This window comes from Quercus lobata, chromosome 12, assembly GCF_001633185.2.
Source record: "Quercus lobata isolate SW786 chromosome 12, ValleyOak3.0 Primary Assembly, whole genome shotgun sequence".
In the NCBI taxonomy this organism is placed as follows: Eukaryota; Viridiplantae; Streptophyta; class Magnoliopsida; order Fagales; family Fagaceae; genus Quercus; species Quercus lobata.
Window position 1 is genome coordinate 4,620,804 of NC_044915.1, and position 68,202 is coordinate 4,689,005.

General features: G+C 35.4%; 3 protein-coding genes across 7 annotated transcripts; all 3 read right to left on the reverse strand.

The window, feature by feature from the left end:
• Positions 1–16,061: 16,061 nt before the first annotated feature.
• LOC115972530 lies at positions 16,062–37,832 on the reverse strand. Of its 5 annotated transcripts, none has more exons than XM_031092853.1 (9): positions 37,646–37,832; positions 34,214–34,268; positions 26,644–26,807; positions 21,784–22,050; positions 20,232–20,453; positions 20,026–20,118; positions 19,777–19,878; positions 17,463–17,816; positions 16,062–16,427 (listed from the first exon to the last, which is right to left on the reverse strand). In XM_031092853.1, the coding sequence occupies exons 4-9, from the start codon at positions 21,907–21,909 to the stop codon at positions 16,353–16,355; spliced, it is 972 nt and encodes a 323-aa protein (XP_030948713.1). In that variant the 5' UTR covers positions 21,910–22,050; positions 26,644–26,807; positions 34,214–34,268; positions 37,646–37,832; the 3' UTR covers positions 16,062–16,352. The 5 variants fall into 5 exon arrangements, with proteins under 5 accessions (XP_030948713.1, XP_030948712.1, XP_030948711.1 ...); XM_031092852.1 differs by having other exon boundaries at positions 34,214–34,276; XM_031092851.1 differs by having other exon boundaries at positions 34,214–34,304.
• Positions 29,611–33,528, reverse strand: LOC115970114. Its single transcript, XM_031089786.1, has 2 exons — positions 33,178–33,528; positions 29,611–30,132 (listed from the first exon to the last, which is right to left on the reverse strand). The coding sequence occupies exons 1-2, from the start codon at positions 33,526–33,528 to the stop codon at positions 29,611–29,613; spliced, it is 873 nt and encodes a 290-aa protein (XP_030945646.1).
• An 8,314-nt stretch (positions 37,833–46,146) lies between the features above and the next one.
• Positions 46,147–49,124, reverse strand: LOC115972448 (cytochrome P450 86B1-like). The gene is made up of 2 exons (XM_031092738.1): positions 47,853–49,124; positions 46,147–46,625 (listed from the first exon to the last, which is right to left on the reverse strand). Exons 1-2 carry the CDS (start codon positions 49,092–49,094, stop codon positions 46,224–46,226), a joined length of 1,644 nt encoding a protein of 547 aa, XP_030948598.1. The 5' UTR covers positions 49,095–49,124; the 3' UTR covers positions 46,147–46,223.
• Positions 49,125–68,202: the final 19,078 nt, after the last annotated feature.

Sequence of the window (68,202 nt, forward strand, 5' to 3'; positions counted from 1 at the left end):
GATTTAACTTGATTCCTTGAAGCTTTGAGATGCAAAAAATAAAGAAAAAAAATATGCAAAGAAGCAATCCCACAACACAAAGATTTACATAGTTTGACAATATATCTACGTCATAAAGTCGTAACAAATTTCACTATGTTAGTGAGAAACGTGCAGAAGCGGCTATAGTACAATGATATAACAAAGAATAATTTTGAAGCAACAAATAAATAGCCCAAACACATACCCGCGAAAAGATGGTTTGGCATTTCCACGAGGAACACATGCTTTTTTAGTACAAGAGTACTATCACAAAATCCAATCATGTATAATATATTAAAGTGGAATCTTAATTGAAAATCTAAAATAAATTCTAATTACATCTGAGTTCTGTATTATGTGTCTTTCTAATTACAATGATATAACAAACAATAATTCTGAAGCAACAAATAAATAGCCCAAACACATAGGCAAAAAACAAGTCAAGTCATATCACAAACTGGATCGTCACTCGTCCATTCTATGGACTAAGTCTCACAAAATATCCCATTTAAAATTCGCATGCTTCCAAATCGAGTTGGGTGACAAACTAGATCGAACACAAAACTAGGCTCTATATAACCCAACACAAATGTCATACAGTTATAATTTTGTGCCAATTATATTTAATGATGCTAGGAAAATTAGTGGGCCACTCATTCAAAGTGTAGACACACATTTTGTACTCCTTATAACTTAAGCACCCGTTCCTCGATGACAAGACTCTAGGGGATTCAATCCTAAGAGTTTATTGCCAAGCAAGAAGAGTTTAACATGAAGGCCATAAACACAAAGCCTGTGACCTTTTACAATTTGTAGTTTAGCATTGCATCTTACACACTAGCTAGTTAGTTGTGCCAGAATGTGAGTGATTGAAGGAAATTGGGCATATGACCTACGTGTCCATATCAAAAATCTTGATTATACATTGCATGAAAGAGAAATGCATAAATGACTACCTACTACTATGTGTTCATAATTAAAAATATTCTCATGTTTATAGAAAAAGTCGATGCTCCTAAACTAGGTAAAAGGTGTGGATTGGATGACAAAAGGGTAAAATGCATAAATCGTGCAAAAACTTGTTTAGAGGTTGGCAAATTCCATGACTTGTAATCTTGTTTGAGTTGTAATATCATCCATAAGGTCAAGATCAAGATCAAGTGTCAAGAACCAACTCAAGAGAAGACATATTTTGGAATCTTGAATGTCCTTCGATCATGTCTTGATCGATCAAAGCAGACCACTTGACTCACTCTCAACTAAGTCTCGCTCCATTGAGACAAGAGAATCTTGATTCTAAGAAGTTTTAATTAAGTCGGTTGTAGACTTGCAACTCATGCCCTACACGCATAACTAATGACACATTTTAGTTGACCAAATAAGACCTTTTCAAGAGGTTAAAGACCTTGTGTCATTTGCTACAAAAGAGAAAACCCTAAACCTTGGATGACCACCTATGATCAAGGCTAAACCCATAAAGCCATCCCAATATGTTTGCTGGTGGAGATCAAAACCTTCATGGTGGTCCTTGAGTCACGGACATAGTTCATGGAAGGAATTCAAGATAGAAGAGTCCAAGTGGCTTGGAACTAATCGTAGGGCTCACGTTAATAAGTTTTTTAGGTTGTAAAGTATAGGATCATAGGTATGATTCAAATGTAAACTTTGGTTATTTATTAGTGATCGAGTTTCTTCTTGGGGTTTGAGAACCCTCATTATAATTTTTCTTTTGGATGTATCCATAGGTTTTCATTTTTTTCACTAATATCTTGTGTTTTCTTCTTTTATATATAAATATATATATATATATATTTGTTTCCTTTTGAAGTGTTATTTACTGTAGTATTTTTTGCTTTATAGTTGGTGATTTACATAATTTGTTGTAATTAATTGGTAACAACTTGAATTGTATAATTGGTTAATTTCCCTTAAAATCAATAAAAGGGTTCTAAATTTCTGTTCAGACCTCATAATTGGTCTTTGAAGTCTTCTTTTAAAGTCTAATTAACAATACAAAGATATTTTACGGATAAATTAAACAATTAGATTAGGTTGTTGGTCTCCTTCCATGCATTTAAAATAAAGAGATGTAAAGATAGCATCCTTACATACAAATATATTTTACAGTTAAAAAAACAATTAGACATTATGCTTTCCCCTTAGGCCCCTCCACTCTGGGTGTGAAATGGATAAGCAAAGAAATTGCTTTATGTTTAGTGCAAAATTGCGTCCCCGAACAAAAACATCGATGTCATCATTTCTCGTTTTTATTAGTATATTTCATCATTATCATTTCTAATTCTTTAATATAATATAATAACATCAATGTCATTATTCGTTTATTTAAAATTTATTTAGTATATTTTAATACTTTCCTAGACATTTCTATGTGCCAGGATACTGGATTTCGGATAAGATTTTATATGTATTTTAAATCAAGTGTTTTTTCCTTAGAAAGTCATCAAAGCCGCAATGCTTTACAAAGAAGAAAAGATGGGATACATGCACCAATCAGTAGGGAGCTATTTTGTTTATTAATTATCTTAGTATAAAAATAATGACTCTATTAATTTAAGAATGGGTGGTTGATCATCACAAAGAGAACATATAATTGGATATAATCCTCCAAATGTGGAGCATAAGGACTAAATCACTAAATTGCCAATTGCCATAACCATTAATATTATATGCTAGATATGTAGGCCCTACGAGATATAATGAAGTGGGTGCCATGCTGGCATGAGGAAAATTTCAAATTACTATAGCCCTTTGGTGGGGCCTCCCATTTCATTTTATTTTACTTTAAAAAAAATTAGTAATTTAAATAATTAATAATACGTGAATTCTAATTAGTTTAACTTAAAAAAAATTTGTAATCAAATAAGAGATTTCAAGTTCGAATCCTACCATTGCACATCTTTAGTGTGATGGTTACTCCACAAATATAGGTGTTTGTGGGATGTGGGAGACAAAAGCCAGGGTTCAAGTCTCTAGGAGCGGGCTTCACACACATATATACTTAAATTGGTTTATAGTAGAATTTCTATTTTGTATCAATTTTTTTTTAAAAAAAATTCAAACCCTACCTATCTATACTATATAATTAATTGGTGTTTTGTCATGATAATAAAGAGCAATTATAATTAAAACATATACTATAAAAAAAATATCATATTTATAAAAACAAAAAAAGTAATGAGGGACCTTTGCGTGTTTGAATCACAAGATATCAACTAGCTATGGGGAAGATAAGAATAACAAATATATATATATATATATATGTGTGTGTGTGTGTGTGTGTGTGTGTGTGTGTGTGTATGTGTGTGCGCGCGCACGCTTATGCATGCGCTAGAATTAGCTATCATTAATGCAAATAGATAAAAATTATGGAACTTGGAAGGTTCTTTGCTTGATTAGGGAGATTACTTGCAACTCTAGTGATATAATGTAGGAATTAGGGGTGAGTAGAAAGTCACCTTCACCAATCCAATCGACCGGTGCCGATCATCCCACATCGCCACTGCAACTGACGGATGAAGCCTATACTGGCGATCAGAGCACGAAGGGAGTTCCGATGCCGGTGCAGTGCAGTCACCGGAGCTGGAAACCCGAAACCGAGACATGCTGAACCAAACTAATACCTGTATATCGTTCTCCCAAGTTTGGATACAGCGTCATTTTACAAGTTCTCATTTTAATTTTTTTTTATAATAAAACGTTGTCGTATGGGTGTTATTAAAAAAAAAAAAAAAAAAAAAAAAAAAAAAAAACCGTGTCGTTTTATGTTAGGTTTTAAGTTCTACCAAAATCTCTCTCTCTCTCTCTCTCTCTCTCTCTCTCTCTCTCTCTCTCTCTCTCTCTCTCTCTCCTGACATAGTGACGCCTTACCTCTAAGCTCTTGTTGTCGCCGTTCGGCTCGGTTGGCCTCTGCAACAACCAGTAGCAAGCACTCGCTCACCAATCACGGAAAACCAACAGTAAGCCACCAGCAACTAATTTTGGGCCCAATCTAATTCAGTCATGATTCACCATTTTCTTTTCTTTCTACTTTATTTTCTCTTTATTTGATTAATGAAGTAAACTTGTTTCAGTACTAAGATACATGCTAAGCCCACAATTGATTTGGACCTTATCAGATATCTCTCATCTAGCCCATTAAAATATACATTTCTCCCCTTTCTCTAATTAAAGCATTTATAAAAGGTTACATAAGAAAAAAAAAACACCGATCTTATATAGGATCTATTTGGGTACAGCTTATTTTGTTGAAAATTGAGAATTCTGTAGCAAAATAATTTTTAAATGTATAAATAGTACTGTGAGACCCATTTTTAATGAAAAAATTGCTGAAAAATAAGATTTGTGGGTCCTGTGAATAGTGCACGGGACCCACTGATAGTGCCATTTCAGGCCAATGTGTGGACGTTCAAAGTGCTAGCGGGTCCAGTGCATAGTGCACGAGACCCATTGGCAGGTCTGTGTCCCACGTGAAATCAACTTCTGGTAAAAAAAAAAGGAAGGAAACATGAAAACTCAAAACACAAACGTGAAAACCTTAAATCCAAACACATTCATAATATAAAATAAAAAAAAAAGTTATCTTATAGTTCAATATTTAAAAATTTTCAAATAACCTTTTAATAAAATGAACTACGTATTTCTTTGTCTATCAACATCTTCATCCGGGTTATCATTCTATCTTTAAACACGGACCATCAAAAAGACTTGTCCTACTTTCTTCCATAATCAGAGTTGTGTTAACTTGCATCTCATTTTCCATCATGGTTCAATATTACACCTATTATGATAGGCTACATCAAGTAGGCTTGATTCCCTATCAAAAAAAAAAAAGTAGGCTTGATTCAATATGCCAATATTTTATACAACAAAAATATTTGTTGTCCTTCTTGTTTTAGTTTCTTTGACTTGAGTTATTTAAGAAGAGGACTGAAACGGCTATACTGTACACCCTCCCAAAAAAATATCATATCATATGAAAGTGAGATATATATATATATATATATATATATATATATTATAGTCTAATACTTAGCCCCCCAAAAAAAAATAATAAAATAAAAAATTAATACTCTAATATGTCTTACTGTCTTAGGGTCAAACGATTAAATCGACTACTTTAATAAATTAATATGTCTTAGGGTTATAAGTAACTTACTTTAATATGTCTTAAGTAACTCACTTGTTTTTCGGCACTTGTTTGGAGTCTTTGGACTTTGGAGTGTTACATTGTTACTTTAGTCCCACTTAATTCTTTATAAGTAACTTACTTGCATAGTTGCATTGCATGAGCTAGCTAATTAGTGACTCGGTGTTTTACAGTTTACTAATTACTACTAACCTTTTTTTTCTTCTTTAGCACTTTAATTTTTGAGGGAGACAAAGAATGAGAGAGTTCTCGCTTTCAATCTTTCACCGAGAGGTAATCACTAATCACTCACTATATTCAACATTTTGATTTTAAATTTCTAGTACTTAGTAACAACTGCTTTAAGTTTATATATATAATTAGATTTTATTTTATATTTATTCAATATAAATATAAAATAAAAGCTAATTCTCTAGTTCTGAATTGTTGTTAATATTAGTGACATGAATTGTTGAGTAATAACTAATAATTGTTAGTCTATTATTGTTGCCTTGTTGTAACTAAACCGATTAGTTATTGCTATTATTGGATATGGTTGTGACATTCATTGATTGAGAGTGAGCTATTTGATATTGTATTTGCTAGAAAAATTATAATTTGACATTGTTGTGGAAACTTTGTTTTTTTGTTGGTTGGAAATTTTTTTATTAGATGGATGTCAATACTCCATCTGGATTTGGTGCCCCTGGGGACCCTAACCCACCTCCTCCTAGTAGTGCTAACCCTAACCCACCTAAACCTGCAGCACCAATTGGACTTGGTGTATCACTTCCCCCACTATCACCTAAACAAGGTGGTAAGGACTCGTCTATAGTATGACCACACTTCATTAAGTTGGTTGGTCCTGATCCCAAGAATCCTAGGTTTGAATGCAAGTATTGTAAAAATCAATATAAATGTCATGGTAAGAAAAATGGTACTTCAAGTATGTTGCAACACATGAAAGTGTGTAAGAAGTGGCATTTTCCCTGTGATGATAAGCAAAAAACTTTGTCTTTCCAAGCCAAGAGAGAAGGGGAAAGTGGTTCAAATGTGTTAGTGGTTGCAAACTATAGTGAAGAGAGAATAAGGTTGGTATTGGCATGGATGATCATTATTGATGAATTGCCTTATAAATTTGTGGAGCGTCAAGGCTTTCAAGAATTTATGAAAATAGTTGAGCCTATGTTTCCTATTCCCCATCAGGCTATCACACTACCATTGCAAGGGCTTGTATGAAGATTTATTCTAGTGAGGTGGATATTTTGAGAAAGGCTTTTGTTGGGCAACGGGTTTGTGTGGCAACGGGTTTGGACTACATGGTAGTCACCGCACACTTCATTGAAGGGGATTGGACTTATCAAAAGAAAATCTTGAACTTTTGCCCTATAACTAATCACAAAGGGGACACCATATGTAGAGAGGTTGAGTCATATTTGTTGAGGTGGGGTATAGATTAGTTCTTTACAATTACTACAAACAATACTAGTTCTAATGATGTGGCAATTGATTATGTGAAGAAGAAAACAAAAGAAAGAGGTAGTAGCATATTGGGGGGGTGAGTTCATGCATATGCGTTGTTGTGCACATATCTTGAATTTGATAGTGCAAAGTGGGTTGAAGTCCATTCATGAATCAATTGCCAAAGTTCGGAATGCGGTGTGATATGTGAGAGCCTCTTTTGCAAGGTTTAAGAAGTTTCAAGAATGTGTTGAAAATGAGAAAATTAAAGCCATATGTTTGTTGTCCCTTGATGTGCCAACGAGGTGGAATTCGACTTATCTCATGTTAGATTGTGCTTTGAAATTTGTGAGGGCATTTGATAGGTTGGAAGAGGAGGATGGGCATTACAAACTTTATTTTTGTGAAGTGGATGGAAATGGGAAAAAGCCCATTGGTCCTCCTAACTATCTTGATTGGGAAAATGTCAAGACCTTTGTGAAATTTCTTGGCATATTTTATGAGGCAACACTTAGATTTTTTGGGTCTTTGTTTGTCACTTCTAATACATACTTTCATGAGCTAATTAACATTGAAAATCAATTGCAACAGTTGTGTAGTGTTGATGGAGATCCACTTTTGAGGAGTATGGCAGTAGAAATGAAAAAAAAAATATGATAAGTATTGGGGAAGTATAGATAAAATCAATTTATTGCTGTTGTTCTTGACCCAAGGTATAGATTGAAGTATGTCAAGTTTTGGTTTAGGGAGTGGTATGTAAAGGAAAAAGGGGATGAGATGAGCTCTAAGGTTCAGGATGCAGTGAAAGGTTGTATATGAAGAGAGTGAGTCAAAATGGAGTTTCGAGTTCTAGTGGTAGTGGTAGTGGTAGTAGTGCTTCATTGGATAGGTATTTGTTGGAATCTTCTGATCACCCTAATGTGGAAGATTTTGACATTTTGATGTGGTGGAAAATGAATTCTTCTAGATATCTTTCGAACCGAGGGCATGTTTTGGATTCGTTTCGTAATTCACTATCTCCTAATCTAGTTGAAGCCCTTATTTGTATTCAGAATTAGTTGAAGGATGCCAAGAAAAAAAGACTAGTAAAGCTTCGGGAGTGCATGGATAATGTGGAGGATATAGATGGTTTTGAGATTAACAATGGTAAAAATATATATATATATATATATGTTCATTTTGTTTGTAGTTTGTATCAATTATTCAATTGTTTATTTATTTGCTCAATGCTTAAGAATCATTTTGTTTTGAATGGGATTGTAGAAATTGCATCAGTTTGCCTAATGCCTATGGAGGAAGATCTAAGCACCATTGTGTTGGATGAAGATGAGTGATGTGCTACTCTTTGCTTGGAGTTAGTTAGTAGTTAGTATTATGTAAATATACTTGGTAGTATCGTTCGTTTGTATTAATTATAAATATTTTATTGTTCATAAACGTTTCATTGTTATTAACACGTGTTTATTTTTTATTTTTTAGTATTTTGTAGGAGTTCTAGAATGATGCATAGTGCATAGACTTATTGGATAAAAGACTTACAAGAATTAGCATTCTTTTGCCTATATGCTAATTATATTTGTACATGTTATTGGTAGTGGACTTTTCACTAATAGTAGTTATTTAGGTAGTCATGGGTGGGATTATCATTGGGGACACAAGCAATTAGCATTCATTTGCCTAAATGCTAATTTAATTTGTATATCTTTCTTTTGGCATTTGTGGACAATGACAAATGGTTCTGTAATACGTTATTAAGTGGATACATTAACGCTTATTGTTATTGACACTGACACACATAGTGACACTAATGATATTATATGCTACATGATAGTGTTTTGGAAGTTGAACTCTTATTGAGGTAATTTCAAAATATTTTTGCATGGTAAATGAAATGAAAAAATTTAGCCAATTTGTCATGTGTGAAATTGTGAAATTTGGACAATTTGCTGTGGAAAAAATTTGCACAAATTGTTTGTGTGAATGAAATGATGAAATTTGGATCATTATTGTTCATGTGTGAACAGATTTAAACATATTGAACAAATTTTTGAATAGATTGAACATGTTTTTAAACATATTTTGTGTGAACAGGTTGAACAAATTTTTTTATGAAGTTTCTGTGAAATTTGAACAAATTTTTTTATTTTTTTTATGAAGTTTCTATGGATTTTGAACAGATTTTGCTGTTGTTTTTTGAACAGATTGAACAGATTTTTTTATGAAGTTTCTGTGAAATTTGAACAGATTTTGTTGCTACTTTTTGATGAGGTTGAACAGATTTTGTGTGAATACTAAATAGGTTGAACATATTTTTTTTATTAAAAAAAATAGAACTTTTAATGTTTTAAACCGATTAAATCGAGCCAACCAAACTGCACCGCTAGAGGTCGAAAAACCGACCCTAATCAGTATGCATCAATTTTAATTATGAGAAAACCGATTCCTATCAGTTCAGTAACAAATTTGAGAAATAATCGAGCCGACCGAACCGCGCACACCCCTAGTAGGAATGATACTTTGTTGCTTTCTCTTATGAGCACCCATTCTTTTATGTAATGGAGATATTTAAACTTACGTTAACCCACTTTTTATTTTATTCTCAGAATATTGTACCGATCGAAAGAGAATTAATGAAGCCAAAAAAAATATATATATATATATATATATATGCTTTCTTGATAAATAAGAATATATCCATAAAATTAACATTCTAGTTGGTTGTTACGTACGTGACATTATAATTCTTGTGGCGGCCCAGCTGGTGTAGACGTGTAGTTTGTAGGGAGAGTCTTTCATTATCCTAAAATGATGTCTGTAAATGAGTGAATCAGTTTCTTTATCAATACAAGAAGAAGAAAAAAAAAAAAAAATCACTAGGTAATATCATATTTGCATAAATAACAGCATTTTATTGATTAAGAAGACCATCTAAACAGTCCTAGTCTCCAATGGACCTAATAATTTCTCTTTAATTAGGAGTTTTTGGCAAGTTTAGTGGGATTTTAATTTGATGCATGTGATGTTTCCAGGTCTGGTTTTTAACCAAAAAAAAAAAAAATTAATTAAACCTCTATCTTCCACACAAGCTTTTTTACCACTTATTGTAGCAAAAGTTCTAATGTATGTATCACTAACATAAACTTATCAATACTCTTTCACTGTTTTGTAGCATAAGAAGATCACTGGTGTTGGACGTGAAGTCTCCGAATATCTAGTCTTTTTATATATAATTGTATTCCATCAAATTCGCCGCCTTGCCCAACTTGCAATCTGACACCAAAACAATGACAATTTCCAGCCATCCCCTGAGAAACGCTTATACATATATACATAGGCTTACTTTTTACGCCGACATAATTTTATTGGGCACTTCATATTCATACCATAAAGATTAAATTCAACGAACAAAGGAATTAAAGAACACAATAGAACAAACTTTAGTTGAAAAAGTTTATGAAGACAATTTAGAAAATTAGTTTCTGCTCTAGAAAACTATTTAGAGAGAGGTTCTGAATCTGTAAAAAAAAGTGCTTAGGGATGTGTGGGCATTTAGAAAAGATGAAATTGGATTTTAGAAAACATTGAGGCAAAAAATAAGCCCTCTCTAGCTAGAATTTGGAATGGAAGCATAAGGTTGGTATTTAAATGAGTAAATTAGGGTTTTAGGGTCTTTTAGAGACTTTTGGACGTTCCCAAAAGTCTAGAGTCCTAGCCCCATCAAAGAATGAAACTTTAGGCCCTTTAAAATTTAATTTATGAGGTTCTAGAATGCAGCATGCGCACGCATGGACAAGTATGTGTGCGCACGCTTCCAAACATGAGCGCAGAACCCTAAATTTGACTACACACCCAACTTCAAATGGCCATAATGCACACATTTTAAATCCAAATTTCACACAATTTATGTTCAAATTAAATCCCAGGATGTCTACTTTTCAATTAAACAAACCTTACTAAAAAATTCTTTGTGAATCAAAGTTATGATCAAAACAATGAGCAAATGTTATTTTTCAGCATCGTTTTCAAAGCGATTTGAGTACTTTTGAGTTGTGATTACTTCCGAGTTATTGTGAACACTTGATTACGAACCCTTAGTTGACGTATGTTAAGCTCATCATCGAAGCTAGGCACCAAAGGTTATTAACGAGTACAAAATGAGGTGTTTATATAAATGTAACTAAATGCTTCCAGATGCAATAGAGATGAAGAGGTTTCAAGCATTTTAAGTGCCTGTGTGAGTTCTGATCTTTTTGTTCCAGAGTTGATGGTAATTTGTCTCCTACGTTTTTGGCCTCTCTCTCCTATTGTATAATGGTGTTTGGTTTAATTTAGAACATGTTGAATGAAGGGGGAAGCTATAGCTGCCATTCATTGGACACTACCTTGGCTCTTATATATTGAGCTGTGTTCTTCCTCAAACACGGGTTGTGTTGCTGTTTGTTTTGGAGACAGCGGCTTGGCTGCTTAATTTCCTTTTAAAAAATGGCTTCCTTGAAAGGAAAACCATCATTCAAATATGCTGAAATTAAGGGCTATAACAGCCTCATACTTGGTGTTGATTTGTGATGACTTCATGGAGAGGCAAAAGCAAATTAAGGTACTTGTTATTTTGTTACACAGCAAGTATATCCTTGTTCCATGTGAGTTCTTTCTTTTACACATGACATGAATAAGGATTCATTGGTCTCACAAGTGTTCCAAACCCTCTTGCCAGGCCTTTAATGGATCCAAATTGATGTGGATCATTCCCTTTTGGTTCGCACAATAGAGGGGAAATCTGGTTTTAAACTTGATGCTCATTGCAATCACAAGCCTTGGTTAATCCCCAATTGTTTTGCTTTGATTTTAGCAATAAGTTAATGGCAGCAAAAAGCCTGGGCTGCTTTGAAGTTGAATTTCGTGGGATATATGTCCCTGTTACGCACTTACTAGTAGCTTCGGCTTCTCTTCCTCTCTTTTGGACCATCTGCATAACATAGGCCCATGGGAATTCATAGAATCATTTATGGGACTAGCTTTTCTTTAACATTGATCCAAACTAACCACGAGGCCCATGCATTTGGCTTGAATTAATTCATGGGCTATATGCACGGGTTGTGGTCATTGGGTGGCTGTGGGCCTTGAGTCAGTTGTCCAAAAAGAGCCTCTAAACACTGTCAAATTTGGTTTATGTCGATTAGCCTCTTCACACGTGTTATGAGTCTGTTAAGAGGATCCTTGTTTTTTTGTTTTTTTATTAATATATATATATATATATATAATTTTATAGTAAATTATAGGCCAAAGTACCATTTTGGCCCCTATATTTTGAGGTCACAGTCAATTTGATCCTTATATTTTAGTAACAATTAATTTAGTCCTCATTATTTTCAACTTATAATTAATTTGGTTTTTACTAAGTTACCATCAATCCATCAATGAAAAATGCATATATGGTAGCAGATTACATAACTGCACACTTGAAGCTTATGTGACTTATAACAAATAATTAAAAAATATAAATATTTATTTCAAAGTACCACGTCATCAATTAAATGATAAAAAAAATTATCAAAATTTAAAATTTTAAAAAATTAAAAAAAAAAAAAAACTTATTCTGCAATTTTTTTCTTTCATTTTCTTGGCAACAAAACACAATACACCCAAAACAAATCAAACAATCAATCACTAATTTCATCAAATCCTCAACCACACCCTATACAATACATTGACATAAAATACTCACTTATTTCAACATTTACACAAACCAAAACCCCCCAAATTATTTTTCAGAATGTCCATTATCAATATCTATTAATATTTTATATTATTTTGTTATAAGCCACGTATGCTTTAAGTTGCCAACTGTGCAATCCATTAGCCACATATAAATTTTTGTTAGTGAGTTGACGGTAGGGACTAAATTGACTGCAAATTAAAAATAATATAAACTAAATTGGCTGCTTCCAAAATGTAATAACCAAATTGATTATAATCCTAAAATGTAGAGACAAAAATTGTATTTTCACCTAAATTATAATTGCAAATAGTTATTGTTGGACTATTTTTATAAAAATATTATATACTAGCCTTTATGCACGCGCGTTGCTTGTGCTCAAAGGCTCTTCTATTTTCTTTTATAGGACAAAACTTTTCACCAAAATTCTAAGGGAGTGATTAATATTTAAATAGTGAAAAAAAAAAAAACATTTCTTAAAGAGTAGATGGTGTATAGTGAGATAAAATGAGAGGAAATCGATGGAGTTGTGGAAATAACCTAGAAAAGAGAGATAAGAGTAATGAGAAATAAATAAATAATAGGAGATTAAATCAAACATATTAGATTAGTTCAAAGAAAAGGAAAATACAATGAAAAAAACAAAGTAATAATTAAAACAATATCAAAGGAAATGTACATTTCTCAATGAAGAGATTGTGATGAATTGAAAAAGGTAATTGAGGAAATCAAAGTCTTTGTGCAAAAAAAGTAAAAATTGAAACGTGAAATATATACAAATAGAGCAAGGATTTTAAAGCTCGTAGTAGTTGATAGCTTCTTTTTTTTTTTTTTTAATTCATATTTTTTGTTTAGATGAGGGATTAAAAATTTGAATTCAATTAAAAGGAAATCAACATGTGTGTGTTGGATTGTAGGAATCTATTTCCAGTTGAGATAAGGATAAGGATAAGAACTTTTTTTTTTTTTTTAAAGAAGCAGTAGCCTAGTATTTGAACTTAAATAGAACACAAACATTGAATTGGAATGGATTGTGAGTTAAACAAAAAAATTTTAACCTTTTTTAATTTGAACATGTATTTGAAAATTTAAAGTGGTGCAGTGGGTTTTATTTTACATAATTGTCCCTAAGTTCTATTTTTACTTAAACTTAAGGTGTATGGGTATTTTTGAATCACATAAAAGTCCAGTCCAAAGAAGGGAATCATGCTATAAATAGTATAGATTCTAATTATTAATTAAATTTTTATTTCAATAGAATTTTTATTTATAAGAAAAATTCTTCGGTATTCCCGGAGCATAGAGAAATAGTGTTCCCTCATTTCTATACACTATTTCTCCATACTTCGGGAGTGCCTAAGAATTACTCTATTTATAAATATCTTAAATGCATAAATATCTCAAAGATGCATTAGATACATCTCATGAGTTGGAAAAATTAATGCTAATTGATTAGAAATTTTTTTCCATATGTTGGTGCCTTTAAGACTATCAATTGATTAACATGTAAGTATTTGTGGGGTATGGGGAGGCAAGGGCCAGGATTCAAATCTCCAGGATTAAGCTTCACACACATATACACTTAGATTAGGTATATACACTTAAGATTAGGTTATAATAGAATTCAATTCAAGAGGGGAAAAAAACCTTTCAATTGATTACTTTCCGTATAAAACATTTTCCTTTACAAACTTTTTAAGTCTTAATGTTAATGGTATAATCCCAATCTATCCCACAAGTAGGTAATAATTAAAAAGGTGGGATAGGTATCTTAAAACACTTCAAACTGCATTTGCTCCACCACGATCAGCCAGGCCATTTGCAACAAAATTAACTTATCTATATATAAGACGTCTCCTTTACTAAAGGAAAGAGGTAGGAAATTTTCATTAAAAAAAGAGGTAGGGAAATTTCTTTTTCTTCTTAAGTGAAAGTTGAGAGGGCATACTAACACCCCCATAAAGTTGTGGTATGCCATAGGTCAAATGAACATAAGCACCTAATAGGAATGGCAATGAGACTAGACAAAGTTGGATCATAAGTGTCCCGTACCCACTCCATCCCCTCTTTGGGACCAAAAAAAACCCGGGTGAGGCAATAGAGGGGTAAGTCGGGTTAGATTGGGCAGGCATGATAAGATGGGGAGGGGCAAGCAAAACCCATCATTATCGCATCATCTCTTTGTGGTAGGAAAAATCAGCGTGAGGCAAAGCAAACCAAATGAGGCTAGACATTTTTGCCATCCCAAGCACCTCATCTCAAAGTTTTTTTAAAATTACATATTAAAACACATAATTTATAGGTTGTAACGAATTAAACCCTGTAGTTTCAAAAATACAAAATTAACCATAAATTTTCAAAAAGTAATAATTTAAGCCTTATAGTTGTGAAAGTAATAGATTAAACTCTAAAGTTTCAAAACGTTATAATTAAATCTCAATTTATATTAAACCCCAAATGTAATGTTGTTCTATCTATAGGGACTAGGGTTTAATTTGTTACTTTTTGAAACATCAATGCTTTATTTGTTGCTTTGTTATTTAATTTTTATGATAATTTTTTAATTAGATGTCATATTGATTCTAAATATTGACAATTTTAGTTAAGTTCTTCAGTATTACATTACTATTTTAAGTTATCACTTACAAAAAGACTATTTATTATAATTTTAAAAAGTATTGCGATTGATTAAATTTTTATTTTTGAATTATTTAAGTATCAGTTTCTCATGAGAAAATTAGTTTTGGAACAAATACCACACTACTTGCTCAAGAAAACTCATGGTCAAGAAAATCTATTCAAAGAAAAATTATGTTAAAATTGCATACAGGTATACTTATCTTCTAATGTATAATCCGGAAAGAAAATATAGCTATAGTTTGCATCTAGTGAGAGAATAATATATGATAGGCCACTAAATACAAGAAATATACAATTTATAGCTTTGCTATGGATACAAATTGTTCAATAATTTTTGCCACAGTTTTTTTAAATGCTAAGTTGTGAGTAGAGGATGGCCATGACTCATCAGCCACTACAAAAAAATGGAGCTATCCCAACGTTTGCAAAATTGCTGGGATAGCCCCAAAAAGCACTGGAATAGACCCAAAATGCCTATCCTAGTGCTTTTTTCTAGGTGCTTCAAACTGTTGCGTAGTGACGGTCGGTATAGGGTCGTTGGACCTGTACTAGCGCTTTTCAAAAGCACCAGGATAGGACACAACGTTTTTCAGACCTTGTTCCAGTGTTTTTACTTGTGTTGGAACAGTCCTTACCAACAACTTTGAAGACCTGTAATGGCAGATTTCAGAGCTTATACCAGCGATTTTATAACCTCCCCTATAGAGTATTTACGGAAATATGAATACAACTTATACTAGTGCTTTTAAAAACACTAGCATAGGCAATATCTATTCTAGCATTTTCGAAAGCACTGGTATAAGTCTTTAATGGATATAATAACAAGGCCTATATCAGTGCTTTTAAACCGCCACAATAGGTTCTGCTTATGCCAACGCTTTGAGAACCGCCCGGTATAAGGCATAACAGCCTTGTCTATGCCCATACCCTATTCCAATGGTTTTTAAAGCGCTGCAATAGGGCCTTTTTATAAATAAAAAAAAATTTATAGCACCTATAATGTACCTATAGTACATATTTTATAACACTTGTAATGAATCACAATTCATATTTTTCAATAGCAAATACAATACCACATTAAACTAACAAACTAAATATATTTAATTACACCATATCAATAATTACATCCCAAATGTCTAGAATGTTATACACAAAATAATTCATCCCAAGTGTCTAGAATGTTATGAACAAAATAATACATTCTATACAACCATGTAGGATGTCTTGCATAAAAGAATACATTCCAATTGTCTAGAATGTTATGCAAAAGTTTCCAACTATGATATGTATATATATCAAAGTTTGAAACTTTATTATAAATATCAAAATGTCATAGTAACTACTCCAAACTAGGGTCCAAAGTATTGTCTAATGCGTATCATCAGATGATAAGCGCTGAGCACCAGGAGACTGGAAATCCACTACAGAATCACTGTCACCATCCTACGAATTAAGAAACACACTATAGATTAGTGTACTAAACAACAGAGTTAGTAACTGAATGACACAATATCACTAGTATTACTACCAAGTGCCACATTAGCAATTAAAACACACTCAAGTACACTTTACACTATGCATTTCTCCTATAGGTAAACTAGGTCATGCTCCACGATATTGCTGTTGCATAATTTTTTGTCATTTTTTAACATAATCAGCTATGGCCAATCATGCATCAACACTAACATTCACATAGGGTAGTGTACAAAATCTTGACCACATCCAATATCTCCTCTCCAAAAGAAAAATATGACAATCGCATATGACAAAATCTCGTCATGTCTTTAGTATCAGTTACACATGTAAGGGTTTATTTTGGTATTGGATATGACAATCGCATATGCTCCTATTCTAATATATGTACACCTTTTGTCATTTGTTAAGCTTATGAATAGGAGCACTCATCTTTAGTTTATTTCAATGCACTAGATATCAAGCCTTGTTTTGTTTTAGTCTAGTACCAGAATAATTTCATATTTTAGTGTAAGTCAGAGACTAGTCTCTTCAAGTAAATTCAAAATTTAGCAATAATGTGATGTGTATGGCTGAAATAGTGAGAGTAGAAAAGCTATGGCCGTTATTATGGAATTATGAACCATGAGTTGGAAAGTTTTTACATTTAGGTAGATGTAAGTGGTAATAGTTATGAAATTTCTGTTATAAACCAGGTAGTCTAAAAAGTGAATTAAAAACTAGATATAGTATAGTGATTTCAAAAAAATGTCATTCTACTTATAAAAGCATGCATGCTGAGTGGCAGCTCCAAGAGATGCATGCTGAGTGATAGTTCAAACTTCAAATTAGTTTATATATATATATATATATATCACTCCTTATAGTCATTTAAGAGGCTTGTTTGTCCATAAAAGAAAATTCAAAATCTATTGCTTCCCAATAAATGGCTTTAATGCTAAACATGCACATGCATATATCTAATAAATATGACACACAACATACTTTGTAATTCAAACTTCTTACCATAGAGATAGTGGGAAACGATGGGTACAGTTGGGTCAACATCCTCCTCATTAACCTCACTTTAGCTTCAATGGCATCATAACGAGTGAATTTCTCCCTCAATGCTTCTACTTGAGCAGACAACTCCTTAACCCTTTGGTCAATTGCAGTAGATGTTGGAGGTGGCGTACTGTCATCCATTGAACTTGCACGATTGCCATAGGGGGTTGGACTAAAGCCTACCCCTCTTACACGGCCACCTCTCTCTGGACCGATGACCTGTCCAAATGCATCGTTGGGCTGCCAAAGTATGCTAGCCTCAATGTCGTCTCCCTGCAACTGTGACCCCGTTGCCATAAACTCTTTCATCTTCGCCTATTACTCATAAATAAACAAGACAACATATTAGCAAACAGGAAAATAATACACATGCCAACATGAATAATATGCTTTTATATATATAAAAGTTGGGTTAGAGTTATTATAAAAGAAAGAAAAAAAGTTGGGTTAGAGTTATACCATGTGTACTTAGAACCCAAACCATATATATTATGAAAAAGAGAATGACTAAATTTTGACAATGATTATGTCACATGGTGGGGTATCTGTGCTCTAATAGATCAAAATGTCATGCTGAGGCAGCTAAAACAAGTAGGGTCCTATATGCAATGCCAATGACACAACTCAATTCAATAGCCTCTTACAATTATTGTATAGTTTCCCTAGTAACACTAGGGACAGATTTTATTACATTTTTATTATCAGTATTGACATAATATGGTATAACTTGACTAATTTTTTTTTCCTTGGTATAAATAATTTTGGAAAAAATTGTGTCCTTAAGAGTTATTATATTGTTGATTTTTCTGTTTCAAGTTTTATACCTGATATCTAAGGTAAATTAATGTATAGGCATGAAAATCTCAAAAGCATAGTATCTCCATAAGATTGATTGGTGAAAAAAGTAACAAATATTAGACTTGAAAAGAATTTTTTTTTTTGGGTCAAATGTGCTCACATAGTCACATTCAATGAAAATTAGTCAATTATCCTGTTCAATTTGAAAATCTAGTGAGTGTACTGGCAATTAAATAGAAGGGTTAGTACATTAAATACATTGAGTCAACAAAGCAATTGGCTGCTCTACAACAGAAGGCCAAAGCAAATAATATAATACACACGCTTATTATGATGTGGGTTTGAGGAAGAACTAAGGAGGAAGTTCCTAATATATTTTTATAAGTAATAAACTTGATTAAATTAAGAAGAAACTAGAGTGCTGAATGAGCACTTAGGAGAATTGGCTACAGAAACTAAGGTAGATGAAATGTAAACCAAGAAGAGGCTTTAGTGCAAACGGGTAGATCCTGACCCAAAGAAATCATGATAATTTTTGGTTCCGCCTAGTGCAAAAGGTGGACAAAATTCGAAGAGGCCAATGGCAAAAGCATCAATAACAGCAACGCAACAAGTGAAGAAGAAAGTATAAAAATTAGATTGATGGAAAGCCCGACTATTCATGGTTTTTGTGCAGGTACACTCATGTAGACATGATTGAAGCCTCTGTTTCAGTCGCAGTACATAAAATAATAGATTTTCCATCAAATATCTAAGCATATCAGAATAGCAGAACCAACATCTGAAGAACTACAATGTTTTGAACCTAGAAGTTTCCTAGTTCATATACAAACACATTTAAGAAACAATTGTATAAACACAGCCCAAAAATGGGTCCTTTAGACAATTAAATTTCCTTTTTTTTTTTATGGATAAGTTTTAGCCCCAAGATAAGGGGAAGGGGAAATTCAAACAAGTGACCTTTGCTTTAAGAGGTGTGGCCTCAGCCAATTGCACTACTGCTTGGGATTGACTACTATATACATGAATTCATAAATTAACAATTTATGAATTGTAAATGGATCACTACGAACGTTTTCACCCAAGAATCTAGAAGTTCCCGAATAAACAAAGGGCTTGCAAGTATTTAATAAATACAACTAGTAATAAGACAGAAGCTCCCAAAAAAATTTAACTTTGAGACCTTAACTTATCATCTACACCAATACATGCATCTTACTATATTAAACCTCTATGGAGCACATAGCATACTCTAGTTCCTGCATATGTACCTTATATACAATTCATAAGCCATGCAAAACCAGGAAAATGGTCATGACAAGTAATGAAGATGCACATGGTCATATGTTATGGCACCTGTAATGAACCATATGAACCGGTAGCTTCAATCTCAAATAGTTCTCCACCATCAAAGAACTTCTTTCCAACTCAAAATATAATACATTCAAATTACTAATATAATTTGTTACAAACTTACAATGTTTGCTTCCGCAATTTCATTGACAGCAGTACCATCACGGTGAGAATACGCCACTTCATACATCTCACCTCTCTCTATTTGCCTGCCTTTTTTGTTTGCCTACAACATGGTCAGTACATTTGGCATATTAAAGCGAGGGTGTCAATTTAATTGTGTCGAATCACATTTATTACTACTTTAAAACACAAAATAATAAAAGCTTAGTTAATCTTTGCATGTTATTAATATATATAATGATGTTCTTACAATGCTATCCGCCATTTGGGCATAGCTTTTGGATCCCAGCGTATGCAGCTTCGTCTGCTTCCCACGCCGCTCTTTGTTATCTTTCGACAGGTCCTACGAACATTTCAAGAAAGTCACTACCAATTACAATAACAAGCTAATATATAATACTCTTGAGCATGGAACCTATAAAAGCAAAACATCTATACTACTGTAACTATTACTACCATGCCTTTCTGAGAAAACCAGTACTCCACCAAGACATGAAATTGATTGTCATCAACCTCAGGCAGTGATAGCTCAAGTAAAGCTTCCTTAGGAATGCCCGGCTTGCAATACTTCTCCTTCAACTCTGCTTTGTGGCCCCTCCACAACTTCCCAATCCGTGACAATGCCCATTTCTTCTGCTTGGCAGGTTGGATGCGGTTTGCAAGAATTATCCATCGTGCCTACCATGTGTAAAGTTGAATTAACAAATGTCACATTTTCAACATAATAACAAACTTGCATAAAGCTCTAAACAAGTAATAAAGAGTGAAGAATTTTAAAGAGAGAGAATTTGATACCAAAATGGTGTGTTGCTTCATAATTTATAAGAATTTGAAAGTGTCAGGGAAGATACTTTCAAACTCTTTTGTGGTGTTTTTTCTTTCCACGTGATAGGACAGATGGTCAATGGCCAAGTTCAGTTTCCACTTTCCAAGAAGAAATAAAAAAAAGGATTCAAAGCGCATTTGGTAGCGCTATTTGTTTTTTTGACTACTTTGGCGGCTGATGTATTTGTTTTTAAGCAAGTTAAAAATTTATAACATTTTATCCATAAAAAAATAAAATTCTTTCATTTTACTTCATCTTTTCTAATGATTTTCTGCAATTTCTTATTTGATACCAAACTTTGGGCAGCTCTGTGAGGGCCCTCCAGACCTTGGATTTGTGCAAATAAGGTATTGTTGGAAAGCTTATAAGATTATCTTTACAATGGAATCAAAATTATAGATGATGTAGAAAGAACTATGTATATATTATGATTAAATGTGCTAGTCTTTAATGGGAAATACTAGTAAAAAGGTTTAGTTTGTTGCAAAACTAAAGTGCAGGTGTTAAATTGTTCAAATAAAAAATAGAAGGAAAAAATTGACACTCACTTTAAAATCAAGGTTGACATTTGTATAAACCTCCTTATTTTAATGGGGCTAAACCTCACAAATTGGCTACAGAAATGCTAAAGAGGCTATAGCTTGTGTTCTAGAGATGGTCTATTGGTCTCTAATATCTAATTCCAAATTAACAGTGGGCCATTCAATGCTAAAAATATGTTCCCCTCCCTGACCAGAAGAATTGAGCATATGACATATACCTTCTTATTGCTGCATAATTATAAACAACTTTTTTCTTTTTTTTTTAGAAAAGGCATCAAACCAAGATAACAATTTCATTAAGGTCTAACAAATGTAAACAATTTCGTTAGTGTCCTAGAGCAATCTGGTATTTAATTTCCTTCATGACTAATATCCTGAGCCCTAGAATGAAAGCTTTACTAGTGTGATGAATAACCATGATCATCCTACAAAAACTAACAAGCAAACGGCAAAGAATTGGCTTGACTAATAACCTGATATGCAAATTTGAATAGCAACAATAAACAGATTTATTTATATAAAAAATACACGTGTAAAGTTGAATTAACAAATATCGCATTTTCAACATAATAACAAAATTGCATAAAGCTTTAAGCAAGTAATAAAGAAACCCATTTTACCATTGCTTTTTGCCTAATACCTGAATGGCCTCCCAACACCGATTTTTGTATTGTTGTGGCACTGAAGGCCAACGAACATAATTGATTGGGCACATGTCATGCCTTCTTGCTACTGTTCCCAGCCACCTTGCCCCAAGACCCAGCATTTTTTCCTACTGGCTGACCCGCTTTATTTAATTGCAAGAACAGTTTTTTCCCCGGTGGCATATTCCAAATGTCGTCAAACCGGTTCGGCCCACGTTTATTGGGTACATTGTCCGCTCCTACTGCGGGTACGTCCTGAGGATCTATTAAACCACCAAGTCGCATCAAATTACAATGAAACACAAAAGAATGAAATGTCAACAAACTAGCCATTTGGATACTTGGATATTCCAAAAAACATATAAGTAAATTTATATTGTAACCTTATTAGTATAAGGATATTTAATGAAAATATTAAAACATAATAAGTCGTAATCCTCAAAATGTATGACAAGTGATGATATATATAAAGAAGGTAAAAAAAAAAAAAATCATAAATTATATAATAGGTAAAACTATCTTCATCCTTTTTCTTTTTTTTAAAGATTGTTGTAATTATAATATTATAAGAAATACTTTTCTGCACAATGAATAAGAACCTGCATAAATATATTTTGTCAAGAGAATCAAACAAACTATGTTAGAATATTTATTACATGATTAAATAAATATACTTTATTATCAATCTAACTTTTTAATAGATTCTAAAAAATAATAATATTAGTAGTTATCTAGTAAATTTTAAATTTCCAATGTCTAAGTCATGACTAAATCTAGTATTTATCTTGCATGTGAGTAAATAGATTTTGGAGACCCTTGACCTTAGGGACTGGGATTTACATTTTGTCTGGTTTTCTATTTGAGTTTTGAATATTATTTTTAGGCCAAACTCATTTTGACAAAATAGAAGTGTTAAGGACTAGGACTTCTAGAGTTTTTAAGTTGACTTGATCATTGAGTTCTTAAAATCTCTTACTAATATACATATGATTTTGTCATGCCATCAATATTTTCTACAAAATGTGAGGAATTCAATAAAACAAAAACCAATAAAATTCCAAAACCAGTCTTAAGTTGCCTGATACTGTCATGAAATCAGCTTTCTCTCAAGCAAAAAGTGGTAAAAGTTACCTATGACACTATGATTCTTAGCTGACCAAATGGAGCATTTTATAATATGGTTTTCTGGGTTCATGGAGGACCCATTAAACTTATAAAATTACATAAGGAGTGAATGATTTTCTTTTTCTGTTTCTTTACCTCTACTCTCTTAGAATAGATAAAAAGTCAATCTATTAATTACACAAGGAGCTGGCCTATATAGTAGACAGAATGACATCACCAGTTGATGATCACCTACACCATTAAGGAAAACCTTAACTTCGCCAACTAGCATAACTTAATTACTTTATTGCCAGATTGATAAAGAGGTCTTTCTAGACAGATCACTGCTTTTTTAACTAGATGATTCCTGGTTGTTGAAGGACCACTTGTACAGCATATAATGTGTATAGATTTGAAAGAATTGGCCTTCTTTAATCATTACTCTTGTACGAATGTTTACAAAATTAATATAATAATTAACAGTTTACAATCTTGCATAGGATCTAGATCATAATGTATTGCCAACAAAAGACAAACTAAATTGATGGATAGGAATTAGGAAAGAGGTAAGAAACAGAGTTGAATGGCCACTTGATGACAAAAGCTTTCACACGATTTAGGTGGCACCTTCATTATCTCTAATATTTGTTTAGGAAGCAAGTAATGCTTATTATCATCAAAGGGGTGTAAAGGCACTGGTATGAAAGAGGCAATCACAGCAGACTGATCTGAACTAGAACCTTAATGCAAGTAGTGAGACACTTCCCCATCCTTGCTATAGCTGGTCCAGCTATAACATTGTTTTCTTTCTTTAGGCAAAAAACAAATTTCCATGCTTGGATATCTTCACAGACCTCTCAAAAGAAGGCTTATTCAAGATTAAATGGAAAACCACACAAAAAGCCAAGTATCATGTAAAGCAGATATTAAGATCCACCAGGTGCATGTGTTACTAATCAAAATATAAGTTAGGAATTAGGAAAGAGGAAAGAAACAGAGTTAATTTCCTTTAAAGCAAAATGCATGAGTTGACTTTAGAGTATTCCGAGAGCTCAAATCTTTATTAGATTTGTAAAGTGTGAACTGCCTTCAGAAAAAAATATATATAATACTAGAAAGAAAAATTAAAATAGAAGTAGAAAGGAGTAGTAATAAAGGGAAGGTTGGTATTGTTGCATGTCTCTTTGGGTCAAGGGGGTTGATTCTTTGCTTTTTTAAAAATAATGCAAACCAAACTTTTGCAGTTTTGCCTAACAAGCAAAAGAGAGTTTCTAGTTCTCCAACGCAATGATCGTGTTTTTATTATTCTTCTTGTTGGAGCATCTTCCTTGGACTTTTAGCATGTTGAAGAGATGGTATGCCGTGCCCTTTTTTTAAGGCATAATATTCTTTTGTTGTAGGTGACCAATACCTTTTACTAAACCCTTCTCTATTTGAATTTAATGCTTAAATTTTCGGCAATCACAACCACAATTTCATTATTTACAGCTACAGAATATATATTACTTAACAAGTTCTGTGTCGGTAGGACATGTGATCTTTTTATTTATAAAAAAAAAAAGGACGTGTTCTTTTTACACAGCCATCAGCTCAATATGAACATGTATTTTCTTTGTTTGCAAAACCTTCCAATTTCATACAATATATATACAGCTGAAAGGGAAAATAATTAGGGACATAAATCCACTTCTTAAGGGTCGTGTTTCACTACATATAAGCATGAATAATTAGGGACATACCTCCTATATCTAATGACAACCTAGTTCAGGCGGATGTCTATACTTCTAGATTTGACTATGAACATGAAGAATTTTACAGGACATGGGTGTTCAATATTTTTGCTGCACTGAATAACGTCAAATTCCTCTCATTTTCTCCAAGTGGCAGAGAGGTTAGATCCCCTTCATAAGTGCTTTATTTATTTTTCAATAAACCTATGATCTGTAGTTCAATTTCTTAGGACAATACAAGGTTATAGTCTCGCTTTTATGTTCTATCAAATTGATGTTGATGTGATTTTAATCTCGAATGCAGTGGCACAACTTTGGAAATATTTATCCCTCCTCATTCCAGAATTTGGTCGAACTAAAATTTGAAGTGAATGGTTGTCACTGGACTGTGCTACGAGACTTGCTCCAAAAAGCTCCTAATCTAGAAACTCTTGTTATTACTAAGGTTAGTTGATTTAATAGAAGTATTTCTGTTGATCATTCATCTTCCCTGAACTTACACTTATGATCTGCTGTGTTTGTTGTCATCAGGGTTATGATTTAACAGTAGTTGCATATACTTGTAGTTTCAAAAACCAGTAGCTACATTTAACAAAGTCAGCAACTCAATTTCATTAGCAATCTATTACTTCAATGCCAACAATCATCTTAATCTTCTTGTAACTAATTAGTTACTTAGATTATGCTTTAGCACTAGCCAATGGGATTTAGACACTTGTCAATCATTTAGAAGGCTACCAATACCAAATATACCAAATTGTAGTTACTTTGCACTCAGATTTGATATATGATTGAAAATAAGTCTTGTGAGCTTTTCTTTAAGAACTTTGTGTTTTCTTTTTAGCAGAGGTGTCTAATCATTTATCAATTTGTTTTAAGCAACTCATATTCCATTTAGTTCTAAATCATATCACGGCCCTTCATATTTATCTACATAACTTTGTTCCACTTCTTAAGGGCCGTGTTTCACTATGTATAAGCATGAATAATTAGGGACATAGCTCCTATATCTAATGACAAATGTCACTAGATTCTAAGGGTCATGTTTCACATGGCATATTGATCATTCTATCAAGGTATAGGTTGTTGTACTAATGGCTTTCCTTGTGCACATATATTTTGCCTTCATAACCCCTCCAAATTGCTATCCTCATGTCATTCCCATAGCATGCCACACCTAACCATAAGAAGTTGGTGCCCTGATCGGTTGATCCTGGTCTAAGGTCAAGGTAACATGCATGTCTCTGCTAGGATCCTAATTCACACCTAGATGGCCCAAGCCTACTAATCTACTGGTCTCATGCTTTCAAGTGTGTAGGAAAAGGGATTCCATGATCATTTTTAAGGTCTCAAGTTAAAGGAACAAGGTAAACTTAATGGTGACGAATAATTTTATTTGTCATAATACTACATTAGAGGGTTATTTATTGGCAGACATTTTTAATATATACAGAAGGAGTCCACCAAATGGCATCAAGTTCACTTGTTTTGGATGCACCCTTAAGATTATATCCATGGTTTGGAAACCCAAACCAAACTATCTAATCTCATCAGGTTAGCTATGAACTGATTGCCAAGCCAATTTTTTACATTTGAAAGTCATGATTTTCAAAGAAACCAAGTGAATCCCATGAATCGTAACCATTTTCAGTTCAACCAAGTCCAAGGGCTTTTTGTGAAAATGTTTTACAAATGATTAAATTTCACATACATCAGCCCCCAAAGGCTATTATCCAGCATGATAACCAATAGATCATAGTTTTTGTTGTGATTTGTATTCAATAATTACTAAATTCATTCGTTTTTTAAATGATTCATAGTTTTTCATTTTATTATATGAAGATGGTGTGTGTGATGGTTAGGTTCCAGATGAATGTGTCCTTTATCTAATGGTGAATGCCACATTAAAATTATCTTCTATCTTCTGCAAAGGAAGTATAAAACAAAAAAGAAAAAGAAGGAAAATGAGGGTCAAGTGGGTCTAAATCTCAACTCTCAAGCCTCATACAGAAATACACCAACCTGGTGACTGTGTCTCGTCATCACTCCCTTGGGAATGTCGTCTATCATCAGCAGTTGGAGGAGCTTGTTGGCTTGATTGTACTTCATTCGACCCCACACTTGAGGAGCTCTCACCAAGTTCAACGAACTCAAGTCGCCGCTTCCTCCCCATTCCTGTGCAGTACCTAAACAATGCAAGCTTGTTAGTTATAAAAAACATAATGTTACGCATACATATCTCTAACAAACGCTTTACACATGCAGCACTTCACAAGCACATTACCAGGCCACACATATGGAAGCAATTCAATTTCCATTTACTTAAGTCAAAACACAGTATAGGTGACAATGAAAATGCATATTCTAATCTAAAGTGTTATAATAGGAACATAGTAGTTCAAAAGATGATCTTACTACATTACACTACTAATCGTCATTGTACTCATTGTCGCTATAGTCCTCATCACTGACTTCGTCATCAATAAAGTCATTATCATCTATGAAGTCCCCTTCTTGCTTTTCGTTCTCAGCAATGAGTATTGCATCAATTGTGGTTCCTTGGACACCAGCTCGAGCCAAACTAATGTTGTCAGAAACCACATTGTCAGCAGTGATATTGTAGGGAACATTCTCACAATAAGTATCACCATCATCATCGTCACACATAGGACCACTGCCAGCGTCAAACACATCCCTTACTTTAGTTTTAACAACTACAAACCAATCCTTGTCCCTCTAAAACACTTGTGAAGCTTCAGATGCTAATACTTATGGCTCATCCATTAGTTCATCCCCCACATGTATCAAGTGGGTAAAATTCACAAGTGGAAACCCTAATTCATCAATCTTGTACCCCTGCCTACTATGAACGTCGACCCATTTACATTTGAATAGCACGTCTTATTTTATCCAAATAATTCAACTCAATAATATCCGTTAGAATACCATAGTAAGCAACGCCACCGTCAGTCACGACACTTACTCCACTATTTTGAGATTTCTTATTCTTCTCAAAATCTTTAGTTCGAAATTTTAAACCATTGGTGACATAGTGCTTCATCCACTTGGCTCTAGTATATGGACATGCACCAATTGTACTAAGAGTAACGCTATGTTTCTACCTGTCATCATCATTCATGGACATAACCTAACACGTTTATACGCACATATTATAAGTAAGTTATTTTACTTCACATATACAACCATGAATAATTAACCTAGCATTCATACTTACAAGATCTCTAAACTAGCCACAAAATTTCTCCATGTGGTGCTTATGAATGACAAGATTGGTTATACGACGGCGGGCCTTTCTTAGTTCATCCTCAATCACATGTTTGTGCATACTATGCATGCAATTGTGTTAGTCATAATAAAACATTATTTCCAATAATGGACTACGAACATAAACTAATTGAATCAACTATAACTTACTTGAAAATGTCCAACGTCGGCACAGTTGAAAACCTAGTGTGAAGTAAGACACCACACCGGTAGAATTTTCCACTGTTCTGATAGGTCGTGTGACAATTGTTTCAATGCCATGCATGTACCTTGAACAGAATGTTAAGCACTCTTCAACTATGTACCCCTCAGCTATAGATCCTTCTGGAGTGGCTTTATTTCGCATGTAAGACTTAAGTCGTGATAGGTATCTAGGTACAATACTGAACTCAACAATTGAACAACATACCATGCATTAAAATACCAAATCAATCATAGGCCAAATATTAAGATTACCTCTCAATAGGATACATCCAACGATAATGAACTAGTCCACCAAGCTTTGCTTCCCTTGCCAAATGCATGACTAAATGTACCATAACCGTGAAAAATGATGGAGGAAATATCTTCTCCAATTTGCACAACGTGACTGCGATGTCTTTCTCGAGGTTTTCAAGATCTGGCACAGTCAGTTTTTTGGAAAAGATTTCACGGAAATAACATGATGACTTGATCAAAGGCCTTGTTACTTGTAAAGGCAATGATCCACACAAAGCTATTGGAAGGAGTTGTTGCACCAATATGTGGTCATCATGGCTCTTTAAACCAAAAATCTTGCGTTCTTTAAGATGGACACGACGTGAGATATTCAAAGCATACCCATTGGGCACTCTTAAATCCTTCAAAACTTGTAAGAAATCGTCTTTCTCACTTGTAGTCATATTATAACAAGCGGCTGGCATCTCAACCGTATCAACACCTTTGTGGACTAGATGAAGTTCACTCCGTATACCCATGGCCTTTAAGTCAAGGCGCGCCTGGTAGGTGTCCTTTGTCTTGCCATCCAAGTCTAGCAACGTGGCCATTATATTATCAATTACATTCTTCTCCGTATGCATCACATCAATATTGTGACACAACTTCTGATCAACCCAATAGGGAAAGGTGAACAAAATGCCTCTCTTCTTCCAGACACACATCTTCCTCCCCCCTCTTTCTTTTCTTATAAAGAGCTTGATGCTTCTTCCCAAGACAAAATCCAACTAACTTCTTTGTTTGCTGCATGATGCCTAAGCCCGATGGTGTCACTGGAACCAATCTAAACTCCTTAGTCCCATCAAAATTTATATCATCTTCACGAAACTCATGATCGTTATCCAACCATCACCTATGTCCCATGTAACAAACTTTCCGGCCATGTTTAAGGTAACGAGACTCGGTATCATACATGCAACATGGACATGCATGCATACCCTTCATACTCCAACCGAAATGTCAACGTATGCTGGAAAATCATTTATGGTCCACATCAATGCTACACGCAATTGGAATCTAGTATTAGAAGATGCATCAAATGATTATACTCCAACATCCCACAGCTCTCTTAATTCTTCTACCAAGGGCTGTAGGTACACATTTATAGCAATCCCAGGTAAGGTTGGACCAGGAATTACAAGTGACAAGATCAAGGAAGACCTTTTCATGCACATCCAAGGGGGGAGGTTGTATGGAACCAAAACAACGGCCATGTACTATGCGTGGTACTCATGTTTCCATATGAGTTGCTAATCCAAGTCTAACATTGCAGGGGTTAGATGCGAACTCTACATACTTATCATCAAATACTTTCCAAGCTTCAGAATCAGTGGGATGCCTCATTACCCAGTCATTTGTTCGACCAGTAGCATGCCACTTCATATTAGTGGCTAGTTCGAATGATAGAAAGAGTCGTTGCAATCTTGGTTTTAAAGGGAACCAACATAGGACCTTTGCAGCTTTCTTCTTGCTCTTGCTTGATGAAGCTTGTGTCTTATCCGCTACAGGCGACTCGGGTGGTTTCCATCTTGATACCTCACAATGTGGGCAAGCATCAAGGTTACTATTTTCCTTCCAATAAAGCATGCAATCATTGGGACAAGCATGAATCTTCTGATAACCCAAACCCAAATCTGTAATTATCTTCTTAGTCTCGTAACAATCTTTTGGCAACTTAGCATCCAAAGGAAGTAAATCTTGCAAGACTTGGAGCAACAAAGTGAACGATTTGTTAGTCCAACCACAAAGAGTCTTTAAGTGGTACAAAACCACAATGGTTGAGAATATGCTAAATTTTGTACACCTTTTGAATGTGTTTGGATATCATTTATTTTGCTGAAAACTGAAAACATTGTAGCAAAGGGGCTATTTGGATTTTCAATTTTCATCACCCATAACTCTGTTTCCATCACCCATAACTCAAAATATGTAGGTCCCATAGCTGAGAAGTGTGTTCAGCATTGTTTCCAATTTTTGTTTCTATCACTCAATTTTCTGATTTTTTTAATGATGAGTTATGGAAACTGAAAACACATTTTAGGTGTTTTCAAGTTATGAAAACAAAGTTATGATGGCATTTTTGTAAATATATTCACATGGTGGCCCCCGTTTTCTGTGTCCTGTCTTTTCCTTGCCAGCTCATTGACTACCAACGGCTCTCTCATCCTTCAGACCATCTATTTTTTTTCTTTTTTTCTTTTTTCTTTTCCTTTTCTCTTCCCAAGCCACTGTAACGACCTAAGGAAAAGCGCTAGCCACATCTGCGCTATACCTCAAAAGGACTAGCCACAATTGAGGCTCCTTGTAATTGTTAATAAAACCCAATTCAACCCAGTAAATACCCGATGCAGGACTCATCACACACCCACACACCACACAATCAATCAAATTAGTGTATCACAATCTCCCCTACTTAAATCCCTAACGTGTCTTGCATTCCATGGAATCCCACATCGCCTAGGGAAGCACATGGGAATGTGTTTATAAAGAATGACCTCCCTTCAATGTGTAGAGGTCTTTTCCCCCACTGCTGTGTGCTTTGAGGGAGAACAAAACCGTGAGGGGCATGAGCCCTAAAGCGGACAATATTTACACAGTTGGAGTGGAGTTGTTACAGATGGTATCAGAACCGGTCCGGTAATCCCGTGTGGGCTCAGAGACACTACCCCACAAAGTGGGCCCTAACGAGGACGTTAAGGATTTAAGTGGGGGAGATTGTAATGTCCCAATTTGATTAATTGTGTGATGTGTGTGGGTATGTGATGAGTCTCACATCGGGTATTTACTAGGTTGAACCGGGCTTTATTAACAACTGCAAGGAGCATCAATTGTGACTAGTCATTTTGAGGTATAACGCAAATGTGACTAGCGCCTTTCCTTAGGTCGTTACAGATGGTATCAGGGTCATGCCCTAACCGGAAGTATGGGTTCCACACGCGAGGACGCGTGTGCCCGTAAGGGGGGTGGATTGTAGTGACCCAAAAAGGGAGGTCTTGCATTCTATGGAATCCCACATCGCCTAAGGAAGCACATGGGAATGTCTTTATAAGGAATGACCTCCCTTCAATGTGTAGCCCCACTGCTGTGTGCTTTGAGGGAGAACAAAACCGTGAGGGGCATGAGCCCTAAAGCGAACAATATTTACACAGTTGGGGTGGGATTGTTACAGCCACTCTCTTCTCTCCATACCCATTTGCCATTAACACAACCTATCCTTTAGACCATCTCTTTTCCTCTTTCTTTCTGAGACCATCACAACAACAAAAAAAAATTCTATGTTGTAAGCTTTTTTTTTTGGTCTTTGTGGAGTAAAGAGTGCTCTGCAATTTTTATGTGGGTACTAGGTATTGTGCTCAGTTTCGTTCTGATATGATTTGTGTATTGTAATATGATATGTGTGTCCACTTACTTGCTTTCCATGGCTTTATATAGCTACCTGACAATCTCAGCTGGGCAATTAATTCCAAGCAAAAATATGCTATTCTTTCTATTCTTTCATGATCTCAGCTCTGCAGTTCTTTCTTTCTTCTTTTTTTTTTGGTTCTTCATCACAGAATATTTTTGGTTTTCGCTGCACTCCATGACCGGGTAAGGATGGGTTTGGATTTGGATTTGGGGTTTCAAAATACAAACATGATTCACATGAATGGGTTTCAAAATACTCATTCCTTGAACAAACATGAATGGGTCACGAATGAAGGAATGGAGGAAATGGGTCACGTTTCTTCAAAGGTCGTCGGCGTCGCTGGGTCACGACGAAGGAGAGATGGGTTTTGTTCACAGGTGACGGTCCTAACGAGGCCAGAGAGCTTCTGAAATTTTTATGGGTTTGGGTTTGTGTTTTGGGAGAGATGGGTGTTGTTGCTGCTGTTGCTGTTTCTGTTTTTGTTATTGTGGTTGAAGCTGAATCTTCAAACTTCAAAGGCTTGGAAAAGGAAAAGGAATTCTGGGTCTTTTTAATTTTGGGGAATCAGGGTTTTAATGGGTTTGTTGCCCTTACTAGGTATTGTAGGTTTTTGTTATTTGGGTTTGAGGAAGATGAGGTGGGATCGGGGTTTGGTTGAGGAAGATGACGTGGGATTGGGGTTTGGGTGTTTAAGGAGGCCTAGGAAAGGTTTGATTAGGTGGGTTCAGGTTTGTGTCTTAGGAGAGTGATAGGGGTGAAGGGGAAATGAGAAAAGAGAAAATGGTGGGGAATGGATTCTGCGGGTAGGCTTAACAGAAGGGTCTGACCAATTTACAGGTATAGGTCCCACAAAAAAGTAGAAAAATTGAGTGATGAGAAGCTGAGTGAAGTGTGCCATACGGATGGGTATAGGAAATTCGGGTATTTTAAGTGATGAGTGACGAAAATTGAGCGAGGAGTGATAAAAAAAAAAAAACCAAACAGCCCCAAAATAATTTTTAAATATGTGAATAATGTCGTGAGACCCATTTTTAATTAAATTTTTTGTGAAAAAAGAGGTTTGTGGGTCCCGTGAACAGTGCATGGGACCCACTGGAAAAGACAGAAACGTGCTTCTAAAAAAAAACAGGCCAAAACGCCATACACAATGCTCTTCAGCACTATCTAAATGGTCACTTGGGTGTGTTTGGATACTGCTTATTTTACTGAAAATACTATAGCAAAATAATTTTTAAATGTGTGAATAGTGTTGTGAGACCCATTTTTAATGAAAGTTTTGGTGAAAAAAGAGGTTGTGAGACTCGTGAACAATGCACGGGACCCTGTGCACATTCTAAAAAAAAAAAAAAGGAAAACGCTGAAACGCAGACGTGGGTCTATTTCAACTGTACCCAAACGGGTACTTTGTATAAAGGTTTCTCCACATCTTCTATTCGATCGTAAAACTTTTTTGCATCATCATTGGGACCTTCAACTAGTTGTTGCACAGAGGGACCATCTGGACCTTGTTGCACACTAGGACCTTCGTCCATTGAAGCCGGTGCCATATCATGCATCGGGTGTAAGTCATGCAACATCCCATGGAAATCACCATATTGATCCAAACTCTCATGCACACGACTACTTCCACCTTTAGTAGTGGTCGGTGTAGACTCAAATTCCCCATTAAACATCCAAGTTCTATAATTCTTCACCATCCCAAATGAGTACAGGCGATGACGCACAACATCTACATCAAGCATATGTCTATGCCTACAATTTCTACAAGGACATGAGATCTTCCCTTGGCATGCCGTGCGAGTAGCAAACTCCACAAATGAGTCAAGCCCGTGGAAGTATTCTTTGGAACCCCTTTAAGTGTCCATCCAACTCTTATCCATTGATATGAGCCGAATTATGAGGCGCACCTACACTACGATTTCACCATTGCACATCGAGTTTCAAAAATGTAACAGTCACAAAACAAACAACACTCCTAATAGAAAATACTCCACCTTTTCTCTCCATGCAAGCCACTCGCTTGCTCCAAATCAACAACCCACCACAGCATACTACATGAATTTACTTAGACAAAATATGAGAAATTGACAACAAATTGAACAACAATATGTCAACATTTGCAAAACAAACAACACTCCCAATATAAAATACACCACCTTTTCTCTCCATGCAAGCCACCCACTTGCTCCCAAACAACAACCCACCACAGCATACTATATGTATTTTCTTAGACAAAATATGAGAAATTGACAACAAATTGAACAATAAGAAAATATTCACAAAACAAACAACACTCTCAATATAAAAAACACCACCTTTTCTCTCCATGCAAGCCACCCGCTTGGTCCAAAACAACAACTCACCACAGCAGTAATTTAGACACATAATTTTACAATTTAAGGGAATTAAGAAGCAGATTTTACTCACCCTTTAGCAATCCCAATATTTGCCCACGGAAAGAAGAAGGTAAACTTCAAACAAGCTGCCACTCTTGCAAAAGTGATGTGACCATTACTCACTACCATTGGAAGCTAAAATTAGGATATAACAAACATGCTCAATGGTCAACTGAGCATAACTTTGTAGAGCATAGAGGGTTCTCACCTCCCTACTATTTTAAGAGCTCAGTTGGTCATGTTGGAAGACATAGCATGCAAGCTTAATGTCACTAGGTGACATAAATGCAATAGGAATTTCCAATCAATGAAATAGGAAAATGTGAGTGAGTATTAATCAAAATTAGCAATTAAAATAGTTTAAAAAAAATTGGTAATTGAGTTTTAATTGAAGTATTGTTTTAAAATTCCTAAAATTTTGTATAGACACCCTATTTTGCAACCATTAAAAATATAATTTTGAGCAATCTAATTAATATCCAATGTTAAATGATCATTTTACATAAAGATAAAAATTCTGCAATTTACTAAAGGTTAAAAGTCAATTTCATAATAGGTCATCATGGAATTTAATGGCATAGTCCTTCATGAACGGACTTGATTAGACAATTTTCATTAATTTAGTAGGCAAACTTTTAGGTATTTCTTAGTGAAAGCTGGTATGTATCATAAATTTGCTTTTTAACCAAAAAAAAATTAATAAAAAATAAAAAATTCAAGCAGTAAGATAAATCTCTTATTTTCACAATCCGGGACTGATAATGCTTTAAATCTTACAAATTTTTTAAAGGAATGAAAAATATCACTAGAATGATTTTATAAGTGTGTGAAATGCACTAGCGTGATTTTTTGTTTTTTAAGTTCTCCGGGCAATGCCACTGAACTACCACAAAGTTCTTAGCACACTAGCATGATGTTGAATAGTTGAGAACTTATGACTTCAAATGCACGTGAATATTAGACCATTCTTTTCATGAAAAAAATAAAAATGTAAGTGAAGCATGGTAAGTAAAGTAGGCCAATCAAAAAATAAAGAGAGATCTTGAAATACCAATCCTACTTTGTGGATCACACTACAGTAATGTTCTTCACTACTTGTACAAACAAGAAGAAGTAGGAACTAACAAAGTAGGAACTAAAAAATATATGGCTGTAAACACATCTAAGAATAATTTGGCAAAATAACAGAACATCCTTATATTAAAATAAATTTAAAAAAAAAAAAATTATGTTCAAATGCTACCATTTGAAACGAAGAACTTGAAAAAATATGTGACTGACCCTAATAAGTCAGTTGAGGATCTAAAGTCGACCTCAAAATTTTGTGAGTGAATTGCAGTAATGTGATGGTGGTCTTATAATATAATCTATCATTGTAGACAAATGGTTCTTCTTTTTGGGTTTGGAGCCGCATAAATGGACTAATTTAATGAAGAAACCCTCATTCAGAGAAACAAATCTTTCTTTGGGTCAATCTTTCTTTTCAACCAAAAAAAAAAAAAAAAAAAATCTTTCTTTGGGTCTAGAGTCTCTGGACAGTGGAGGTGCACAAGTGACCTACTTATAGAAGGTTCTGACACAATCAAACCTAAAAAACAATCATATATAAGCTACATAATATTTTAACTAATAAGCAAAGACAGGGATCACATGCATTCTTTCTTTCATAAACCCTTGATCACTGATAATTCTCAGTTCAGTATAAACTAGCTACAAGACTACTGTCCAATATCTGCTAAAAAAATTCTCTAATATATTGATATGCTGAAAAACTATGCTCACCACACAGATGTTTATCAACAAGTGTAAATTCCATGGCAGTGGGAGAAAGACCAAAATTTCTCAACAAATCAAGAAGCCTCTAAATCACTTTGAAAAATTGGCATGCATTAAGACAAGAAAGGTTTCCCCTTTGTCTTAGGAAAATTGGCATACATTAAAACTAAGCTCACCACACAGATGTGACCCCATTTACACAAAAATTCAACCCCCCCCCCCCCCTTTTCCCTACTTCCAAAGCAGACACCCCAACAATGTTTCTTAGTATTCATATTCAAGGTAGATTTAGATTACAACCATTTGATTAATTCGGTCATGTAGCTAAGATAAGGTTACTAAAACTAAGACTTAATTTCTTGCTTCTGTTCAGATCCAAAATATCCTATTTCTGATATTCAACCTTCATAATTCATTGCTGTCACAAAATCATAAAGAACAATAATATATCCAGAAATCTCCTTATTACCATTACTAGGGAGTTCTTTAAGGAAACAAGATTGAGAATTACCAAATTGATGGCGGCATCATAAATTTCATCAGATATGTAAAGATGATTATTTAGAATATATGCATCTTAATGGCACCCTAGTGAAATATTAATGCATACCCTTCATCCAAATAACCAACCACACTAAATGTCATCGAGTAGTACCTCTAACTTATTTGGCATAGCAGTAATCAAACATGATTATCACTTGACCCTAATATAGGCAAAGAAACAATGTGTCACACAAAAGGGCTATTTCCAGATCTGCTTAAGGCAACTAACCAGTATTAAGTATAGTGGGGAATGAAGTGCAAAATCTGCAGGCATATAATGACCAGATGAACTTATCACATATATATAATTTTTTAACAAATCCACCCTACATTTAAAGATCAATATAAATTGAATGAGAAATAGTGTCCAATAGGTATGAATTTGACTTACGTGTTAAGAACAAAGAGATACATCGGGGTGTAACTTGAACGGTTAAACTTGACCATATTAATTCAAAAGAAGCTTAAGAGAGAGACTAAGCTGTCAGCTAGGCATCAAACAGGACAGAGACCTTATGTAACATATCTGACCAATCACTTACCAAAAAACATGTCCAACCAGTGGGGTTGGAAATGGTAATTAATTTATTGTGCACAAACAAGAGAAAACAAGTTAAAAAGATACATGCAGTAGATATTTAGCAAGTTGCAAAAATAAATATAATAGAACCAACAAAAGGCTTCATTTCACCAGGGACTTTCCTCTAATGATAAAGCGCATATGGAGTGTGACACTGAGTTAAAAGAAAGACCCTAATGTACATTTCTGTTAATAATTTTTTACTCCACCTCAGTGAAACTTTAAGCTAAGTAAAGTCATAAAACCTTTTTCCAAAACTCACATTGACATGGCAACACTATAGGTCATTCACACAAAAATCTCACTATCAAAAAGCCTATTCCACCTCTACGTGACAATTTATACAGCACAGTGACACTAGAGACCATTGATTTTAATTGTTGCCATCGTCAATATAAGTTTTTGTTGTCTTCAAAGCCCACAATTTTTGTACTTTCCGATGGGTTGGTTTTAAATTTCCACAGCATTCTAATCAACCAAACAGAAAAACCAAAAACCGAAGACAAATATTTTAAAAAAAAAAAAAAAAAAAAGTGCTAAATAAATAAAGAGTGGAAGGTATACCGACGGGGGTGTGTCAGGCGGCTGAGGGAGGGAAGGAGAATGAGGATGGCCGCGGTGGCTGTGTTGTTGGAGGTGGTGGTGTCGGCGGCAGAAGGCAAGGCCGACGGAGTGTGAGGGAGAATGAGGTAATGAGTGTTTGGGAATTCCAATGGTTTGATTTGAGTGAGAAAGAGACCCCAATTTTTTACGAAGTGTTTTGGTGGGAACCGAAGAGTTTTAGAGGGAATTCAGCATATTTTTATTGTGACAACATTTTGACCTATTATAGCGGATTTAAAGCTGCTGCAATAAAGAAAGAGTAGGCTTAGGTTTATTATGACGGGAATATAACTTGTTGCGGCGAAAATCAGCCCGCCGTAATAACTCTTTAAGGATTTTTTTAATAAAATAGGGATAATTACACATAACCCACCTGTGGTTAGGGCGAAAATCACTTTGCCTACCCGTGGTTTGAAAAGTATCACTTAACCCACCTGTGGTATGTTTCCGTCAATCTCCGTAACCCACCTCATGCCCAGCCGTTACAAAAACACCTCTTAACACCAAAACACAACATAACGCGAATCAAAATACCCAAAACTCAGAAACTTTTCAAAAGAGAGACTTGTGGTGAGATCAACGTGTTCTTCGTGGATTTTATATCTCTTTTTCAGCCTGTCCTGGCCCGATGGTTTCATCTCATCACGGTGGTTTTGGCTCTCCATAAGTGGTTACAAATTTTCTCGCCATTAATGAGTTGTGGCTCTCCATTTGGTGGTTTTGTGTCACCATTTGTGGGTTTTGTTGGTTTTTGCATTTGGGTGTGCTTTATTTTTTTGGCAGAAATCACGGTGGCCAGTGGTTATGGGTTCACAATAGAGAGAAAAGAAAGATAGAAGTTTTCCCCATTGCCTCCCTCAACCCTTTGGCTAACTCCTCGAATTTAAAAAAAAAAAAAAAAAAAAAAAAAAAAAAGATTGGAAACCAAAAAGCATAACATAAACTACATTTGGAAACCATTAACAACATAAACTGCTGCCAGCACCACCATCACCACCACCACTACCTTCACCTCTCCCACCAGAACCTCCATAGCCACCCGACCCACCATTCGAAACTGTAGAAACTAGAAAATGATCAAAACCCAGTTGCCCAAATCGCATTTCAGAACAGCCCAAATTCTTAAACTCAGCTCCATGGCTAGAACTCAACGGGTGAGAGTAAGAGTGGCACGAAGAACAAGTACGAAACCCACTAATCCGAACTGGGTTTGTGGGAATTCAGGTGGAATGTGAAATGGGTCTGTGAGAAAACCCCATGAAACTGAAAGAGAGTAGGAATTTGCGGGTGAGTGATGCTAGGTTTGGAACCATTTGTTTCTATGAAAACTGAAGAAAAACAGGAGTTGTGGGAAAGTTTGTGTGACTATGCTGTGGGTTTTGAGGTTTTTTTTTTTCACTGGTATAGGATAGGAGTGCGGCTCTTAGGTTGAGGGAGGCAATGGGGTTAGGCTTTTAATTTTTTTTGGGTATGTTCTTCATGTTCTTCATGTTTAAAATTTGTGTGAATGGAGAGAGAAATAAATACCACTTTTTGATTTTGTTTCTCTTGCATTTTTTGTTTTGGGGGGAGAGAGACATAAAGTTTGAGCCACCGTGACGACATGAAACCACCGGGCCGGGACAGGTTGAAAAAGAGATCTAAAAATCACGAAGAACACGTTGATCTCACCACAAGTCTTTCTCTTGAAAAGTTTCTGAGTTTTGGGTGTTTTGATTCGCGTTATGTTGTGTTTTGGTGTTAAGAGGTGTTTTTGTAACGGCTGGGCTTGAGGTGGGTTATGGAGATTGACGGAAACATACCACAGGTGGGTTAAGTGATACTTTTCAAACCACGGGTAGGCAAAGTGATTTTCGCCCTAACCACAGGTGGGTTATGTGTAATTATCCCAATAAAATAATATTTAATACTTCAAATTAATAAAATATAATTTAATAATTAAAAATATATAATTTAATCCTACAAATTAAAAAATATATAATTTAATACTTCAAATTACTAAAATAAAATTTAGTACTACAGTTGTCAATAAAATATAATTTACTAATTAATAATAATATAATTAATACTTCCAATTATGTAAATATATTTTAATACTACAAATTAATTGAGTATAATTTAATAATTAATAAGATTTAATATAATACTTCAAATTAATAAAATATAATTTAACACCACAAATTAATAAAATAAAATATATTAATTAATAAAAATATTTTTTAATAATTCAATTTAACAAAATTTAATACTTCAAACTAATTTAATATATTTTAATTTAATACTTCAAATTAATAAAATATAATTCCTCACTACAAATTAGTAAAATATAATGTAATAACTAAAAAAAAATGTAAGATGAGACTCGAGGACCAAAAATATTAAAATATAATTTAATATTACTTTGAAATGACTAAAATACCCCTAAAACTAAAAGAAGGCCAACTTACCTCCATAAACGTAGAAAATGACCAAAACACCCCTACCACCCAAAAAATGGCTGAAACACCCCTGAAGCAAGAAAAATAACTGAAATACCTTTGAAGCCTAAAAAAAAAACACAATACCCTTGAATCCTAAGAAAACACCAAAACTAGAGGAAATATAATTTATTATTCAATGAAAACGATTGAAATACCCCTAAGACTAAAAGAAGGCCAGCCTACCCCACAAACTCAAAAAATGACTGAGACACCCCTAACACCCAAAAAATGACTGAAATACTCCCAAAGTTAGAAAAATAATTGAAATACCATTGAAGCCTATAAAAAGACCACAATACCCTTGAATCATAAGAAAAAAACAAAATTGGAGGAAATATAATTTAATGTTCATTAAAATGACTGAAATACCCCTAAGACTAAAAGAAAGCCAACATACCCCACAAACTCAAAAAATGGCTGAGACACCCCTACCACCCAAAAAATGTTTGAAATACCTCCGAAGTAAGAAAAATAACTTAAATACGATTGAAGCATAAAAAAGACCACAATACCCTTGAATCATAAGAAAAAACCAAGATTGGAAGAAATATAATTTAATATTCATTTGAAAATGACTGAAATACCCCTAAGACTAAAAGAAGGCCAACTTACCCCACAAACTCAAAAAATGGCTAAGACACCCTTACCATCCAAAAAATGTCTGAAATACCTCCGAAGTAAGAAAAATAACTTAAATACCATTGAAGCCTTAAAAAAGATCACAATACCCTTGAATCATAAGAAAAAACCAAAATTTGAAGAAATATAATTTAATATTCATTTAAAAACAACTAAAATACCCCTAAGACTAAAAGAATTCCAACCTACCCCACAAACTCAAAAAACGGATAAGACGCCAAAATACCCCCAACAGCTGCAAATGAACCAAATACCCCATAGGCATTAAAAATGTCCACCATACACCCTAAGCCAAAAGGTCACCAAAATACCCTGGAAACTTTGAGAAGGACCAAAGTAACCCAAACCCTAAAAATGACCAAAAATACACTCTAAGAGCAACCACATCAGTTCGTCTAAAAATTTCAGTATATTTTACACTAAAAACTTACTTTTTCTATTGTACACTACCACATTTCCAAAACACCCACATCAGTTAATCTATTTTACAAATCTATTTTAATTAAATAATATTATTTATTTATTTATTAATACTCGTTTCTCTCTTTCCCTCACCCATTCTCTCTTTCTCTCATAATCTATTTTCCTTTTTCAGCTCACTCACCTGTTTCTCTCTTTCCTTCACTCACTCCCAGCTCGCCGATCCAACTCATCGTCGCTGCCGCCTCAGCCATCAGCCGATTCGGCCTCCCTTTCGCTTTCGCCCTCCCTCTCTCCTCCACCACCGACCTTTCGCCTCCCACCCCCAGCTGACGACAGCAATGGAAGATCCGACGGCAGTAATGGAAGACCTAACGACAACAAATCGGGCGGCAACAGTGGCAGCAGATCCGGCTCTGTTGGGCATTTCACATGAGTTTTCAGTTGAGTATGGTTTGGGCTAGGTTTTCTGGTGGGTTTGGATTGTTTTTGGGTTGGGTTTCCCGGTGAGTTTTGATTGATTTTGAGTTGGGTTTTCCAGTGGGTTTGTCTTAATTTTGAGTTGGATTTTCTAATTGTTTTTTCGTTGATTTTGGGTTAATTTTCTGTTGATTTTGGGATATTTTTCTATGCTAGGTTGCGGTGTTTGGTGGTGGCGCTGGGTTTGGTGGTTAGGTGGTTATTTTCTTCTTCCTTCTTATTCTACTGCGCTAGTTTGTTGTAGTTTGATAGAGGAGAGAGAAAAAAAAAGAATTAAAAAATCATTTACACGGTGAACAGTAACCATGCATATATGCACGGTTACTGTTCATTTACATAGCCATGGTGTATATTTGCACATCTTTACAAAGACTGATGTGGGTGTTTTTTGAGTTAGAATGTGTAAAATTGGTACTTTTTTTCTATTTTAGAAGATTATAGATGAGTTGATGTGGTTGCTCTAAGACTAAAAAATGACCCAAATACCCCCATAAACGCAAAAAATGACCAAATACCCCCTATGCATTACAAAATTTTACACACATACATCCAAACCTAAAAAATGACATAAATGCCCTTGGAACTTAAAAAATTATTAAAATGTTTAAAGGGTATGAGATCATTTCTTATGTTTTGGGGGGTATTTCGGTCATGCTATAACGTTTCTCTAATTTTTCTATCATTATAATGCTGCCTTCACAATTTCTTTGATCATTTTTTACACTTTAGGGGTGTATTGGTTATTTTTTAGGTTCCGAGTGTATTTCAAATAGCTCCAACAATTCCGGGGGCATTGTGCTCATTTTTTAATTTATAGGGGTATATTGGTCTTATTTTGGTCATCAAGGGGTATTTTGATCTCTTTCAAACATAGGGGGATATTTACGGTCGGTTTCCATGTTTCGGGGGGTATTTTGGTAATTTTATGTGCTTTTTTGGGGTGGGGGTGGGGGGGGAGGTTGGTCATTTTTTTTTAAAGTTTCAAGAGTGTTTCAGTCATTATTTAGGTTTTAGAGGTAATTCGGATTTTTTTTTTTTTTCTACGGTGCATTGGTCTTTTTTTCGGTATCGGGTGTATTTTGAACATTTTTTGTGGTTACAAGGGCATTGTGGTCATTTTCTCGATTTATAGGGCTATTTTGGTATTATTCAAGTAATCGAGGGGTTTTCCACATTTTTCAAGCATGGGGGGTACTTTTGTCATTTTCTATCTTTTAGGAGATATTTCAGTCATTTCGATGTTTTGGGGGTAGTTCGGTCATTTTTTATGTTTTGGGGGTGTATCAATCTTTTTCTGGGTGTCGGATGTGTTTTGAACATTTTTTTTGTCTTTCTGGGGGCATTTTGGTCATTTACCAGACTTATAGGGGTATTTTGGTCTTATTCAAGTAATCGAGGGCATTTTGGTCTGTTTCAAGCACAAAGGGTACTTCAGTCATTTTCAATGTCTTGGGGGGTGCTTGGGTCATTTTTGATGTTTTGGGGGGTATTTCAGTCATTTACTAGGTTTCGGGGGTATATCGATCTTTTTCTAGGTATCGGGGTGTTTTGGACATATTTTTGTGTTTATGGGGGCATTTTGGTCATTTGATAATAAATCCCTATAGGTGACCTAGTGTTAACGAGTGTTCTTATGCCAATCGTTAATAAACTATTTAAAAAAAGTTTTAACATTACATTCATGGGAATATAAAAAACCATAAAAAATCAATTATTTTTTTCTTTTCCTATAAAATGTTTTTAAAAATATTTTTTAAACCAATGTCCTTAGGGCATCCATTAACTTTTTCTATTTTACTAATATCTTATCATTGACATGTATAATTTTTAGGTATTTTCTTTTGTTAGAATCAATTTTTAGGTAGTAGTTAGTACTGTATCATTGACATATAAAAAGATAGTATTATATCATTATTTCATAAAAAAATGTAACTATATATAAAAATATAGTAACAAATACAGTATCATTTTTTAAAATTTTTCTTTCTTTCTTTCTTTAAAATGGCATATGGCTACATACATATTTAAGACTATTTTTTTTAAAGAATTTCAACCTATAGTACTCATTCCTGATAATAGCTATTTAGGACATTTTATCATGAATAACAAAAGATTGCTCGGTCCATTATAATTACAGTAAAATTATTCAGTTACTTTTGTTCTAAGTGAAACTCTATTAGCAAAGTACAGTAAGTTCAAATTACTATTTAGATTTTTTTTTCCTATCCAAAACATAATTTTTAGTTTTGGTTTAAAATATTATAAATAAATTATTATTAGGTTTCTGTTATACACCTTAAGATAATTTTTTTTTTTAAATAATAAATATATTATCAATAAGTTTTAGTGTTAAGTTTGAACATTTTAACTATTTATTTATTTTATGGATGAAAGCCTTATATAAACTCATCTCAAAAGGAGTAATCAACTCCCAATTAATGTGTTTCTCAAAAAAAAAGAACTCCCAATTAATGTAGCATATACGTTTTTAAAGTCAACCTCTAACTTCTTCCCTATCAGTGTGAGACAGCCCACAAAAGAATTAAAATGTTATGTAATATATATGGGGAAAAATAGATATTTGTATGCTTGAGTATAATTCAATGTACACAATATATAAACCTTTTCACAATTTATATGGATAATAAATTGTGATTGATGCATTTGATGATAGGTTTATGTTTCCAACCATTCATAATCTGTCAAATTCAAGAATCATCCATCACAATTTATCAGTTATCAACTCAAGTTATACAAAAGAGCGTAAAATATAATGTTTCTTTATTATTACATGGCACTGTAATAAGATGCTAGTTTTCGTTATTTTAACGTTTTTTCAGTGCCATTTGTCTTCTTTCCTGATGTCTCTCGCTGTTTAATTTGTTTATTAAACCCTACGGATGTGATGTGTTGAAACTTATGATGCGAAATGCCAATTTCATATGAATTCGAACATTTAGTATAAATGTTTTAAAATGTTGTGTTTAAGAAAAAAAAATGGCAATTCGACAACTCTCCCACTTCCTTGGGAAGTCATGAAGCCTTTTGAAGGTAGCTTAATTAGGTCTAGCCCTTTTTTCCCTTTGCAAGATTTTTCTTTTTAAATTGGGATTCCCTTTCAAAAATACTTGCAATATTTTTTAATTCTTAACTACGATGTCATAACTCTTACTATAAAGTATTTTTATCTTCTTTTGTTTCAATTGTTTTTCTATTTATTCCATTAAGTATAGCTTTTTCTCCTGGTCAAAAAATTAAAAAGAAAAAAGAAAAGCATTTTAGATAACGAAAAGGCTATTAACTATATAACCCGTTTTACAACACATTCTACGTCATGTTCTTTATTTTGGAATATTTCATATTAAAATAATCTAATTTTTTCTTGCAAACATAGTTTTTCCTCTTCTCACACAAAAATCAGCCCAATACTACCCAACCACCACTACAACTCGTTACAAAACCTGGTTAACCCATCACAAAACCCAAATTGCAAACCCAACTGCAACCAATATCGATCTTAGACTGCTACAAACCCAATCGCATGATGATGAGAGAGAGAACAAGAAAACAGAAGTCCAAACTCATTGTCGCTCATTGCTGCCATTGAAATTGCAGCATTGCCACCAATATGAGAAAACACCACCACTAAAGCGTTGTTACTTCAACTTTGATAACTAAAGCCGATAAAGCCTCTAGATATGCTCATAATTCCTTGTCATTGACAATGAAGAGGAGGAGATGAAGTTGATTCGATGAATGAAGAGAGGAAGGATAAAAGGAGTTTGAGTGGTAGAGTTTTTGAGAGAAGGAGAATGTGAAAGGAGAGAGGAGAGAGAGAGGAAAATATATACACAAATAAGTTTACACAATGCCACAATCATGATCAATATTTACATATTACTATAATATTTAATATAATGCTTTTGCAAAATGCATAACCGGATTTAGGGGTTTTTTGTGCTTTTTGTGTGAACAAAATTATCTAGTTTGCATTTTTATGGGTTCTACATAACCCAATACTCTTAGGATCATAGGTGCGCGGAGAAGAATGGACAAAAAAGAGAGTACTTGCCCCTAGCCGAATTGTTACAAATCGGAATGGGTTGGGATTTTTCAAAATGAGTTGGCCAAGATGATAAGATTAAATAGCTGGAATTTGTTCTTTTAAGCAAGTCGTGTGTGTGACTTGATCTCTAGTAGCTAGGTCACAACTTGCACTAAAAGAGCTCTCTCCTTTTTCTGCCATGTGTCCATCTCATGGCTAGCTTGAATCTCACAAGTGTCCATCTTATAATTGAGAAAAATATAAGAAAATTTGGTACAGAATAAAGCTAAAAAAAAGGGTACTTATCATTAAGAATATCCAATTAACAGTCAATGTTAACTCCTTTATTCAAATGCGGCTTCTTAAGGAGTATACAACCACACAAGTGCAACCCTCTCTCTCAGCCTAAAATTATTCAATCATTTTCGTTTATATAGTATAGTACAATACCAACACATAGAAGCTGAAACCTTTATTAATTAGTGTTGAGGTACTTTTGAATCTCAGACTCGTCCCGCCTATAAAGATTCACCTTCAATCCATGCTTCATGTACATAGTTAATGCTAGCTTTGGTACCACAGGATGATTTTCCACCACCTTAACATGGTAGCGATAAATGACAGAGGCAGCAACGAATTTCATTTGATAGTAGGCAAAATCTTTTCCTAAGCAAAGACGAGGGCCGCCATTGAAGGCTGTAAAATTGTAGGCTGATTCATTCATGAACTTCCCATCTCTTAGCCATCTCTCCGGCTTAAACTCCCTACAATCCTTTCCCCATATGCCTTCCGTTCTACCCATTGCATATATTACATAGATTACTTTTGTTCCCTTTTTCAATACTGTCCCATCTGGAAATATATCATCTTCAACAACCTATATGATGAAATATATTAGTTAGAATTTAAAAATAAAATAAAGCTAGAATGCTATATATTTCAATTCATTTGTTTGTACTGACATTTTTTAAATCAACTAAGGAACCAATTAGAGAAACTTCTATATGGGTTCTCCACTAATATCACTTTTGACCGTAATTTGTTTTATTAAATATGGACCATAAACTAAAAGTATGGCGTCAAGTTAATGATCTTTTGATGAAATAGCCGACTAAAATGAAAAAAGATCATTTTAAATTACATAACATTGGATACATTATAGATCTATAATATTTAATTTAAACTACAATTTTGATTAACTTCAAGTATGTGTTTAGATACTCCCTGCATCTGGCTTTTTTTTTTTTTTTTAAGCATCGCTTGGTGCACTGTTCATGCCCATGAATAGTGCACCAAGGCATATGGACAGTAATCACAAAGTGAACTGTAAGTTTTATTTTTTTATTTTTTTTATTGTTTTCAGTAAAATAAGCGATATACAAACTTACCCTAAATATTGAGAAATTGAGATGATACTAATACACCCACATGATAGTCGTGAATTCTCACGCAAGAAGTAGTAAGTAGGATGTGTTCATCGTGATGGCCCTGACCTTGGGTTTTGGCCCTTTTGGGGATTGATACTTACCGCAAGTTTTGGGATGAATTATTGTGTTATAAAATAATTTTATAATTGAAGAAAAGGTATTATTTAAAAAATTATTATGTACACTTTTATATTCAAGAAAAAATTATTTTTATAAAATACATTTCCTTTTAAAGCAAATAAAAAGGGTCCTTACTTGAATTTAATCGATAAAATTTTTAATTTTGTGGATGATTTTATTTCTTGGTTCTAAAAGCATATAAATTACCACATAATTCAATAAATTTAAATGACATCACATTTTATATATAGTTCAATTTTTAATATTTAATTTAAATTATAAAATAAATTCATTTCAAATAAAAAGCATGTTTTTTAATATATATGGCTTGTTCGGATTTGAAAAGTTAAAATGATGCTATTCAAAAGGTAAAAATAAAATAAAAATGAATTTTAAGAGCCTTGTAGTTTAATTAGATAGTTCCCTAGTATATCCATAACATTCAAGATTCAAATTCATCGTTTTGGTTGTAACTGTCCAATTATAAAGATTTAAAAAAAAAATGATTTAATGAGAAGATTTAATTTAGTTTTTTTTTTTTTTTTAAAAGTAATTACCTCCTTGTGATCCACCGGCACTGAAGGATACAACCTTAGAGCATCCGACACAGCAGCATGTAAATAATCCATCTTCTTTATCTCCTCTGGCCTAAATATCACACTTTGGTACTCTCCCTTTTTAACCTCCTCTCTTTTACTCACTATCCCACATATCTCTTCAAGAATTCTTTCCTCTACCCTTGGATTGTGATGAAGCAGCCAGAAAAACCAGCTCAATGCCACCGAAGAAGTGTCTCTCCCGGCAAGTATAAAGTTCACGCAAATATCCCTCAAGAACTTGTCCGAAAAGGGCTGTCCAGCCTCATCTTTCAGCCCCATAAACACCGTCAAGAGGTCCGACCTTTGCTTCGACATATTATTGTCACATTGCAAAGAGAGTTCCGCCTTTCTTGTCCGAATCACATCCTCAGCAAACTCATCCACTCCAATTATTGAGTGTTTAAGCTTCTTCTCCATCCCCAAGTTGAAATATCTCATGGTCTTCCATATACACGTCGGTGTCACAAAACGTAGCATCGTGGCTTCGGTTGCGTCCTCAAAGGCTTTAGCAAATGGTATTTCAGGCAAACTGGGGCTTAAACAACCAGGATGAACCCCAAATGCTATCATGCATACATTATCGAAAGTTAGCCGTAATAAAATGTCTTGGATATCAATGGGAAGGGACTGTTTGATTGAATTCTCTAATATAGGAAGGAGCCTGGAGTGAACAAGTTCAAGCAATGAGTCGGTTGTCAATTGCCGGAACTTAGCTGAGTGGAATTCAATGCTTGCTGTCTTCCTTTGTCGTTGCCAAGTCTCATCGTCGGCGTTGAATATCCCGTTACCAAGAAGATCATGAACAGTGTCTCGAAAGAATGGCCCTTTTGGAAAATTGGGGAACTTGGTCTTGAGAAGATGCTCGAGATTACGAGGGTCCGAGGTGATAACGCTGTTGAGACTACTAAATGAAGGGCCTTTGAATCTAAATGTTCCATTTTGATTGTTAAGGATGTCACTCATCCATTCATACATATTGCCTCGAAGGCCACCCACCAAGGAAGGTAACATTCCTAGGAGTGGCCAAATTGGTAGTCCATGATGCTTCTTTTGCCTTAGGGAATGAATGGCTATGAAAACAAAAAGAGCAATGAAAAGCTCTATAATTGGGATATGTTGTAAGGAAAAGAGCTGGCGGGAAACGAAGTTTACGGTGGCAAGTTCATCAGAGGAGGAGGAGAGATTGCTAGGGTTGATCATGGTGTTATGATGATTGGAAATGTGAGATTGCATGGGCTTGGTGAGTTTGAGAGGATTGATGATCACGTGTTCTATATATAGGGGTGATGATCCTTGCGTTTCTTGACATGCATGTTATAAGTTATAACCAAGCGTGGAAGCACGGAAATTTGTGCTATTGCTTAAGAATTCCAATAAACTTTATTACAAGTATCAACTCAAATTCGTTTAATAATTGTAATTGTCATTTTCGTTATAAATTGGTTGGTGTACTTCCAACTTTGTGGTTTCTAAGTTGCATTCAGAAGATCAAGTAATAAATGATTCGGGTTTGCGTAAAAGGTTCCTAATCTAGCACTTTTTTTGGTATTATACCAACTACCAAGTTACGAACTATTGCTGAAAGAGGAAACAAATTAATTACATCACAAACTTGTGTCAACACATTCGGCACCTGCAAGTTAGATTCATTAAAATGTTTGGATTTGGACCACTTTACAGGTTCTATTACCAATTATATACACAAATTCAAGCTTTCAAACTGTGTCTAAAAGGAGTTAGACGCAATTGCTGAGTGCACCTTCCCAGTTTGGTTTTGAGGTAAAGAATCCAAAAATCAAAAACCAATACCCCACACAGTAATCTCATTGATAATATTCTTAAATTATATGCATATGTTTTTCAAGTGATGGCTTTTTGAACATGAGTTTTAACTTTTAAGTGATAGCTTTTTACACATAAGTTCTCTTTGTTCAAGGGACGCATATAATCTCAAGTAAAAGTATGATTTCTTTCCTAATTTCCTTTTTAAATCTGAAATAATAATAATAATGAAAAATGCAAATTGTATCATCTATATAAGTTTGACTAAAATTCATTTTAAGCCTCTAACTATACTTTCATTTAATTAAGTCCTCTAAATTTCTAATTTATTTAATTCAAACCTTTTGTCCAATTTCGTTAAATATTTGTTGTTAAGTATGTAATTAACTAATGAAAAAATATTTTTTGAAAAAAAAATCATAAATAAAAAATCTATAAAATATTTTTATTAATTTTATAGATTTTTTTTCGTGTGAGAAAAATATTTTTTTAATGGATTTTTTTTTTTAACGAATTAGAAAGAATGTCTGAATTGAATAAAATTAAAATTTAGAGAACTCAATTGAATGAAAATAAGGTTAGAGGGTTGAAATTAATTTTAATCAAACTTAAAGAGTACAATTTGCATTTTAACCTTATATTAAATATGAGATGAATATACATTATAAAATTGTGAAGCCTAAATAATTTTATGGAGATTGTAAAAAATAAACAAATTTTACGGAGGATGAAGATATGTGAATATGTGATTCCCCTAAACTAATACCTTAACAATCACAACAGTGTAATATAATGAACGAGTTATTTGGACGAAGGAGCAAGAGAGAAGAATACCGCAAATATTAATTTTACGTACCTCTCCAAATCCTTTTTATTTTATTTTATATGATTATGAATTTATTTATGCATTCCACAAGTATACCACTAGTTATTCGTATGTAACGCAATTTCAAATACATTTTAATTTATTAGAGGTAATCCTGGTAATGCTTTTTTTCCCCCTCTCAAAAACAAAAAATAAATAAAAGATGAATACTAACGACACTATGAAGTTAACCAAGTGCAACTTAAGGAACCAACTATATAAAAGCTGTTTACACCAAATTCATGGGGTTGTGTTAGATATGTATCATGACATTCTAACTTCTATTTGTTTTATTATTGTATCTACTTTATTTGAAGTATAAGAAAACTAGTAGAAATTAATCAATTATTGCAAGTTCCTTTTTCTAAAATTGTCAATAGGAATTATTTATTTCGTTTGTGTAAATTGCAACATACTAATAGTCAGGCTACTTAGACGGTGTGATGAATTGTTGTTCAAAATCATATAAATTAAGTATTCAATAGGGGCTGACTTATTGAATATATTGCTTATCAAAAAACTTATTGAATATATTTCTGATTGATGGGATTTAGGATTGGGATCATGTAACATTTGAAAAAAGACAGTTTGACAAACATGCTATACTACCTATAGCTGACGGAATGCTACATCCAAAGTCAAACCCATCCTTATTAGAATCCAAACTGGTGGTGGACTGAGTTATTGGCGGTGAAAAGTACGGATCAACAGAACACAATCCATCAATACTGCAGGTTGGATTATAAGTATACTGGATTGTAAACTCATATATGATAAGCCAAAAATGTATTGAACCCTTATGATGAATTAATCAATTAATTAGCTAAGTTAATTAATTAATTCAATTAGCATGCAATAAGAGTGATAGCATAAACAAATCATCAACTAAGTTAATATGCAGCGGAAAATAAATTGACACGGTAATTTATTTACGAATGGGGAAAACTTACACGGCAAAAACCCCACCAGGCTAGGTGATTTTAAGGTCACCACTCTCGATAATCCAATGTTACCACAACAAGCAGTTACAAGTAAAGGAATCACAGTACCTTATATCAACTTACAGTTGAACCCTTACTCCAATACTCAATTGGACTTGTTTTATAGTGACAATCTCTCAATGCATAGCTCCTAGTACGTGACTAACCAATTCGATGTGCAAATTCCAATACGCAGCTTATACACCAACTTGAAAAGGATATTGGATGCAAAGTTCTTCAATTCATCAACACAGTGAAGATCACAAAGCTCCTTGGTTACAAAACCCTACGATGTACAAACACAACAGTTTCTTCAAGAGAAAGATGAACTAGGGCATATGTCTCTAGTTCACAATATGTTTGTCAAAAACTTTTGCATTGAGGTGCATCAACTATGACGGCCCTTAAAACAATCCTTATATATGTTTAGGGTTATGAGAAAAGAAAACTCAAACATCTATACATGGATTGGAGTAAAATCAGATTTGAAAAACTGATTTTCTTAAATCTCAATAGATACCTTATCTATTGAACAGCTGTCGAGCATCAGGCTTAAATAGCCATTTAAACCTCGATAGATACTATCTATTGAGTTAGCTTTAAAATTTAGTACTTCTTCACTTGATTCTTGGATAAACTTGCATGGTTTTAACACTTGAACTTGAAACTTTGTTCCTTGAAACATTAAACACATCCTAGATCTACCCAATTACAAGTAAAGTGCATTTTGTCAAAGGATTAGCCAATTCTATATTGACATATGTTCCTAATATGATTCACATATGTTCTAACAATATCTCATCTAATCTAGACTGAACAGGACCTGGGGTTCTCCCAGCAATAACACTTTTTTCTTCTTCTTTACAATATAATCAACATTTTGATATGATAATATTCTAAAAATTTAATCTTATCCTTGGGTTGCTGTAAATATTATAAGTTATAGTCAAGAGTTTTATTGTTCAACTAACATTTGTTGGTGTTTTCAATAGTAAAATCCAGAGTTTAAATCCTCTCACTTTTAATTATCGATGTATCAAAAACATTATAAGTTGTATACCATACTCTATTAAACAATAAAACTTAATTTTCAGTTTTTATAAAATAAGATTATTTTAGAAAGTTGCACCGATAAAGTGTATCTTTGGTAAAAATTATTTTTGCCAACTTATTTTACTATTCAGCTTATTTTTGTTATTATTCATGGGTCCAACTGCACTTTTTGATTTTATTCATGTGTTTCACTGTACTATTTCAACTAAGTTTTACTTTTATAGCAATCCCACATAGCTACATTTTAATTCTCTCTATTGCTACCTTAAAGGAATCCCACATAGCTGATTCCTTCAAGTTAGCTTCGGCGGCGTATGAAGTTAAAGGCTTTACAGTGATGAGATCACCTAGTGTTAGCGGTGGTTGGGAGGTTTGTGACTATGAGAGGGCAATGATGGGACCTAGGGCTATGATAGCTCACGATGGCACATAGATTGCAGAGGTGGCGAGGTTGATTGTTTGGGTCGTCAACGGTTGTCAAATAGCAATTTAGGATTTCAAATAGCCATATTTATCCATTATCAATAATAAAAGGAAAGCTTAATAGTAAGGAAGAGAGATGCAAACACAAGATAACACTAAAACGTGTTATTGAAGAGGAAACCGAAGAATTTGACAAAAAATCTCTCTGCAACCTGCCAAGTCGAAATCGATCCACTAGAGAATAAAGTTGGAGTACACAAATAACAAAAGACCCTCCAAGCCTAGTATACCAAATGTACTTGAGCTCTCCAAGTTCCTGCTACTAACGGACTTCTCAGAGTCATGTCTTTTCTAACTTTCCAGATCCTGCAATACGCCCGATTGCATCCGTAAAGCCTCACCGACTTCTTTTGGCAAATCCCCAAAGTTTCCCAAGTTCCAAAACACTTTCTACACTCTAAAAAAGTGTAGATTGTGTTTGGGTACAAATCTCCTCTCAATGTATGACAATGGGAGAGGGAAAGAGAAGAGGCTACAATGATTTCTCACTAAGGATGAGTAGCTCTCTCTCTAAAAGATGGGTGTATTGTGTTGTAAAAAACCTATCTAGGTTTTTTTCTCTCTGAATAGCCTCTCATACTTTTGTGGGTAGTGAGGGTATATATAGTATGGGTGAAGGGTAAAAAAGTCACTCTAAAAATCCTCCAGGTAAAAGATTTCGTGAGTACCTCACGGGTTGGTCATTCTCGCGAGACACTCATGAACTGAAAGCCTAGCATGACTCTTCAGAAACCTTTTTGCAAGAACCTTTACTCGCAAGCTTCTTCCGAGTTAGTCGTAAAATTGTACTGATTCTTCATTTCATGCTCGATTCTTCACCAACTTAATACTGAACACAATACAATAAAATCCCACAAAATATAAGGAAATAATTTAATGCAATTACAATACTTTTTATCGTGGAATAAAGCCAACATAAAATATAGTTGTAAATTATAACTTTACAAAAAGAATTGAGAAAAAATACAAGGAAATTTGGTTCAGAATAAAACAAAAAAAAAAGGGGGGACTTACCATTAACAATACCCAATTAACAATCAATGTTAACTCCTTTATTCAAATGCGGCTTCTTAAGGAGTATGCAACCATACAAGTGCAATTTTCCTTTAAAAATAAAATAAAAACCGTACAAGTGCAACCCTCTCTCTCAACCTAAAATTATTCATTCATTTTCGTTTATATAGTATAGTACAATACCAACAGAAGAAGAAACCTTTATTAATTAGTGTTGAGGTACTTTTGAATCTCAGACTCGTCCCGCCTATAAAGATTCACCTTCAATCCATACTTCATGTACATAGTTAATGCTAGCTTTGGTACCACGGGATGATTTTCCACCACCTGAACATGGTAGCGATAAATGACAGAGGCAGCAACGAATTTCATTTGATAATTGTGTCAACACGTTTTAAACCTGCAAGCTAGATTCATGTGCTATATGAGTTTTGCGTTTTAGTGATCTTGTTAAATTATGTTACAGCCATTGAAAATAAAATTTGGACCACTTTTAATCGAGGTTCTATCTACCTTATAAGGAACAGGGATTTCCCCCCCTCTTCAGGAGAGAGAGATAACAAGGAATTGGAATGTTTGGATTTGGACCACTTTTGAGGTTCTATCACTAATTATATGCACAAATTCAAGCTTTCAAGCTATGTTTAAAAGGACTTAGACGCAATAGCCTAGTGCACCTTCCCAATTTGATTTTGAGGTAAAGAATCCAAAAATCGCAAACCAATACCACCACACAGTAATCTCATTGATATTCTTAAATTATACGCATATGTTTTTCAAGTGATGGTTTTTTGAACATGAGTTTTAACTTTTAAGTGATAGCTTTTTACACAAAAGTTCTCTTTTGTTCATGGGATGCATATAATCCCAAATAGAGTATGATTTCTTTCCTTATTTTCTTTTTAAATCTGAAATATTAATAATAATAATGCGAAAATTTAAAATGCGTCTTCTATGTTTGACTAAAATTTATTTTAGGTCTCTAATTATACTTTCATTTAATTGAGTCCTCTAAATTTTAAATTTATTTAGTTCAAACCTTTTGTTCAATTCCGGTATAATTTTTTCTTTGAGTATGTAATTAATTAACTAATGAAAAAAGATTTTTTGAAAAAAAAAAAAAAAATCATACATAAAATATATATATAATATTTTTATTAATTTTATAGATTTTTTTTCAGGTGAATTTTTTTTTTAACGCAATTGGAAGAATAACTAAATTGAATAAATTTAAAAATTATAAAACTTAATTGAACAAATGTAAGGTTAGAAGGCATGAAATGAATTTCAATTAAACTTAGATAATGTAATTTGTATTTTAGCCTAATATTAAATATGAGATAATGATATGAATATATACATATATATATATATATATATTATAAAATTGTGAAGCCTAAATAATTTGATGGAGATTATAAAAAATAAACTAATTTTATGGAGGATGAAGATATGTGAACATGTGATTCCCCTAACCTGATACCTTAACAACTACAACAGCGTAATATAATGAACAAGTTATTTGGATGGAGGAGCAAGAGAGAAGAATTGAGAAAATAAGAGAGGTTTGGTTTAATAAATCTTGTTTGGATTATTTTAAGGGGGATGAGTGGTTTGAAGGGGTTTCTAAGGGTATTAATTTATCTACGCATCCCACAAGCAAACCACTAGTTATTTGTATGCAACGCAATTTCTAATACATTTTAATTTTTCAGAGGTAATCCTGATAATGCATTTTTTTCCTCCAAAAAAAAGAAAAGAAAAAAAGATTAATACTAACGAGTAACGACACTATGAAGTTAGCCAAGTGCAACTTAATTAAGGAACCAACTATATAAAAGCTGTTTACACCAAATTCATGGGGTTGTGTACTTGTATTAGATATGTATCATGATATTCTAACTTGTAATTGTTATATTATTATATCTACTTTGTCCGAAATGTAAGAAAACTAGTATAAATTAATCAATTATTGCAAGTTCCTTTTGCTAAAATTGTCAATAGGAATTATTATTTTGTGTGTAACTTTTTTTTTTTTTTTTTTTTTTTTGAGAATCAAGTTGGAACGATCTTATTAAGCAAAAGGCAAATCAGAAATTACAAATGGACTAACGTCTGGTGGAATATGCTCCATTCAGATTAATAAAGGAAAAGAAACAATTGCTTTTTTGACCAAAGCATGGGCTGCACAATTACCCTATCGCCTAATGTAAGAGAAGGAAAAAGTTCTAAGTAAACCTACAGATACTGTGTCTTTTACAATTTCACCAATGGATGAGTGACCCCAATCTGTAGCCCGCAACGCCCTGCACACCATTGCAGCATGTATATTAGTCAAACTACTAAGACGGTGTGATGAATTGTTGTTCACAATCATATAAATTATAGTATTCTATGGGGGCTAACTTGAATATATTTTTCATTGATGGGATTTTACGATTGGGATCATGTAACATTTGAAAAGACAGTTTGACAAACATGCAATAACTATTGGAATTTGAAACACTCTAGACTGAGTTATTGCCCGTGAAAAGTACGTATCAACCGAACACAATCCACCAATGCTACAGGTTGGATTATAGGTATATTGGATTGTAAACTCACATCTCATCCAATCAAAGGGTGAACAGAACCTGAGGTTCTCCCAGCAATCACGCCTTTTTTTTTTTCTTTTCTTCATAATATAATCAACATTTTGATATGATAATATTCTAAAAATTTAATCTTATCTCCTGGGTCACTGTAAATATTATAAGCCGTAGTCAAGAGTTTTATTGCTCAATTGACATTTGTGTTTTCAATAAAAAAAATTCAGAATTTAAATTCTCCCGCCTTCAATTATTGATGTATCAAAACATTATAAGTTGTATATCATACTTTGTTAAACAATAAAACTTAATTTTCAGCTTTTATAAAATAAGATTATTTTAGAAAGTTGTGCCGAAAATAATTAAGTTTTAAAACACTTTACTTTAAAAATATTTGGTTTGAAAAGGTGTGGTTATTTAAAATGATGTAGCTTATGTCTTTTTTAAATGAAAATTATTCAATTAAAATTTAGTATTAAGATTTTTATTTTTAAACTATAAACTCTAATACTAACACTTAAAAAAATTAAATTACACTTTTGTTCCTTAAAGTTTGGGGTTATTTTCCTTCTAGTCCTTTAAGTTTAAAATGCTTTATTTTGATCTACAAAATTTAATTATGATTTTAAAATTTTTATTTCATCCATATCCTTGCCTAATTTGACCATTTAAAGAGAGGGGTAAAGGAGGGAGAGAAAGAAAGGCATCGTTTTGTTGGCACTTTTTAAATAAAATAAAAAAATTATCTAATTCAAATTATTAAGATATGTTGTTAGGGTGGAAACTCTATTATAGGAACTTTAAAATAAATAAATAAAATTTACATATTTGACTCTTAAAGTTTGAGGTTGTTTTCATTTTCTTCCTTTAAGTTTAAAATGTTTACCGCCAAGTTTGAATATGTTTTCCAAGCTTCATTTCATCCATGTTTGTATCTTAGACTCTTTTTGATTAATTAGTATGTGCATTGAGTGATCCTTTTGTTCTATATGATTTTTATTTTTTTGTTATCTTACACTCTATTATATAATTAGTCCAATGCAATATCAATAACTTTTAAATCAAGTGGCACATCTTGATATTTTTAATAGAGGTATTTAAGAGCACTCACAGCAGTGGTGCTAAAAAGCCATATTGGTATATTTTAGCTCCTCACACGCAAAAAACTTGCTCCAGCAGTGGAGCTATACTTATTTTTTTAGATGACTTGCTACAGTGCACATCTATAGATAGATGTGCATTGTAGCTGAGAGCAAAAAAAAAAAAATATATATATATATATATTCTGTCGATGATTAAAATAATAAAAGACGTTCTCTCTCTCAGTCACTTCGTGCCTCTCTCTCTTAGTCACTCTCACCTCTCTGTCTCAACGTCTCCGACCCACACCTCCGCCGGCCTCAACGTCATTGGCCCAAGCCGACCCAAGCCCCAAGCCGCTGATCCACGCCTTCACTGATCGAGCGGTTTAGATCTCGGCAGCGAATCGGGAAGTGAAGGTTTTGAGGTACAGAGAGAAGAGGAAGAACCGAAAGTTTGAGAAGACAATCCAATACGCTTCGTGAAAAGCCTACGTAGAGACAAGGCCGCGAATCAAAGGAAGGTTTGCGAAGTGTATGGACGTTGAGGTTGATGTTGAACGTATCTATGGATACGGCGTTGTTCCGTCGTTTTGAACGATGTATGTACTATCTTGCTCTGCCTCTCTACTGTGACAAGCCTGGGTTTCTCTAGGTTTCATCGTCGAAAAAGATTGGAGATTTTGGATTTTTTTTTTTTCCCTGCTATGGACTAGTGGTAGTGGTGGTTGTGGGTGTGATTGTGGGTGTGGCTGACGGTAGAGGCGGTTGTGGTTGGTGCTATGGATGTTTTTTTTGGTAGTAGGATATATTATTTTATTGTAGGAGATATATTATTTTATTGTGATGTTTATATTATTTTACTGTGTTGAAAGCTAAAATAAATCCACTGCTGCAGCATGTATGTAGGTAAAATAGATAAAATAACTTTTGATGGAGCTAAAAAGCTAAATTTTTAGCTCGACTGTTGTGGATACTCTAAGGTTCAACAAACCCATTGCTCCATATTGGGCTTGGGTCTAAGAAATCCTTAAAAAAAAAAAAAGGCCCCACAACCATACCTGAGAGATGAATCAAACATTCAAGACCAAACCTGAACCCATCTTAAAGCCTAATCCGTGTAATATATTTGCCCAAACCCATTTTAAAATTCATGCCCAATCTGAAATTCACTCAACTCATTTCCAGCCCAACCTGTGAGTCTATACCTGCCCATTAAGTCTCACATTTTTCACTTAGCCCAGCCGAAAATTCAACCACAACCCCTTTCTCAAACTCAAACAAAATCAAGCCCAATCCGGATTTATACAACAATCCCACACTTAAATTTTTTATTAAAAAAAAAATTTTAACTTTCCCACAATTTCAAAAAATTCCATGAGACTTTCCAAATAGCATTTTGACCCCAATCTTTTCATAAATATACAAAATGACACCTGATATTTCCAAGAATTTGCACAAAGGCCCTTGAGTCACAAAATGCATTTTCAACCTCATTTGTGCCTAAATGAAATGTTTTTTCCTTTAAAAAAAATAAAATTTGTTAAATGACATTATTTTTGCACTTTATAGGAATTTAACATTTGTTTTTCTTGTTATTTCTTTGTGTCTTTTGTATGAGTTAAAATACTTTGGGAAATTATTGCAATATTACATGGTCTAAAATGTTATGATATACTTTGGAGTGAGGTTAGCTATATTTAATTTAAGAATTCAATTTACCTTCCCAGTATATATCATGCTATTGCATGTTTAGCTATACCCTTTTAATCTTCTTTTCCAAAAATTGCTCACATGCCCATGCATTTCTACACGTCTATATGCTCACATGTCATCCTAATATAGATCACATGTTATATATTATACATGCCATCTTAGGATAGATACATGTTATGTCACGACCTAAATCCACGAAACATTAATTTAGATGCATGACTAACTTGCTAATTTTACACAACTCAATAAACATAATTAATTTAAACATAATTCAAAACTCCAAATAAACAATGCTCTTGATAAATCTCTTACAATAACTAAAATCCACAATATAGAAATAATCTCCAAATACTATAAAATTTAAAGTGGAATAAAAATAACTATAATCCTTTAAGGTTTCAGGTATTATTGACGTCGCCTAAAAACTCCCATGCTCTACCTTGCACCTTACGAAGTAATCCAAAGGTTCTGTTTCCCAATTAAACTTTAATCTGAAAATTGTAATTGATGGGGTGAGCCACACATTCAGTAAGCAATTATACACAATACACAACAAAATAGAGTCAAACAAAGCACGGGTATTTTTATTTTTCACAAATTCACTCAATGATATCAAATATAATTATTCCAAAACATATAATGAATCACTTAATACATATATAATCACATTTTAAAATCATTCGAAAACACATACATATAATTGATCAGAGCACAGTGTCAAGTATACACATATCACATATTCTCACATACAATATTGTGAGCAAATACCAACATCTAACCCCTGCTGGCGAGGGATCAACACTTATTCTCACATACAACCCTATGAGCGGGCTTACACATATACTTGATCAATTCTAAAAACATTTATTTTGAGTCACATATCACAAAAGCAAAGTTTATACAAAATAAAATAATTTTCATAATATTAACAAATTATTCCAAATAAAGAGGCATATCGAAGATCACAATATTGAATTGAAACATAAATCAAAGGATGCTTGACTCTCTTAGGGAATGAATAAGAACTGAAGAGTTTATATAAATATTTTTACAATTCTTGAGTAAGTTTGAAAACCCAATTTACTAAAAGAAACGTATTAAATACCATTTGGAAAATAAAAATATGACTTTGAAATCACTTGGTTTTAAACAACTTAAAGAATAAGAACCTTTTTAGAAAACTTATCTTGAAACTCGATTCTTTTTTGAAAATAGTTTCTGTAGTTGCACGATTTTCCTGGCCCAAATTCTATTGATCAGGCCTTGGCCCAAAGTGCAACCCACAATAAATATTTGTAGAGGATGGGTCAAAGAACTTAACCTCAGTGAGTCTATTCGGTCTGGTACATGCACAGTATTATTGCAAAAAACAAAAGCATAAGAATGGATCTCTCAAGTGTAATTCTATTTCTTCAGTTCATAATACAGTTTTCTCCGTCCCCTTCTTTGAGGGACTCCACTACATTATATAGTTCCCCTCCTCTCATCTCAACCTTACACTTGTTTATCATCTAAGCATCCACTTGAGTACCTGTCCCATCAGACGCCCTCATCTCTCCCTTTGTGAGTTGCAGAGGCTAAGGCGGTACTGTTCAGGGGTCTTTTCCTCATTAATGCGGCCAAGAGGGTGGTTGGGGCGCAATTAATGTGGTGGTAGCTCTCCATAAGATATTTTAGATTTTATTCATTTTATATGTTGGGAGGATGAACTAAAATGGCTGGGGAGAGTTCCTCGTCTGGGTTTCGTGATGTCCGAGGAGGAGTTACTCCTCGGACAGGTTTCCTTGGCGTTTATTGGGATTGGGTAATGCTTCATATGTGGTTTCTCTTCGGACAGGACGCTCCTCGGACGGGCCTGAATTTGGAATAGCCCATTATTTCTAGGCCGGGCCCCACAATAGCCCCTCAAAACTCCGGTTTCTATCTCTTTCCGAGGAGAAAAACGGGGTTTTGATGTTTGGGAGAGGATGGAAATTAGGAGAGCGTGTGGCGCGCGTGCGGACCGTTACTTTTGACGCGCTACAATTTACGAGGCGCGGCCATTAACTTCTGGAGGCGTTATGTTTCCTCATCCAATGGTGTGGCGTAGATCGAACGGCCACCGTTTTTTCTCGTATTTTTAGGCAGGAGTGATCTTTTCTCTCTCCTCCTGGCTATATAAGACGTCATAGGGGTTCAGTTTCTTCTTTTTATCTGCATTTCATAAACCTCAGAGGCTTCCAGAGAACTCCATCGAACCCCACAGATATACGAACACTTGCGTCCGTTACGCCACCGTAGCCGTTTTTGTGAAGCGTTTCGTCCACGAGAGATTCCCAGGCGTCTCATTAAGCGTTTTGTGAAGGTACCAGTACATTTCGTTCATCTCGCTGTTTCAATTCCCTCCTCGGACTCTACTTTTCTTCTCAGTCTTTACCTTCGTTTCCTCAGTTCAGTTCAGATGGGTAGATTTGAGAAATTAGTAAAAACTCCAGCAGCTATGGAGGCCTTTAGGGCTAAATACCACATTCCTCCAGGGGTTGGGCTGCAGTACTATCCTCTTGAAGGAGTATTGACAGATAGAGGTGAGGGAGAAGTCGTTATCCCCATGATTGATTTCATAGAGGGAGGGATGACACTTCCCATGCGTAGGATCACAAGAGAATACTTGTTCAACCATAGGTTGACGCCATATCAGTGTGCCCCGAATATGTTCAAGATATTAGGCTGTGTAGATGTCTTAGACGAGCGGATGAATCTAGGCCTTACTTGGCATGATGTGGCTTATCTGTACGAATGTCACCGCCTCGGGGATGATGGGTATTATCTTAAATCCCGGAACGAGGACGTTAGGTTGATCTCTTGTCTCCCAATATCCAATAAGACCGTGAAGAATGACTTCCTTATTACTTCTGAGGAGTGGTTCGACGGTATTCATTGTCCAACTCGGGCAGGAAACCCAGGTGCGGCGTTTTTAGGATCGGTCCTTTTTGGGAAAGGATTTAGTATTGAGAATTTATTTTTCTTGCTTTCTTTGTAATTGGAAAATTTTGTGAACTAACCCCACTTTCCTTGATTGCTTGCAGATAAAGTTCATGTCGCTCCTCAGCTAAACTTTGTGAACGTGCCAGCGTTGAACTACCTTCTTAGATCGGAGATTTACGTTTCCGAGGACGGACAGTTGCGTGCGGCCCATCTGGTTCTGGGCTATCAACCCCTGAGCAGCTCTTTCCAGGCTATCGGTCACGCTATAAGGGCGGGCAGTCCGAGGTTGGCTAGGATTGACGTGTCCAAGGACGGGTTCCTAGCTGAACACGATCTGCCACCAGTTGTGTTGCCCGGTGTTAGAAATCCCTACTTAGCAGAGCAGCTACCTCCGCCAAACGAGCCTAGTGTTGCCGTTCAGGTTGAAGAGGAAGCCGAATCATCTCGTCTTTTCCTCGAAGAAGAGATAGACGAGTTTTATTTTGAGGAGGAAGTTCAGCAAGCCCCTTTGGTGGGACTTTCCGATCCTGAGGGAGAGCGGGACCGACATTTTGCAGTTGGCGTTCCTTCCATCGTTATCTGCTTGGACGATACTTCGGACGAAGAGACAGAGCCCATGGCAGGAAATGGAAAATCTCTAAAGGAGCTGATGGCCTCTCGAGGGAAAGGTCAGTCATCGAAGGGACCACCTCCATCACAAGTCAAAACCCTTCCTCCTGTGGTCCCTCAGGGCATTTCGGAAGCTGGCCTTAAGGCTAATCCGGACCTGAAGAAGAAGAGGCCGGTTGACACCCCTGAGGAGGGTGAGGTGGTTGCGCAGCCGACCAAGCAGCAAAAGACTACTCGGGCACCAAGGAGCAGAAGGGGCAACTCCTCGGAGAGTCGGGACGAGGAGAGCCTTGCGAAGGTACGTGCTACCCCGCGTGTATGGAGCCCCAAGTTGGAGCTGGATGGGGTTGCCATCCCTTACAATGCTTCGGTCCGAGAGTACAACCGAGACCGGGCAGGGTACGTGGCCGAGGCCTTGGAGCAACCCCTACTCCTTCCTCGGGACATGGAGGCTTATAGGCGATTTTTTCAGCCCGAGATCTTCCTATCCCTTAAAAGGGATCTCGCGATGGTAAGTAATCCTTCTACTGTTTCATTAATTTATTTGACCTTGTTAGATTTTTTTTTAAAGCACTCTCGTTTCGCCCGTAGATTACTCAGCAGGTATTCGTGGCTGAGGAATTCTGCCGAGGTAACCGTAATCGGGCTGAGGCCGAGACCCAGGCTCGGACGGAGATGGAGAAAACCTTGGGGTCCCTCCAGCACGATCACCTTAAACTTACGGACGAGTTCAAGGAGTCAGAGAAACGGCGCAAAAGTGCAGAGGCTGGTTTGAAGAGTGTCGAGACGCAAGCGGAGGACCAGCGCAAAGAGCTGTATTCGACACAGATTAACCTCGCCACCGAGAGGCAGGCAGTGCAAGATCTCAAGACTGCTCTGCAAAAAGTCGAGGACGAGCTGCGGCTGGTCAAAGAGGAGGCCCAGTTGATCCGAGAGGCTACAGAGGCTGAGAAGAATGCTGCTTGCCAGCTCGGGGCCGAAGAGACGGAGGCCAGGCTATCCGAGGAGATCCCCGAGGTGTGCAGGGATTACTGCAATATTTCATGGGCTCATGCTTTCGATGCTGCAGGAGTTCCTGCGGATTCGACACTAAGACTGCCCGAGAACATCTTCTATCCTCAGGAGATCCGAGAGAAGCCTGATGACTCCCAAGTGGCTTTAGAGCAGGACCTGACGGTGCCTGATGCTGTCCTTGTGCCTGATATGGCGAAGGATCCCGTCGCAGACTCTACCATCGAGGTTCCTCCTCCTCAGCCCGAGCAGAAAGAAGATCCTCCTGCTAAGGCTTAGCCTTCTAGGCTTTTGATCTTTGTACTCTTTCCCTTTTTTTTTTTTTTTCGACTGAGAGTCGTCATATTTTTCCATTCTTTTGTAAGGACCTCTCTTTCTAATGTACTCGGAATATTAATATAAAATGTTTGTTTTGCCTACTATGGATGCATGTCAGTAGCGCTCTTCTTTAAACATGTGCAACGATGTAGATACAGATAAACGGTCAAAATAAAATGGGTTTTTGGGCTGCGCATTTGAGGGTTGCGATGGTGCCAGACTGCGCGCACGCATTAAAATGATTTCCTTTAAGTAATAATCTCCCAATCTATCATGAGTAATAATTTCCCCTAAGTCTGTGGTCCGAGGAGCCATGCAGGACTTAGGTTCTGTTTAAAACTATGAATAGTTGCCTTAAGTAATAATTTCCCCTAAGTCTGTGGTCCGAGGAGCCATGCAAGACTTAGGTTCTGTTTAAAACTTATAAAAATTGTCATGAGTAATAATTTCCCCTAAGTCTGTGGTCCGAGGAGCCATGCAGGACTTAGGTTCTGTTAGTTGCCTTAGTAATAATTTCCCCTAAGTCTGTGTAAGTTACCTTAAAAATTGTCATGAGTAATAATTTCCCCTAAGTCTGTGGTCCGAGGAGCCATGCAGGACTTAAGTTCTGTTTAAAACTATGAATAGTTGCCTTAAGTAATAATTTCCCCTAAGTCTGTGGTCCGAGGAGCCATGCAGGACTTAGGTTCTGTTTAAAACTTATAAAAATTGTCATGAGTAATAATTTCCCCTAAGTCTGTGGTCCGAGGAGCCATGCAGGACTTAGGTTCTGTTTAAAACTATGAATAGTTGCCTTAAGTAATAATTTTCCCTAAGTCTGTGGTCCGAGGAGCTATGCAGGATTTAGGTTCTGTTTAAAACTTATAAAAATTGGCATGTAGACCAGCAAGCAGTGGATAGTCACGAAACAAAATGTGGGCGAAGCCATTTTCATTAATAACAATATCTTCTGAGGTTATTTACATTTCATGGTCGAGGTACAGTTTTTTCATTCAAATCTTCTAGGTAGTAGGCGCCTATTCCGGCCACGGATGTGACACGGTATGGTCCCTCCCAATTCGGCCCCAACTTGCCCCAAGAGGGGTTTTTTGCGCTGCCCAGAATCTTCCTCATCATGAGATCACCTGGACCCAGAGGCCGCAGTCTGACATTAGCATCATACCCTTGTCTCAGCTTCTGGTGATAATAGGCCATATGAATCATCGCTTTTTCCCTTTTTTCTTCGGCTAGGTCCAGACTCCACTCCAATAGCTCGTCGTTATCGTTTGGGGTAAACGATTTAGACCTTAGTGTGGGGAAGTTGTTCTCGATTGGGAGCACGGCCTCAGCCCCATAAGTCATCGAGAAGGGGGTCTCACCGGTCGATCGTCGCGGCGTCGTCCGATATGTCCACAAGACGTGGGGGAGTTCTTCTACCCATCTCCCCTTTGCCTCGTCCATTCTCTTCTTCAGTCCGTTCACTATGACCTTGTTCACGGCTTCGACCTGCCCATTTCCTTGAGGGTAGGCGGGGGTGGAGTATCGGTTAATGATTCCAAACTCGCGGCAATACTCCCTAAAGTTCTTACTGTCGAACTGCAGACCATTGTCGGAAATGAGTGTACGTGGAGTCCCGAAGCGGGTGATGATGTTCTTCCAGATGAATTTTTGGGCGTCCACGTCCCTAATGTTGGCCAAGGGTTCGGCTTCCACCCATTTAGTGAAGTAATCAGTTCCGACTATTATGTATCGCTTGTTCCCCGCAGCTTTGGGGAAGGGTCTGACTATATCAAGACCCCATTGTGCGAACAGCCATGGGCTAGAGAGGGGGTTGAGAACCCCTCCGGGTTGGTGGATATTCGGGGCGAATCTTTGGCACTAGTCTCACTTTTTAGCGTATTCTTGGGCCTCTCTTTGCATGTTCGGCCACCAATACCCTTGGGTAAGTACCCTGTGTGCCAGCGACCTTCCTCCGGTATGACTTCCACAAATCCCCTCGTGTAACTCCTCAAGCAGAGATTCGGATTCTTCTGGATGTACGCAGAGTAGGTACGGTCCAGAGTAAGAGCGTCGATATAGTTTGTGGTCCTCTGATAGCCAGAACCGAGGAGCATTCCTTCGTATTTTCTCGGCTTCCAATTTTTCCTTCGGCAAGACGTTGTTTTGAAGGAAGTTCTTTATAGGGTCCATCCAGCTGTGACTCTTTCTGATCTGATGGACTCTGGCCGGGCTTCTGCTGATGGGGCTTGCCTGGGCTAGATCTTCAATCAGGATCATTCGCGGCAGATTATGCGCCGAGGACGTGGCGAGAGTGGCCAGCGAGTCTGCATGGGTGTTTACACTCCTGGAGATGTGCGTCAGATTGAAGGATTCAAAATTCGCCTGTAGCCGCTTGACTTGTCCCAGATACTCTTGCATCCTGGTGTCTCGAGCTTCCAGATCACCCATCACTTGTCCGACCACCAGTCTGGAGTCCGAGAACGCTTCTATTATTCTACCGCCCAATCTTTGAACCATCGTCATCCCTTGAAGTAAGGCTTCGTATTCGGCTATATTGTTCGTGGCAGAAAACCCGAGCCTCAATGATTTTTCAATGACAGCACCGTCCGGGGATGTTAAAACTATCCCCACTCCTGACCCTCTCTGGTTAGCTGCGCCATCCACGTAGACCTTCCATTGCATGGTCCCAACTGCTGAAACCGCACCAACCGATTTTCCATCCCCGTCTTTCTTCTCGGTTATTGTTTCTATGGAGGGCTCAGCAAACTCCGCCACCAAGTCTGCGAGGACCTGTCCTTTGACGGAGGATCTGGGCATATATTTAATATCAAAGGCTCCCAAGAGCGCACTCCACATGGCGATCCTTCCTGTATAGTCAGCGCTTCGAAGTACTGCTCGAAGGGGAAGCTGAGTTAGAACGATTACCGTATGCGCCTGAAAGTAATGAGGAAGTTTCCGGGTTGCGTGCACTATCGCCAGAATTGCCTTTTCTAGAGGTAGGTATCTCACCTCAGCCTCATGCAAGGATTTGCTCACATAGTAAACCGGTCGCTGCACCCCATTATCATCCCGTACCAGTACCAGGCTCACAGCATGGGGAGCTACAGCGATGTACGCAAACAGCACCTCGTCTGCCTCAGGGCTGGACATGATGGGTGGTCGTGACAAGTATTCCTTAAGCTGCTGGAAAGCCCAAACACAATCCTCCGACCATTCAAACCCTTTCCATTTGTTTATCAGGAGGTAAAAAGGTCGACATCGGTCCGCTGATTGCGATATGAATCGGTTTAACGCTGCAATCATACCAGTGAGCTTCTGCACTTCCTTCGGATTCCGAGGAACCTGTAGGCTGTTAATGGCTTTGATTTGGTCGGGGCTTACTTCTATTCCCCTGTGGGTGACCATGTACCCTAGGAATTTCCCAGACCCGACCCCGAATGAACATTTGGAAGCATTCAGCCGCAACCGGTGCTCTCTTAAGATAACGAAGACTACTCCGAGGTCATTCACGTGCTCGGAAACCCTTTTACTCTTTACAACCATATCGTCTATATAAACCTCAATGATCTTGCCCAGCTGTGGCTCGAACATCTGAGTCATCATCCTTTGGTAAGTTGAGCCTGCGTTCTTCAGCCCAAACGGCATCACCTTATAATGATAGTTTCCGATGGGCGTCATGAAAGCCGTTTTCTCTTGGTCATCCAGCGCAAGGGGTATCTGATGATAACCTTAGAAGGCGTCCAGGAAGCTCATTCGAGGGTGGCCCACGGTTGCATCCACCAATCGATCGATTCAGGGTAGGGGGAATGGGTCCTTCGGGCACGCCTTGTTTAGGTCCGTGAAGTCCACGCAGACCCTCCACTTCCC

What these genes read in the sequence shown, in the direction of transcription:
- LOC115972530 (XM_031092854.1), bottom strand. Translation starts at nt 21,909, where the DNA reads ATGCTGGGTCTTGGGGCAAGGTGGCTGGGAACAGTAGCAAGAAGGCAT. An exon ending in GGTGTTGGGAGGCCATTCAG is followed by an intron (nt 20,454 to 21,783) that starts GTATTAGGCAAA and finishes TACACATGGTAG; the next exon opens with GCACGATGGATAATTCTTGC. An exon ending in CCCAAATGGCGGATAGCATT is followed by an intron (nt 19,879 to 20,025) that starts GTAAGAACATCA and finishes ACCATGTTGTAG; the next exon opens with GCAAACAAAAAAGGCAGGCA.
- LOC115970114 (XM_031089786.1), bottom strand. Translation starts at nt 33,528, where the DNA reads ATGCTTGATGTAGATGTTGTGCGTCATCGCCTGTACTCATTTGGGATG. An exon ending in TATACAAAGTACCCGTTTGG is followed by an intron (nt 30,133 to 33,177) that starts GTACAGTTGAAA and finishes TACCACTTAAAG; the next exon opens with ACTCTTTGTGGTTGGACTAA.
- LOC115972448 (XM_031092738.1), bottom strand. Translation starts at nt 49,094, where the DNA reads ATGATCAACCCTAGCAATCTCTCCTCCTCCTCTGATGAACTTGCCACC. An exon ending in TGCCGGTGGATCACAAGGAG is followed by an intron (nt 46,626 to 47,852) that starts GTAATTACTTTT and finishes TTCATCATATAG; the next exon opens with GTTGTTGAAGATGATATATT.